The sequence below is a fragment of the Nuphar pumila genome, chromosome 2, assembly GCF_984573655.1.
Source record: "Nuphar pumila chromosome 2, dmNupPumi1.hap1.1, whole genome shotgun sequence".
NCBI classification, from domain to species: Eukaryota; Viridiplantae; Streptophyta; class Magnoliopsida; order Nymphaeales; family Nymphaeaceae; genus Nuphar; species Nuphar pumila.
The window spans coordinates 35557270-35629358 of NC_143250.1; the positions used below are offsets into that span (position 1 = coordinate 35557270).

Here is a 72089-nt window from a genome sequence, read left to right on the forward strand (position 1 = left end):
CTAAACTGGCAATCTGAATGCGACATGAGTCAGTGGCAAACAATTTCCAATCGATCAGGTCCTCAAGTAATCGCCACTCACTGCTTACCAAACTCGCAAGACGTCCTGCCTTTCTGCTCAAAACATCAACCACTACATCAACCTTTCTTAGGTGGTATGATATGGAGAAGTCATAGTCTTTTAAAAACTCTAACCACCACCTCTGCCTCATGTTCAGGTCGCTCTTATGATCAGAGAATACCTCAAATTGCTCTCTGTACAAGTAATGCTACTAAACTTTAAGTGAAAAGACCACTACTGCAAGCTTCAAATCGTGTGTGGGGTAATTTCTCTCATGCACTTTCAGTTGGCGCGAAGCCTATGCTATAACCTTACCATGCTGCATCAACATGCATCCCAATCTAGTACTTGATGCATTGCTATAAACCACAAAGCCTCCCTATCATGAAGGCAATGTGAGTACAGGGGTTGTAGTAAGCCTCTTCTTCAGTTTCTAGAAGCTTTCTTCGCACTGCCGAGTCCAAACAAACTTGATTTCTTTGCGAAGCAGTTTCATCATCAGTGTAGCAATATTTGAGAAATCCTGAATAAATCTTCGATAGTATCCTGTAAGTCCAAGAAAACTATAAATCTTTGATATGCTCTTAGGTTGTTTTCAGTCTAAGACCGATTTCACCTAGATCCAAACATAAGATTCAAACAGATCAAAATAAAGATCAAGAATTTTTTTCTCAAAATATAATCATCGAGGTACATTACCTTAGCAGGGTCCACTGACTCTGTCTTTGGAAATCATATGTCCCCAAAACATGACCTGATTTAACCAAAATTCACATTTAGAAAACTTATCATACAACTAATGTTGTCTAAGTGTCTCGAGGACAATCCTCAAGTGCTCTTGGTGGTCTTCCTCGCTCTCTGAGTAGATCAAAATGTCATCTATGAACACGATCACAAACAGATTCAGGTAGAGCCAAAAGATCTGATTCATCAGATCCATGAAAGTTGCTAGAGCATTGGTCAGCCTAAAGGGCATCACCAAAAACTCATAATGGTCATAACTCATCCTGAACGCTGTCTTCTGCACATCTGACTTCTTGATCCTCAATTGGTGGTAACCCAATTGATGATCTATCTTGGAGAAGACCTTGGCATCACGAAGTGGATCGAATAAGTCATCGATTCATGAAAGATGGCACTTGTTCTTGATCATCACCTAATTCAACATATGATAGTCAATGCACAAGCGCATTGACCCGTCCTTCTTGTTGACGAACAATACAAGCGCACCCCACGGTGAAACACTTGGTCATATAAAGCTTTTGTCCATCAATTCTTGCAGCTTCTTCTTAAGCTCCTCCAACTCGGTTGAGGCCATGCGATAAGAAGCTATGGATATTAGGGCTGTATTAGGCACCAATTCTATGGCAAAATCAACTTCTCTTGCAGATGGTATGCCTGACAAGTTGCCTGAGAATACGTTCGCGAACTCACGAACCATGTCCAAGTCCTCTATTGAGGCCTGGGGTTAATCAGGAAGACACTGGCCCAGAAGGCGTCACAACCCTTATCCATGCATCGTTGTGCCTTCTTTGCCGAAATCATATGTCCTTTGCTTTCCTTTTTACTCGCCTTGTACTCAAGTATAGTCTCACCTGGGCGAGTAAATCAGATACGTCACTCATGACTATAAGACATCCATCCCTTCTGGGGATACGTAAATGGGTTTTTTCTGCAATCCCTTCCGTTAATGGGATACCTATCTGGGGTTTTTCTGCAATCACTCATGAAGGGTTTTTTCTAAAGTTGATAAATCGGATCCGTAAATGGGGCCCTTCCGTTAATAAAGTTGTCTTGCAATCCCTTGGTCCAGCAAAGGCCATATGAGGAACAAATGAGGCCCTATGAGGAATGCATCCCATGCATTTCATTGTTTTTCATCAAAGATGAGGAAGAAGGATATAAACTGCTTCATGAACTTCGATAGAGTGGTAGATTGTACAATGCACTATGATAATGCCAGGAAGATTGTCCTTAGAGTTAGCAGAGTACCACCTCTGTGATCAGCAGTTACCAGGGTAGGACTCCTTTGGCGTGGTAAATGAGCTCATTGCATGTAAAAGCAAACAGGAAAAGGTGCCTAAGACTGAATTGCACTCCCAACTGCCTCCAAGGCCAATAATCCAAACACCGAACAACCATATCATATGCCTTAATTAAGAGGTTACCACCATTATTTCTTTATCACACGTGTCCTGTTTTATCTTATAGGAAGTATTATTTTTTCTATTTCTACAAGTTTTTTCAAAATGAAAGCCCAGGATCGAATCCGTCTGACACGTGGGGTGGCTGTTGTTCTGGTAGGGGTCCGCCTAAACCCAGCTTGCCTTTCAAAAAAAAAAAAAAAAGGTTTTTCAAAATCTTTTCACTTACGGGAAGTAGGGCTGGTGAACCAGCCGAATAAACCCAATAGGATTTGTTTGGGCTCAGACCAATTACTAGTGGATTGAGCTTGTGACTCGGCTTGTGTTTGTGTTTAGCCATACCTATATATTTTATGTATATATTTTCTATGCATCATTCTCTTTATATATATATTTTATGTATTCATTTTTTTTATATATATTACATAAAAAATATATTATCTATACAAGCGCTACCGAGCCAAGCTGAGTTGAACACCATGTGTTCGGGCTCGACTCATTTAAGCTAAATGAGCAGCTAATGGTTCAGCTCACCATCTATACAACCTGATCACGAACGAGTTTGTCACAAGCTGAACCGAGCCGAGCCCAAACTTCATGAGAAGTATCAACAAGAACTTCAGGGCAAACAAACCGAATTGAGATCATCCCTTATGAGAAGTATCAACAAGAACTTCTAAGTAACCAAACCAAACCAAACCAAACCAAACCAAACCGAGCCCAGCCTTGATTAGGGATGGCAGTAGACTAGGGGGAAGCAGGGATCCATCTGAACCCGAGGATGGAGGTGAAAATAAAAACTCATGTGGGATGGAGGCGGAGATGAACTTATACTTTTTCTCATCCCATCCCATCCCATCTTATCTTATCCCATCTCCAATCTCTATTAGTAAAATGACTAAAATATTTTTAGCTATTTAATAAAATTACATATAACACACACACTCTCTCTCTCTCTCTCTATATATATATATATATATATACTATTAATAATAAATTTTTAACCTTAAAGCCTAAAACTATCCTTTTGGCATCCTCACAAAGCTTCCCTGATAACGTTGTTTTCTATGTTGTCTAATATTGAATCTTATATGTGGCAGTTCGTACACCACATATAAACAGTTCTTTTGTATGGTTTTATAGTGGTTTGGTCTCTTTTTCCTTTGTCATGTTTTTTGTTTACGTACACTGCAAACTTGCTTGTTCCAAAAGATCACAAGACTGTCTTTTGATTCCAATAATTCAAAAAAAGAAGAAAAAAAAATAAATGGTTGCATTTTTATAAAATATTTTTTGGTGGTGCGGTTGACCTTTATTTGGCCAATCGTTTGGTTGTGGGGTGGGCCCCACGTGCCTCCGTGTGAGCAACACTGCTTTTCTCTCTCTCTCAAGGGATGCATGTGCTTCACTTTAAAAAAAAAAATGAAGACATAGTCCTCGTGCTTGGTAATTTGTTCACTACATTTTCATACTTTTGAGTTCGAGCATCTACTCTTATTGGACCTTTAACTGATGCTGGAAACTAGATTGGCAGGAACTTCAAAGATCCTGTTATTGAGGATCTATAGTTGCAGTTGGATCAAGCCATCTTGGTTGACAGCATAAAGCAGAAATCTTTTTAGGATATTTGGACTTTCTAGTACAAAAGAAGAAGCCTAAAGATCTCAAAAGATCAGTAGATCTTACATTATCCAAGAAGGTGCTTGTGATTTACTTTGTTTTTTTTTTAAATATAAAATTTGCTGATTTCTGGTTCAGTAAACAAGGATTAACTTAAACAGCGCATTGCCATAATAATAAAGTGCAGATCTCATAGCATCACATGAACCCAATTCCATAGAGATTCACACATTAACGTGACCATTTTACTTATTACTTATTGCTAGTGAAAAGACTGCAATGTACCTTTGGATTGTTGTATTTTTTAAATTTTAGACTAGCCCAGTGTGTGTTCTTTTTACTTTACATAGACTAACAAAAAAGGTCTACTGCATTGGTTGAGATGTTAGATGATATATTAAACCCTAGAAAGCAATGTTGTTAAAATAGGTTCACTAGGTGAATCTGTTTAAAAAATGAAAAAATCAAATCACATTCATCTTGAATCGGCCCTTTTTACCATCAGATAACACGTGTCATTAAAAAATAAAAAATATTAATCCCCTTCAAAATATTTAAAAAATGAATTGAATCATCCTTGAATCGGCCTCTTTTGAATAATCTTTGAGCCGATTCGGGCTGATTTTGACAACATTGCTTGAAAGTATCACAAGAATGAAGGTCTCAACCATAGCAGTAGTTACTTGGTTGCAATTTAAGTAACATTTTTTTTTTTTAAATTTATAACCCGAAGAAACCTCACCCGGCATGCATGGCTTAAAACTCCGAGGCTAGGACCCCTGCCCTCAGGGTCTACGCTACGCATTGACTTTAAGTGACACTTGAAATGACTATTATTCATTAGAGTAGTGTAGAGTCTAATTTGCCTTCTTTTAATCTCATTTTATAAAATATGACTAGAGTTTGGATGCATTCAAAGGATTGTAGGTGTAAATCTCGTGAGATCTCCAAGGCAAGACCCATACTTGAGCAGCCTAATTAACCCAAGATCTACCAATATGTTTGGTTCTCTAATTTTTTATTGATAACTTAATTAGCTGAGACTTGGTCGGCTTGGAAGAGATTTGTGTGTTCTAGCCTCACCCAAGTCTAAATCACGCTGACATATCAACTACTGCAAGGATTTTAATAGGACAACCACAATACAGGATCAGGTTAGAGCCTCACATCATGTAAAATCTGACTAAGTTCATGAACTCCACTGTTTCCATAGATCAACTTGGGATATGACAGTCATTTAAGTAAATGAAAAATTGTGTTATTTTAGTTGGTCTATGTTATTTCAGATACTTTAGGACGGACTTAAAAGTGGCCAAGTAGCCACTGACTTGGACAACCCAAATTAAATAAAATAAGAAACTGGACATTAGATGGCCTTCTAGACTTGATCATTGAGCCACACATGCATGGGCACACGTGAAGGCAAGCACGCATGTACTTTGGAATATGTAACAGGGAGAAGATGCGTCGTACTGTGAGTTACAATTTGTTTGTTGTCTAGTGCATTTACACCCCTATGAAGATCATGATGGTGATGAACTGATGATGTATGCATGCCCCATCATGAATTGAATTGTCCATTCCATTAGCCCTTGGTGATGTGATACTTGGGCAGTGGGACCCACGTGGGATCGGCCATGCTATCCCTGCTTTCATGTAAGATGGATAAGCATTCATGGTCAATCTTGAATCTCAACACTGTTAATATAGAGTTCATGATGTGCAAACATGGTGTCCAAGAAATGAAGTGATTATTATGGAGTACTAGATTCAATAAACATTATGGGGTTATCTTATGGGGGTTTACAAATTCTTATTATACTTTAAGAAAACTTAATTGTGCCTCATAGTAATATTGGGGTTCATGAACTTAGTCATGTTTGATGAAAAGTCCAAACACAATTTTGGCATTCATTTCCACTTAACTGAACAATTCCATTATAACAGCATGGTTTTGGCACTAAAATAGAGTCTGGGGGAGACAAAGCATGAGTACTTTTAGAATGAAATGGAGACAAAGGCCTACTCTTGCGCTCCCCCCCTCTCTCTCTATCCACTTGTTTTTTTTAATGAATCTTTTAATTTTGTCTCTCTCCTTCCACGTGCATACTTTTCTCACCTCCCCCCTCTTTTCCCCGCAATTCTTGCTTCTCCACCTAACTACTGGTCCAGTCCCACCAACACAGCAACTTTTCTAACATTGAGCTAGAAAATGACCAAACTGCAACCAACAAGAGTCTGAAAGTGGATTCATATGCCACCCCATAAAGGGTATGTTTGGGTCTGCAGGAAGGACCAAGTTCATTAACTCAAAAGTGTTGCCACTGATTACAACATCTCTCCTACTAGTTCATATAAAAGTTGGGTCAGACACTGCCACACAGCTTTCCTGTTTTTTTATACAATGACAAAACTGATGGAGTTTATACACTTGTTAATGTTCATATACCATAAGACCATCAATTGCAGTGGAATGTAAAAGACCATGCGAGAATTCACACTATCTCCCTCTCTCTCTTGAAAAAAAAAAATTAACACACTATACTATCATTATTTTTATTATTGGAAGAGATCACTACTTTGGTTTGGATGTCCTATTTTTGGGTTGGACAGAGGACCAGGTGCAATCACATTGCACACTTTGAGTGACCACCCTTCATCTTTGGGTACAGGCCTGTTAGTTGTGTGGCTCAATAGAAGATAGAGGGCAGCATTGCATTGCACACTTTAAAGTTAATTGATGTGATTGCACCTGCTCCGCGGTATTTGAGTACCGTCACATGGCACAATTTTTGTGCCTTAGACACCTGATCGCCCTCCATCAGGTCATGGGCCCCACACCTGACATGCCCTATCCCAAGATGAATTGTGCCCCCATCTAGCCAGGTGTGCCAAGCCCTCGTGAGCATCGAGAACAGTTATTGTCCTTACCAAAGGCATTTAAGTCGGCCATTTTCACTCTCTTGCTTTTATATATTCATGACCAACGTGTCCCAGTCGCCGGATTCCGGCCATATCTCTGAAAGCGTGACCAAAATCCGGCACCTACTTGAAAGTCTATTCTGTCCCGGTAAAATTGCTCCACTTATCTGCTCCCTCAGTGTCAGACCAGGGAAAAGGAGCGCAAGAAAACCCAGCTTTCACATACCAAATAACCCTAGGGTGGTATATATTAATGTTTTATGAACTAGATATATATATTTTATCCAAGTCTTTTTCTAAGCTGAGAAAAGAACGCAGTTGGTCGGTGCGTTTATCTCCTAGCTAAGCATGTGCATGAGTGGTTTCTTGGGGTCAATGAGAGCGGATCTTAGCTGTGGAGATTGAAATCTGGGATGGGTTTTGACCTTTTTTGAGTTTGTACTCTTATGTGCGTGGAGGTCTTAGGTTCAGAGTGAAAGCTGTGAGTGTGATGTCCATCATGATGCTTTCTTCTCTTATGTAAGCTAGTGTGTGATCTCATTGCATTATATATACTTTTAGTTTATGTGCATGCATGTACATCTTTTTGATCTGAGAAACGGGCACTCAAGAATCAGGAATGAGAAAGTGTGCTTTCAGTTGGATACATGTGAAGTTCTGAGGAAAAGTTTGATTGTAGAGGAATGAGTATTCAAGAATCTGGAATGAGAAAAGATGCTTTCGGTTGGGTACATGTAAAGTTCTGAAGAAGGGTTTGCTTGCAGAGGAATGGGTATTCAAGAATCAGCAATAAGAAAGTATGCTTTCAGTTATTTGCATGTGAAGTTCTGAAGAAAGGTTTGACTGATTCGATGCCTAGCGTGTATTGAGATTTTGGTCGATGTGTTTAATGTGTTATGTCTCTTCAAGGAGAGTCCATGAGGGGGTACTGTTCCACTATGATCATTCATATGTAACTTTAGATTTTCTATGGATTGTTATGCATGTGCCCGTGGTTTCTAGGCTCCTCCTGTAAGAGAAAGCGTCTTTCTGGTCTGATATTCACTTTTAATCTAGCCACTGCCTCGTGCAATGTCTATAGATGCTTGCATTCAGGATTATTGATCTCAAAACGACTAAGATCTAGCCAACAAGGGATTAAGATTGAGAAAAAAGAAAAAGGGGTGGTTGGAAATGGATATTCAACTATTCTTATGGGGTGAAATCTGATTTTGTGGCACATCTGAAGAGGGTGTATATGTTTGAGGTCCTGAGTTTTGGCAGAAATGTGTGGTATATTCTCGCATTTGGCTGCAAAGTTTGCATTCTTCCCACCTAATCCACCTTCATATCAGGTGAGGAATGAGAATGAGAGGATGGTCCTTGCAAATATTCCTAGAGACGATGCAATGGATGTTCTGTTGTTGGACACTAAATATGGTAACAAGATTGCGGCATTGTATCTTAGGAACCCTTATGCCAGGCTGACGGTTTTGTATTCTCATGGGAATGCGGCTGATCTTGGGCAGTTGTATGACTTGTTTGTGCAGCTCAAGGTGAACCTCAGGGTTAACTTGATTGGGTTAGTGTTCATTTTCCAGCTATTTCGGTCCTTTTCTGCTCCCATACTGCAATGTGCGATTATTACTTGATTTTGTTTTCATCCGATACTCTGGTCATATTATAATTATACTTGGTTCTGTTTTCATCTGATATTTTGGTCACATTATGCCTATACTCACTCTTTTTCATCCCCCACTTTCATTAAATGGGTTTTCAGTAACTTGGTCAGTTTTCTTTTTGGTATTTATGGGGTTGTCGATTTAAATATGATTGAAGGACCTTCTACCGTCTTTTTTTTTCACTTTTTTATGTAAGCTTTCCCCATTCCTGTTGCCGCTTTGTATATATGACATCCATCTGTTCTTTCCTTGGTAGTTCACTGTAATTCTTCCTGTTACAAAGGTTTCCATCATAGCCTTTTTTGCGGTTTTAGTTCTTATAAATCACCATTTTGATATTTGTGCTGTCCATATTCTTGTTTCTGTCTTGTGGGTTGTTTTGTTCTTGGTATGGGTGACTGTCCTCTGCTTGATTTGAGCATGTTTTGGTTTTTGCATGCCTACTTTGGTTTCTGGTGCATTTTCTTATCCACTTGCATGATGCCACGTTGATCTCTGCATTTCTTTTATCCACCGTTTCTGCCATGACTTTTTTGTGGGCTGGATTTTTGTTGTTCTTTGCTTAGTCGATCTATGTGTTTGATCTGCAGATATGATTATTCTGGATATGGAGCTTCGAGTGGTAAGGTGAGTTGTTGGTCTTGGCTTGCGTTTCTTCAATTATTGATCACTAATCATAACATCATCAGGCATGATTTATAAGATGGAAGTCAAAGTTAATTTAGTTGTACCAATAAATTATAGGGTAATTGTCTTTTACTAGTTTGCAATCAATTCTTTGTCTTTTAAAAGTTGCATCTAGGAGGTCTCGTCTCAAACATGGAATGTTGGTAGCGATTAAACTTTTTGTGTCCCAAATAGAGCAAATGCTACCTTCTATTCAACTCCATGTTTGCTGACTTTTTAGTTGAAGTATTTGATATAGTGACACAGAACATGCTGATCTCTTCTTTCTTATGAACAGCCTAGTGAAAGAAATACTTACGCAGACATAGAAGCAGTATATCAATGTCTAGTGACAGAATATGGAGTTAGTCAGGAGAACCTCATTTTATATGGGCAATCTGTTGGAAGTGGACCAACATTGCACTTGGCATCTAGGTTGCCGAGGTTGCGAGGTGTTGTTCTTCACAGTGCAATACTTTCAGGTCTCCGTGTACTCTGTCATCTAAAAGTCACTCTTTGTTTTGACATTTACAAAGTAAGTTTGTCATCTTGGCTGGCGTGGCTTCTTAATAGGATTCTCCACCTTTATCATGAATTTACTGATCAATGATATGCTCTTTTATACAGAATATTAACAAAATTAAAAAGGTGAAATGCCCTGTACTCATGATACATGTGAGTATTCTGTTCTTCTGACTTGACTTAATTTCATGTGAAACACATGAACCTCAAAAAGCCAAATATATCTTGTGTTGTTTTTCTTCTTGTCACATCAGCTAATTATTGTGTATTCACATGTAACCTTTTGAGAATTGATGTTTGGTGAAGAGAGAGTGACATGTCAAAAACCTGTGCTACAATGCTGTTCAATATTTGACTGATAAAGAACTTATGATCTATATCTTTTTCCTTTTAGTTGTTGTAGACTAAGTTACATAAAAAATCCAAACAAATGTTAATTTTCAGAAGATCAGGACATTCTGAAAATCAGCAAAGTAGCCCTTGACCATAGATCTTTCTACTTTTCTTTCAAAAGCCATTCTACTTGAGAATTAGTAAAACTTTCTCCTTTGGTGATATTCATATCTTTTTCAAACTTTTGTAAGACAATGGGATGTTACAGGTGTCAACGGCGAGTACTTTTGCTAAATGATTGTCCTGTACAACATCATTCAAAAAATTACATGCCAATACCCACTTTCCTTCTCAAGATCGTTTCCACATAATCTATCTTCATCATCAGATAACCATCTTGGAGACAAGATACCAACCAGTTCTAGTGGAAACACTAAGTGTTGGTCCTTTTTTTTCTTCTTTTTTTTTTTTGCTTGAAAATTTGGGCTCATCTTCCTTGTCCGTGGCCTTAGTTGTCAAAAGCGCCAGTCGGAGCCTAGGCAGAAAACCCTTAAAGGGACTAGTCGAGGCCTAGGTAGGACTAGTCGGGACAAAAAAAATAAAACATCAAGAAAAGCAAAAAATTAACAATAAATAGTTAGATTTAGTAATAAATATGTGATTGTAACTATGGATGAAGTGTGTAATTCAGTGTAACATGTCACAAAATTCATGAAATTGCATAATATTGAACATACACCAAAACTTAGGACACACCATCCAATTACTCTCTCTCTCTCTCTCTCTATATATGTTAAAAAGGAAATATCTTTTGGTGTGGGTAGTATTATATAATTAGTGAAAAATAGAAGGATTCTTTCTGTAACCTATTATTAGCTAATTCCTTTAAGAAGGGATTAGGGTCTAATGCATAGTTAACGAGTTTCCCTCTTCTCTCTCTTCTCCATCTTCTCTCTTCTCCCTCTTTTCTTCTCTAGGGTTTCTGACTGTTGTGTGTGTGGGTCATCTGGTCGCTAGATCTTGATCTAGCGACCAGGATTATCAAGCCTGATTTAACATGGTATCAGAGCTACGTTCCCTCCTGGGATACTGTTGCTGATCGTGGGATGCTGTTGTGGCTGATTGTGGGAAGCTGCAACAAGTGTCGTGAAATGTGTAAGCAAGTAGATCAGGTGGGAAGCTGATCTGATTCAGTTTGGCGCAGATCTGAAACCAGATCTGATAGAAGTCGCGGGGATCTACCTAGCGTTGAAGATCCAGATCTGAAATCAGATTTTACATGATAAAAATCTGATCGCTGTCGATGATCAGATATGGTGGAAATCTGATCAGTGTAAATCGATTGGATGCTGCTGGCCTCAAAACAGGTTCATGTTTAAGTTTCTGCTGCTAACTGGATCGTGGCATACGGCTGAAGATGATCGTGGAATGATTGTTACATGTGGATCGTGGAGAAGACCAGATCAAGTGGAGATTGGGTCTGTTGAAGAGTCAACTCGTAAATCGCTACAGAGTCAGATCCGGCGTGTTCTTTTCTGCTTTTGTAGTGTCACAGATCTGATCTGGACTGATCAGATCTAGGTCAGGTCTGGTAAATGTTTGAGAATCGGTCAAGATGACAGATCTGCGATCTAAAGATGGTGATCTAAAAAGGGAGCTGATTGGAGAGTATAAAGCCTTTGTGAACCCTTTTTCGTATGGGTCCTCTGTCAAGCTAGATGACTCTAACTATGCGAGGTGGTCCCGGACGTTTATGATGTCCGTTTCTGGTCATAAAAAAAACATATTCTTTTAGAACCAGAACCACATGATAAAACTGAAAAAAACAGCACATGGGATGAAGATAACGACATCGTTATGTCGTGGATGATGAACAACATATTGCCACATATTGCTGATAGTCTTATTTACTACAACACTGCAAAAGAGATGTGGAACAACCTTCAAGATATGTACTCTCACTAGACCAATGTGAGCCGCATCTTACAAGTCGAGCAAGAAATTTATCAACTGCAACAAGGAGATCAACCGCTGGCCTAGTATTATGCATCTGTCAAATCTGCATTTGAAAGGCTTAATGGACACAGGCCCCTATGTTGCACCACACAGAAGTCCCATCAGGAGCAAACCATGGTTGCAAGATTCCTGACTGGACTATCATCTGAATTTGCAGTTGCAAAGGTTCAGATGTTGACAGGATCAGATGTCCCAACTCTTGCCGAAGCCTATAATCGCCTGAGAAGATTAGCTATTACTCTTCCGCAAACTCATTTTGATTTTCAAACATCGGCTCTTGTAGTCTCTTCAGGTCGGGGAAGAGGAAATTTCCTAAATACGCGTGGCAGAGGTACAGGAGGAAGAAGTAGATTTCAGTGTATCAATTGTGACAAATTGGGGCATCTTGAGGACAGGTGTTGGGATAAAAATGGTAGACCCCCTACTTTTTCTCAGATATCAAATGTGTCCAAGGCCCAAATTGCGAAGCTTGACATAGAGATTCCCACCGGCTCCTCTAATGAATTGGTTACTCTTAGTCGTGCAGAGTATGAAGAATGGATGTCTCACCGCCCTTCTAGTTCGAACGCAGTTACTCCTATTGTTGATGTTGCTTGCTCCAGAGGTGAAGGATTAAATCACCAAGGTAGTAGATGGATTATTGATTCAGGTGCCTTTAGACACCTATGTGGGTCTTCAAATTTTTTTTCCAAGCTAGACCCCATGTGTGATCAGCACAAAGTTGTCCTTGCCGATGGGAGTTCATCTCTCATTGTGGGACAAGAAAATGTTTCCATCTCTCCGTCACTTCAGCTGACAGACGTGCTTCATGCTCTTTCCTTTCCTCAAAATTTATTGTCGGTTAGTTGTATTACAAAAGAGCACAATTGTAGAGTGATTTTTGACTCTTTTGTGTTGTATGTTTCAGGATTTAATGACGGGGAAGAGGATTGGTGGAGGCTATGAAGAAGAAGGTGTCTACTATCTTCGTCAACCACTGGGAGTCGTGCATACCGTGTCTGAGTCATCCTCCAGTTCCTATCAATGGCACCTTCATCTTGGTCATGTACTGTTGCCAAAACTTCGTAGAATTCTTCCTCAAATTTCTCCTTCTGCCTCATTCCAGTGTGAAGCCTGTCAGTTGGGTAAACACCACAGGAGTTCGTTTCCTTCAACTCAGAGTCCATCGAATCAGAGATTATTTGAGCTTCTTCACGTTGATGTATGGGGACCTAGTAGAGTTCCCATGAGGTCCCAGTGTCGTTATTATTTAGTCATTGTTGATGATTTTTCCAGATTGTCATGAGTATTCTTAATAAAAGACAGATCGGAAGTTCTTCAATCCTTATGTCTCTCATTATTGAAATAAAAACTCGATTTAATTCTCTTGTCAAAATCATTCACACTGACAATGCTCTTGAGTTTAAAACCAATGAGTTACTACTGTTTTATAAGAATCGTGGCATTCAACCTCAAACTACTTGTGCCCATACCTCCCAACAAAATGGGGTAGCTGAAAGGAAGCATAGACATCTTATAGAAGTTGCTCGCAGCCTTATGCTCCAATCATGTATGCCTCCTTCGTATTGAGGAGATGCCATCCTTATAGCTTGCTACCTTTTCAATCGCATGCCTTCATCCTCATTGGGAGAACAAATTCCTGTGAAAATCCTATATCCCATTACTCATCTTTTCTCGATCTCTCCAAAACATTTTCTCCTTTGGCATGCCTTGGTACTATTCCGCTGGTCATATCAGTGGCTGTCCATAATGGATGGAGCTTATGCCAGTTGGATGTGAAGAATGCATTTTTGTATGGTGACTTGTCTGAAACCGTGTATATGTAGTTTGAGGTTCGGGGGAGTGTTACAAGGTATGCAAGTTAAAGAAAGCAATATATGGTCTAAAGCAAAGTCCGCGTGCGTTGTTTCAGAAGTTGTTTGAGAGTGTGTCTGCATTTGGCTTTAACAGGTCAGCATCAGACTACTCATTGTTTGTTAAGAAGACTCCCACGGGTGTTGTGGTTATGGTTGTGTACGCGCATGAAACTCACAGGAAGCAATAAAAAGGATATCTCAGATACCAAAGCTCATCTGCAGAAGCATTTTGTTACCAAAGATCTTGGTCCTTTTAGATACTTCCTGGGTATAGAGGTGGCTCGAAACCGTGAAGGGTTAGTTCTATCACAGAGAAAGTATGTACTTGATTTGTTACAGGAAACAAGAATGTTAGGAGCCAAACATGCTAACATTCCAATGGATCCTAAACTTCACATGTTTGAAAAAGCAGAACCTGTCGACAATAGAAATTTCAGATCTCTAGTTGGTAAACTCTTGTACGTTACAGTGACAAGACCAGACATCTCCCTGACCGTGAGCAAGATTAGCCAGTTCATGGATAAACCAACCCAAGTACATTGGTAGACAACAATGATGATTCTCAGGTACTTGAAGTCTTCTCCAGGTAAAGGACTACTATACAGACCAAGCTCATCTCTTGATATAGTTGCCTATTCGGATGCTAACTATGTAGGAGACATTAGTGATAGAAAGTCCACTACGGGATTATGTGTGTTTATAGGTGAAAATTTAATAAGTTGGAGAAGTAAAAAGCAGACAGCAGTAGCCCGATCGAGTGCTGAGTCAGAATATAGAGCCATGGCTCAAACTGCAGCCGAAATGATATGGGTTAAATCAGTTATCAGAGATCTACATGTGCAAACCTCAATGCCGATGGTGATGAGGTGTGATAACAGAGCCACCACCTATATTGCAAATAATCCAGTGTTTCACGAGAGGACGAAACACATTGAAGTTGATTGTCACTACATAAGAGATCTAGTACAGACAAGACAAATTTCTACGTGTCATGTTGCTTCAGAGGATCAAGCTGCTGATGTGTTTACTAAACCTCTTCCTAGTGTGGGCTTTCTCAGATGTTGTGACAAGCTGAGCATGATAGATATATATGCTCCAGCTTGAGGGGGAGTGTTAAAAAGGAAATATCTTTTGGTGTGGGTAGTATTATGTAATTAGTGAAAAATGGAAGGATTCTTTCTATAACCTATTATTAGCTAATTCCTTTAAGAAGGGATTAGGGTCTAATGCATAGTTAACGAGTTTCCCTCTTCTCTATCTTCTCCCTCTTTTCTTCTTTAGGGTTTCTGATTGTTGTGTGTGTATGCGTCATCTGGTCGCTAGATCTTGATCTACCGTCAGGCCTGATTTAACAATATATATATATATATATAGGATTTTGAAAACTTACCAACTAAAAACCCTACCAAACCTACTCACCACACGTTTTATTGGATTTATGGTATTTTTTTTCAAATTTCTGACCGTACAGATGTGATTTATATGTTTTTTTATAGGAATCAGTTCTTGGAGCATTTGATTCCGATGCATAGATAGGTTTTTATAAGTTTCAAAAATCAACAACATGCAATTTTCATAAATTTTTGAGTCTCCAAAATCCAAATACCATTTTTTATATACAAAATTCTTGATCCAAGTGTTGATTTCTAATAAATCAATCATGATGAACACATCTGTATGGTCAGAATTTTGAAAAAAACACCAAATTTTTTCAGTGGGTAGGGTTGGCATGGTTTTTGGTAAGTGGGTTTTCATTCCTCTCTCTCTCTCTCTATATATATATATATAGGGAGAGAGAGAGAGAATGGGGATTATCCTGCCCCATTACTATACATGCATACATACATTATATTAGACATACACCAAAACTTGGGGCACACTGTCCGATTACTCTCTCTCTCTCTCTATATATATATATATATATATATATATATATATAGAGAGAGAGAGAGAGAGAGAGAGAGAGAGAGAGAGAGAGAGAGAGGATTATCCTGGCCCTGTTTCATTAACTGTTAGATGCATTTATGATTGTTGTTGAATGGAGAACATGTAATTGATTAAGCATCTTTATTCTCATATGTGTATTTTAAAAAGGTAAAAAAAATCATCGGTTGATATCATAATAAAATTTCATGATAAGATGTTCACATTTTTTACATCAAATCAATTTGAAACAAAGCTTGTTTCTTAATAAATAAGTATTGATAAATATATCTAATGGTTCAAATTGAGCATAAAACACCTAAAACTTTGATATTTGGAGGGTTTTAACGGTGATGTCAAAAAAAGAAGATAAAATGAACCCCGTTCTCATATATATATATATATATGGGTTAATTTAACATTAAACTAGTTGTGTTTAACATTAGATGGATTCAACCTTATTAAAATAACTAAAACACCATTAAAAGAAAGATATTTTTGAAAATGCATGCTTACTTCTATGGGCATTATAGGTCTTTTGAACTTGGAGAGAATTGAAAAGTCAAAGACTTTTTCAAAATAAATAAATTTATGAATCTATCAAAGTTACCTTTTTGACATAAAAAAGTAATAATGTATTTTTAAAAAATGTCTTCTTTTAAGTGTATTTAAGTCATTTTAATAAAGTTGAATCCATTTAATGTTAAAGACAAGTAGTTTAATGTTAGATTAACCCTATAGATAGATAGATAACTGAAAAAAACAGATTTTATATTTGTGTTGTTGTGTGTGTCAAAAACACATGCATATACGTAAACAACAAAAATAAAAAAAGAAGAAAAAAAAAAATAAAAAAGGAGAGAAAAAAAAAGGAGAGTGGAGTGGGGAGATGAGGAAGAAGAAAAAAGATAAAAATAAGAAGGAAAAAAAAAGAAAAAGGAAGAAGAAGACGAAGGGGAATAAAAAGAGAAGCTGAAGGGGTGAAAGAAGGAAGAAGAAGAAAAAGAGAAGAAAAAAAATAAAAATAAATAAAAAGGTAAAAAAGAAAAGCAAAAGAAGAAGAAAAGGAAAGAAAAAAAAACTTTTGGGGCAGAAGAAAAAGAGAAAAAGAAAGGAGGCAAAAAAATAAAAAAATGACAATCATATCCCTGTGGCCTAGTCGGGGGCAATCTTGGTCGAAAAACAGGGCCTTACTGCTTACACCCATAAGCCTAGTGCCTAGCCTGCCTAGGCGGAGCTTAGGTGAAACTTTTGACAATTAAGTTCGTGGCTCATCTTTATTTGTTGAAAATAAGAAGACAAAAAAAGAAACTAATGAAGAGAAAAAAAGATGGTCCCATGATGCCAATTTCTTGGTTTACTAAGTGGTACATAAGTCAGTGTAGGTATGGATAAATTAAGGCTGATACAGGATCTAATATAACATGCCTGAGCATTGGATTAGATCAAAGAAATGCCAACCAAAACTAGCACCAGTTTCACTTCCAATTTAGAGTTAAATGAGTGGGTCCCGAAGCAGACTCACAAAGGTTGGTTTAGCACATTTTGGAGAAGATAAATTGTGAAGTCACTTGGCACCATCTCTACTTTCAGCTGTCATAGGGGCCCATAAAGAAGCAAAGATCAGTTGCACAATTACTTGAAATGAGGATGGCTTCAGTTGCATGAAGATCTATTCAGGATGTAGCCTAAGGCAGAGATTGATTTCTTTTGTTATTGAGACATGCACTTGGAAGGTGTCTTCCTTTGGTTAATTGCCAAAGAACTTATTTGCTGCAGTTGGAGAAATATGATACGAAAGGAATCAGAAGGGACAAATATACTAGTTTCATAGTCTGGACGTTGAGCCATGTTTTGCCATCGTTTTATATACAACAGTTTTTGTCAGATCTAGTGTTCGGTTGAATAATTTTATGAGTGGTCTATTCTTTGAGTACAACAAAGTACAAATAAAACCTTCTGTGTATGTTCTAGACTCAAATTTTTTGAACTAATAAAATGTGTATTGTGCTAAGGTTAGAAAGTTAGCAGAATAAGATTATAATGTATTGCACTAAGTAGCCAGTATGGTTATAAGTTTGAAACATACAGTTTGGAGTTTTATAAACAGAAAAACAGCGTTTTGTGTTATAGAAATAGTAAAAATTGTATTTTCAAATCATTTACATAAGAGGCATGAAATGTACTTTCTACATTCAAATAAGACAATTGACTATACCCAAGGAAATCCCTCTGCTTTCTATTCTATACTATGACCAGTTTCTTCCACCACGTGTATACTTGTGGCATACTGAAGTGCTATAATATTATGATGCTGTACTAGTCCCAATGAACTGTTGCGGTTAAAAATGTTCTGGGGCTAAGCCAGATCTATTCACTGAGGAAGTCAACAATGTTCCTTGATCCCCGGAGGGCCTTCATGGCATAATCCATTGTTGTTTAGAATTTGTTAAACAAAAAACCTTCTCCTCTCCCTTGAGTTTTTGGATAGTCGAATAGGGGGAAGCTTCTGAGGTTAATTGGATCTGATCATTCTTTGTTAAATGCCGTGACTTGATCACCCAGTGATCACATTCTGATCCATTTATATTGGTCTCTACAGTGGTAGAAATGTTCTCAATGCCTGATCCAGCCACAGTTAGCATGTTCTCTGCTGTTTTGTTCCCCCTGGCTCCCGTTGCATTTCTAATTGGATATTATGCGTTCACACATGCATTGTGGATATGCTATGCATTGTAACAAGGAGAACATTGTATGCCAATGTTGATTAGGGGTGGGCATCAGTCCGACCCGCTAATGGACCGGACCGACCGGACCACAGCCCATTTACTAACGGGCTGGGTTTTGGCCCGGTTCTTAACGGGCTGGGGTTTGAAGAGAAGCCCATTGGCCCAACGGGCTGGGTCCGGCCTAGCCTGGCCCAATCTTAAAATGCATAAATACTTGACTGAAATTATGGGTTAATGAGAGAATAGCAGGTTTCTATGCAACTAATTCCTAATTAGTGCAACTAACTCAGGCCTATTAGGCCAGCCCAAGCCCGGTAACTCGCGGCCCGGCCCGAGCCCGGTCCACGTATATAACGGGCCGGGTTTTGGCCCGGTACCTAATGGGCCTAAAATCATGGCCCAAACCCAGCCCATGGTGGGCCAGGTCAGCTTGGCACATCGGGCTGCCGGGCCGGTTGCCCACCCCTAATGTTGATTGCTTCAAAATTTGAGATAGGGAAGACCAAATCTTCAGGACCTTCTGGGTCTGTCCTGGACCAGTAGTTGAAATGCTGAGCTAAGCTAAGCTTGTCAAATACTTCTATGGCCTTTCCTGATGGCTGGTTAGACAGATTATTCTACACAGATTTCATTAAGATAAATGCTTCTCTTTTTGGTTCTAAAGAAGGCATTGATGCAGATGTCACATCTAAAGTTGTTTAAGTGGTGGCAAATGTTGGTAAGATTGGACAAAGACCATGTTTATATGTTCAAGACAACATGCCTGTGAAAATGCTTGGATATCATATCATCAGCATTTGTTTAATGAGAAAACTGACGAGTTATTAGTCATGGAATTGGTATGTTGGAGTTAACTAACTGGTAAATCTGTGATAGAATCATCCTGTAAGAATTGAATGACTTTGCATTCTGTCTGTAGATGCTGCCAAAAAGGGGAAAGCTATTAAAGAATACTGTGACATGATTATTCTGATATTTTGAAATTCTGGTTAGTAACTCATTAGTGCTTGCCCCAAGGGGTTTGGTGCAGTGGAAGGGGCCTTGGCCACTATGTTAAAAATGTAAATGTATATATATATATATATATATATATATATATATATATATAATGTAACTAGAAATAGTCTCTTTAGGTTTTTCTTTTTTGGTTTCATTTGAACTAGTCAACACATGTTGACTAGCCAACATAGGGAACCGTTGGGGTCCCAACGACTCCCTATGGCCTCCTTCACTTGTGTATAAATATGGGGCAAAGCCCCACTACAAATGTATGAACCTTGCATATGTTGAGATAAATAAAATCATTATTTTTTATCTCTTGTTTCTATTTCTCATTTTGTGGTTCTTTGAGTGTTCATTTTGGTATTTCAGTGGAACTCTCTTAAGTGTCCACTATTGGTGATTGAGTGAACATCTTTGAAGGAACTCATTTCCTTACATGGTATCAGGGCTTGGTGATCAAGCTGAAATTGTTTTCGGTACATTGGAAAGCATGTCACACCAAATTTGAAAGTGTTGAAGCTCTTTTGCAATTTTTATTCAAAGTGTTCGTTATTGGTAGCATTTGCTTGGTCTCATTTCCTTACATGGTATCAGAGCTTGGTGATCAAGCTGAAATTGTTTTCGGTACATTGGAAAGCATGTCACACCAAATTTGAAAGTGTTGAAGCTCTTTTGCAATTTTTATTTGAAGTGCTCGTTATTGCTAGCATTTGCTTGGTGGTAGAGTGCTCGTGACTTCCACCTTTACTCTCCTTCTTTTCTCTTTTCTTTCTATATTATTTTCTTTTGTCTTACCTTTGGAAAAATGGGTGACTGAAAATGTCACCATAAAACCCATTAAGCTCAATGATTCAAACTATGTAACATGGATTTCAATTATGAAGCACCTTACATGAGAAAAAGGGTTGTGGAGATTAGTAGATTGGACCGATCCGAAACTCAAACTAATCCTTACCAAAGTAGAAAGTGAGAAAGTGGTACCTCTTACGGAGGTTGAGAAAAATAAGGCAATGACCACTTATGAGAAAAAGTGAAAGGAATGGAGAATTGGACATGCCAAGATTATGTCTTGGTTCATTAATAGCATCGCAAGTTTTGCTAAATTCGAACATGCAAACAATGCATGAGATTATCTTAAGAAAATATATTTTCTTAAAGATATTGCAGATGTGTACAACTTGCAAGATAATATACAAAATATGGTTCAAGAACACAAAAGCATTAGAGAATACTATAATGGTTTGTCCGAACTATGGGAAGAGTTCTATGGCTTAAAAAGTGAATCTCTAAGAGTGATGATGACTCGATTTTAGCTGTATCTAGACCGAAAAACTATATTCATACCTACAAACCACCACACTATGGAAGGCCAAATGATGAAAAGCAAGATAATGAGTACGAAAGAAAGAAAATTATTTGCTACTATTGTCGTGAACCGGGACATGTAAAAACATATTGTCCTAAATTAAAGAAACCTTATGAGAAAAAGGTTGCTCTGTTGGACCTCCACAAGAGTCAAGTAAACCATTTATTGGAAATATGTCCTTAACACAGTTAGTGAAGGCTCTTCAACCTCTACTCAAAGGAACATCCTCATCCACTAGAGTCGTGGTCTCTTCCTTCGGCCTCTTCGAACCAGATAAATCGCTTTGGCTTCTTGACTTAAGTGTCTCTCTTCATATGATACCAAATGGTGATATGTTATCCGAATGTTATAACTCAAGTGGGTCAAATGTTTACACTGCTAATAGAATATCTCTTGAAATAAAAGGAATAAGAAATTTTGAAAACATTTCTCAAAACTCAAAAAGATTTTGTATTTCAAAAATTAGATATATTCCTAAACTAACTTAAATCTGTTATCTGTTTCTCAATTATATTACCATAGATATAATATTTTCTTCTACTTTCGTGGTTGTCGAGTGCAGGATCACCAGTCAGGAAAGTTGATTGAGGAAGGCCATAGAGGAGGCTTGTACTATATATGGATTTTTTGAAAATACCCAATGATACATTTTGTTGCAATGTTCAAAAATTGGATTTGGATCTATCCAAGATTCAGTTTTTTCCAAAGATGGAAAATTTTTGTAATTTTGAAAATTTTATATGTGAAAATTATATTCTTGGTAAAATAAAGAGATTACCATTTCAAGAAAGAACCTTTGTTTCTCCCCGACCACTTGAGTTAATACATTTGAATGTGTGGGGACTTACACCTATTATATCAAAGGGTGGTTTTATGTATTATGTAATTTTTGCAGATAATTTTACGAGATACGTTTGAATTTATTTCCTTAAACACAAGTTTGAAGTTTTTTCACATTTTCAAATATTTCACAATTTAGTCAAAAATCAATTCAAGAATGATATTTTCATCTTTCACAATGATTCAGGGGGAGAGTTTTTATCAAAAGAATTTAAAGATTACCTAGACCTACATAGTATCACGCATAAAAAATCTTATCCTTATGCCCCTCAACAAAATGATTTAGCTGAAAGGAAGCATAGGCATATTATAGAAACAACAAGGACTTTACTTATTACAAACCAAATACCTAAAGATTTTTGGGCTAAATCCACATTAATTGCAGTTTATCTTATTAACATAATGTCGTCTTTTTTCTTGAAAAGCATATCTCCTATTAAAAAACTTTTCAAACAAGTCCCAGATTATTTTAGATTGAGAGCTTTTAGATGTAAGTGTTTTGTTTTTGCAGACAAAAATGACAAACTCTCTCCTTGTGTTATTCTTTGTGTTTTTTTAGGATATGCAAATAATAAAAAAGGCTAGAAATGTTTTGACTTTAAAACTAAAAGGCTATATGTTTCAAGGAATGTATCATTTTTAGAAAAAGTTTTTTTGGAATTGAGAAAACTAAGGAAATGAATGAGTATTCTTTTTTGTTGGATTTAATTCCAAAGATTGATGATTGTGATATTGATGAAGATCAAGAAGTTAAAAGTGATGTGATAAGTGAAGAACAATCTAATAAAGATCAAGATTGTATCCAATATTTCAGGCGTGGTAATTTAGAATATCCATATGCTCTTGAAAAATATACCAATAATAAAAAACAAGTAGAGATACAAACCATAAGGTCATCTAGAGTATCAAAAATCTCTGAAAATTTTGTGTCTTATGAGTCGTTTTCACGTAAGCATCAAGCCTACATTGCATTAATGCATTCCTATATAGAACCTTCCAACTATGGAACATCCTAAGTGGGTAAAAGCTATGAGAGTGAAATTAAATGCTTTAGAAAAGAAGAATACTTGGACTGTTCAAGACATTCTCCCAAGAAAGAAACCTATAGGTTGTCGATAAGTGTATAAGATTAAAACCAAGAGTGATGAAACTCTTGAAAGGTACAAAGTCAGATTAGTTGTCAAAGGATATTCCCAAGAGTATGAAATAGATTATGAAGAAATCTTTGCTCCAGTTGCTAGAATGACCACAGTTTGGACCTTAGTAGCTCTTGCCTCTGTGAAAAGATGGCCTATATATCAAATGGATGTTAAAAATATTTTTCTTAATAGAAACTTGGCTGAAGAAGTTTATATGAAAACACTGTCAGACATAGTTATCCCTAAAGAAAAAGCTTTTTGCTTAGACAAGGCCTTTATGGTCTTAAACAAGTACAAAAGGCTTGGTATGACGGGTTTAGTCAAGTTATGCTGATGTTAGATTTCAATCTTGTCTGACTGATACAACTTTGTTTATTAAGATTTTTGATATAGATATTATTATTCTTCTCCTCTAAGTGAACAATATGATTATTACTGATAGTGATAAACAGAGAGTTAACACATTAAAAAGCTTCTCAAAACACATTTTCAAATGACTGATTTAAATTTAAAAAAAAAAATCTTGGTATAGAAGTTGCTTATTTTTGTAGAGGTCAGGTTTGGTATCTCAGATAATAAGAAGGTTGACACTCTCGAAATTGTCAATGTCAAAATGAAGATTCATGATGGGGAACCACTTGAAAATCCAATACCATACAAACAACTTGTCAGGGCATTGTCATATCTCTCAATTACGAGACCTGACATTACGTATGCAGTTCACACAACTAGCCAATTTCATGCTCCTACCACTGTTCATATGGGAGCAGTTTTGCGTATTATTAGATATATTAAAACTTTTATTTTTCAAGGACTTTTCTTGTTTGCTTTTTCATCCTTATATTTAATTGCTTATATTGATGCTGACTGGGGAGGTGATCCAAATAACCAATATTCAACTATTAATTTTTGTGTATTTTTAGGTGAATCATTGATTTCTTGAAAGTGCAAGAAGCAACATAAAGTTTCTCTTTCATCAACTGAAATAGAATACACTTTCTCTTTGACAAACTTTCAGTTATCCAACCGTAAGTTTGAGGGAGAGTTTTAAAAATGTATATATATATAATGTAATTAGGAATAGTCTCTTTAGGTTTTTCTTTTTTTGTTGCATTTGAACTAGTCAACACATGTTGACTAGTCTACATAGGAAACCATTGGGGTCCTATCGACTCTATGGCCTCCTTCACTTGTGTATAAATATGGGGCAAAGCCCCACTACAAATGTATAAACCTTGCATATGTTGAGATAAATAAAATCATTATTTTTTATCTCTTGTTTCTATTTTCTTTAGCGGGTGTTTGTGAGAGAACTCATTTTGTGGTTCTTTGAGTGTTCATTTTGGTATTTTGGTGGAATTCTCTTGTGTGTCCACTATTGGTGATTGAGTGAACATCTTTAAAAGAACTCATTTCCTTACACACTGGATGGGTGGTCAGGGTTCCATTCCCATAAGCTCCAAACCCCTTGTATTAATGAGGGAAAGGGATAAAAGTCAAGGGGTAAGCTCTTGCGTATCCCTTGTTCATCCCTTGCTCAGCTGAAGCTGGGTGACTCCCTGGGGGCAAGGGGTGCACCACAGGTTTACATCGTCGGAAAAATGACCGTAAGTATGGAAGGCTTATCTAGGGCGACTAGGTCTCTGATCCCTAAATTCCTTGGTTATTGCAACACTTATGGACATTGTTATGGTGTTTCCCTTTGTGGAAACATGTATAAGCGACATAGTTGCAGGAGTGAAAATATACTCTGGACTGGAGCTTCCACAATGGATTTTAGTATGTCTGCTTAATTTTTTGGTTCAGAACAATATATCCTTAGTTTAAAATTCAAACAAATGAAGAGTGATTGCTTTTGTGACACTGAAAATATACATGCAGTGTGCCATGTGATTTGCATATCGGAAAAAAAGGCAGCTGTGATAAGTACGATCAATATTCTTCATGCACATTGGGAGAACAATGAGTTTGACATTTTAAATGTGAGAAGTCCTTGTATCATCAATTGTCACATGGATATGGCTTCAAATATGGGGATACAGCCATTTGTATGAAGTTTTAGATATAACTAATGTATAAGGGGATATGGAATGGAAGCCAAAACGAAGTATCCATGTGAAATAGTGCACTAAAAGAGGAACATTTTGGTCATATTCTGTAAGAGCAGAGGTGTTATAGTTGCCTGTTAAAAATTATCATGCAGGATCAGGTGTACATCCCAAAGGGATAGCCAAGTCATTTGGAGATAAAATTAGAACTAGATTGCAAGATCATGTGGGAGTTAGCTGGGCAGTACTCGGTCATTCTATCTGAGGGGAAATTGAGAAAAACTAAGAATCTCATGCACCATTTGAATGCTTGAAAGGGCCTTTGCTGCTGCTTGTGTATTTATGGTAGAATCTTAACCAAAGTCTTTATGGAGTTCTACTGAATCTCCAAGGTTCATTCTACTCTTGACTCGGAACCTGTCTGCACAACCTGGTCAAAAGCGGCTGGTGTTCGAGAGGTTCTTTGATTTTGCTCTTTTAGCCTGGAAAACTTGTGTACACAGGGAAGCAGCATCCAAGTTTTAGCTGGCTGAACTCTGATGAGACTGCAAAAGATTAAGTTCTGTAGTTTGAGCATTGATCGTTTCCTTGTCCAGGCATGTATGATGTAACTATGATAGATCTTGTAATTTTATTAGAATTATAGCGAATTAGATGATAATGTGAAAGCAACTGCTTCATAAAATGTGTTTATTTGCCTACTGATTTGTATGTTATATATGTGCATGAGCTTTGACTAAGTTTGATCAGAAGCTTTTCTAGTATGGTGGTTATGTTAGAGCAGAAATAGATGTGCTTAGTTTTGCGAACAAGCTGATGGCCCCTCCTAAAGTTTCTGCTTGCTTCTTTTTTATTGCTTTCACGAGTCCAACTTCGTATAGTAGCCTCATACAAGAGATACACTACAGACAGATCAACAATTGACGTCATTAACCTGTGCAGGGTACTGAAGATGATGTAGTGAATTGGTTGCATGGAAAGGGGTTATGGGAGTTGGCCAGACAACCGTATGAACCACTTTGGATCAAAGGGGGTGGACACTGCAACCTAGAGTTGTATCCTGATTACATCCGCCACTTGCGCAAATTTGTTGTTGAAATGGAAAATATAACCACCAAAATCCGGCTCAAGCAGATACGCAGAAGCTTTTCCAAACCACGGCATCGCAGGTGCTGTAAATGCAGGTTGTGGTGCTGTAAATTTAGGTTGCGATGGCTTAAGTTCAGATTTCGACGGCCCAGGTTCCAATGTCCCAAGTGGTCCAACTGTTTAAGACTTGGATGCTAACATTAGTTTCATCTTTTAAAGCATGTAATCTTATGAGAGAGAGAGAGAGCACTAAAGGGGGGGGGGTCTCCCATGATGTGCAATCAGGTGAAAAAGCTAATAAGCCTCTATTGCACTGAAGGATTTTAGTTTCTGGAATTTGGCGTGGTGGATGCAACTGGAAATGGAAATGGGAACTGCCCATTTGGCTTAGATTACATATGATCTTTAGTCTTTTACTCTAGTTTGTATTCTATTCTTTCATCATTTCTTTGGCTTAGCCAAATGATCTATTTGATGGTCGGTTGGGGTGTTTCTTCATCAAACATTGATTTTCTAACTTTGTTGGTCCATGTGGTTGTTGATCATGTGGCATATCTGCATCCAAGCCAACTTTGTTCCAGGTTTTTTTTTCTATAATATATTGGAAGAGCCAATTTTGGCAATATCTTGCTTAGTCATCTAACACCGTCCATCTTTACCCGATATTTTCTTGGTCGGTGTTGTAGTAAGGTGCGCCCAAGAGATTTCATAGTCAAGTCTACAACGAACCTGAGAAGTGAGAACTATGTGTGTAAAGATGGACCATGCTGGTACAATCAAGCATGGTATTGTGTTATGCTGGCTCTTGTTTGCAGTAACACGTTTTTGGAAAGCTGGCTGGGTTCACTCCTGAGTCCTGACTCATGTTTCGTAGTCCCAAATGAAATGGGCTTTTCCATAAAGGTCTCAAGGACAGTTCTTTTTTACGGATTGTTGATAAATCTTTACCCAAACAGCGTACTTGTTCCGCTTCTTCATCTTCTTAAAAGAGGGGTGTGCGTGATTTTTTTACATCTTTCTGTTTGTGGGTGCCTGACACTTTTTGTGCCTACCAGTGGATAGGAGTTTTTAGGTTGTTTTTAAAAAATCTGACCTGCAGATGTGTTCTTCACGATAGATTTAATCACACTTGGATCATGTTTTTTAGAAAAAAGATGATTGTTTAAGCATTGAATATATTTTTTTAAATTATAGACTGTTGATTTTTGTATCTTATAAAAACCTAACTTGGTGTTAGAATTGGATGATCCAAAAGTTGATTCTCAAAAAATCAAGCATGTAGATTAGAAAAAAATGAAAACAATCTTTTCAAAACTTGGTAGGCATGCAGTAGGCACAAAAAGCATTAGGCACCTACCCATTACTCTATATATTCACACACTAAAACCTGCATCTTCAAATGGGTTTTCGTCAAACTTGGGTCGTCAAACTTGGGTCGGACACGGCTGTGCATAAAAAAAAATGAATTTTTTACCTTTTAGCGGGCGGACCACTGTTAAAGCTCTAAGCAGAAAAAAAATCACCACTTATCACGCTAGCGATCAGCAGTGCATAATTGTTTAAAATTATTCAGATATTTTACCTGTTTGATGATATAGGTCACTATATATATATATATATATATATATATATATATATATATATATATATATATATATATATATATATATATATATATATATATATATATATATATATATATATATATATATATATATATAGTCACTAGAGTATGAGAACTGAAAGATGAGAACTAAAAATATGGGCATTTTCAACACTTTTTTTTGCAAATCCAACCATGTGGATGTGCTGGGCATGGTGAATTTGCTAAGAATTAACCATCAGGTCATGTATTTTTTCATGAAAATATGATTTTTGAATGTTTGAATATTTATGAAGATTATGAGCCATTGATTTTAAAGCCTTAAAAAAATCTCGTTTATGCATTCAGATGATTCAAGAGTGGGTTCTTATAAAATCAAGCATGTAGATCTAGATTCAAGAGAAAGACCAAAAACTCCATGAAAAATCGTGGTTCACACATTAGTTCTCATATTCTAGTGGCTCACACACACAGGCTCGTTCTGCCCCGGTAGGCCCATTCAAAAATCATCAGACATCTGACACCATAGATGTCATCTATAGGTTTTGTTTAGTAGGAACCGACTTTTGGATTACCGGAATCTGACATGTATACAAGTTTTTCCGGTGATTCAAAATCAATGGCTATGAAGGCATCACATTTTCACTACTCATAAAAATACATTTTTTCTCGAGAAAACATGATCCAAGAGTCTATTCCCACTAAATCGAGCATGCTAAACACATCCAATGATTCAGATCTATTATAAAAACACTTCAACCTATGGGGCCTAATGGGGTAGAACGAGAACAAAGGGCCTATATGTTCAGTTCTCGTGTGTGTATATATATATATATATATATATATAAGAACCGAAATATGACAACTGAAAATATGAGCATTTCCAACACTTTTTTGGCAAATCCAACCATGTGGATAGGAATCAACCATTAGATTATGTATTTTCGATGAAAAATATGATTTTTGAATGCTTGAATATTTTAAAGTATATGAGCCATTGATTTTAAAGCTTTAAAAAAATCTCATTTATGCATCAAAATCGGATGATTCAAGAGTGTTTATGAAATCAAGCATGTACATCACATCCATACGGTTAGATTCAAGAGAAAAGAATAAAAAATTCATAAAAATTATAGTTCACACATTAGTTCTCATATTCTAGTGACCATATATATATATATATATATATATATTCCTCGGGCACCCTTTTTTGTTAGGCACGTCTAACTTTGAAGATGTGATCTATAGGTTTTGTTTAGTGGGGATTGACTTTTGGATTTTCAAAAACTGACCTTAATACAGGTTTTCCCATGATCCAAAATCAATGGCTATGAAGGTACCAATTTTTTCCGGCTCATAAAAACATGTATTTTCATCGAAAAAGCATGATCCAAGCATCTATTTTCACTAAATCGATTATGCTAAACACATCAAACATAAAACACTTAAAACCCATAGGGAAATATGAGAAATGGGGCCTAATATGTTTAGTTCTCTCTCTCTCTCTCTCTCTCTCTCTATATATATATATATATATATATATATATATATATATAAAGGGTAACTTGAATATGTAAACCAATAAAATAAGTAAATTAATATGCACAGAGATCTTAACCGTTCTTTTTATTTTTTTCTAAAAATTCACTGTACAGACGTGATCTAGATGTTTGGTTTTATAAAAGGAGACTCTTAGATCATCTGATTACGGTGTATAATAAGGATCTTTTAAGGCTAGAAAATTAAGGGCTCAATTTTTTTGTAAATATTCAAGCATACAAAACCACACTTCTTGATCTGATTACAATGATCTAATAGTTGATTCCAATAAAATGGACTACGTGGAATGCATCTGCAGATTTAGATTTGCAAAAAGCCCTATGAAAATCTTGGTTCATAATAGTTTACATATTTTTTTGGTTTACATATTCGAGTTTCCCTGTATTATATATAGATTAAATATTGGTGAATAATGAAGGCATGAAACTGATGAATATAACTCACTATTTAATTTTAAAAATTAATTTTTTGTGTATCATATGTTACGAATGTGATCTATATGGTTTGTCTAGTAGGAAACTTGTTTTGAATCATGTGATTATGACAAGTAATTAGGTTTTAAAGGGGTCCAAAAATCAATGGCCCACAATGTGCCAAAATTTTATAACTCAATACTTAACTGCTCTATAGAAATCACTTTTTAATTAAATTTTTTTTATTTTTTGTATATCAAATGTTATGAATGTGATCTACATGGTTTGCTTAGTAAGAAACTTGTTTTGAATCATGTAATTATGACAAGTAATTAGGTCTTTAAAGGAGTCCAAAAATCAATGGCCCACTATGTGCCAAAATTTTATAACTCAAAAGATCACATTTTTGCATAAAAAAAACATGATACAAAGCTTGATCCTTAGAAAACAGACCATGTTGAACACATTTGTGGTTAGATTGTGTCAAACCGTACAGAAATCAATAAAATATGTAAACCAATATGCATCAAGATTTTTATAATTCTTTTTATTTTTTTTCTAAAAATTCACAATACAGATGTAATCTAAATGTTTGGTTGTATAAAAAGAGACTCTTAGATCATCTGCTTACGATGTATAATAAAGATCTTTTAAGGCTAGAAAATCAATGGCTCAATTCTTTTGTAAATATTCACGCATACAAAATCACATTTCTTGATCTGATTACGATGATCTAATAGTTGATTCAAAGCAAATGGACTACGCTGAATGCATCTGCAGGGTTAGATTTGCGAAAAACCCTATGAAAATATTGTTTTATAATAGTTTGCATATTTTGCTGGTTTACATATCCCAGTTTCCCTATATTATATATAAGGTTAAATATTGGCGAATAATGAAGGTACGAAATTGATGAGTAGAAATCACTATTTAATTAAAAAAAGTAGTTTTTGTATATCAAATGTTACAAATGTGATCTACATGGTTTGTTTAGTAAGAAACTTGTTTTGAACCATGTGATTATGATAATTAGGTTTTTAAAGGAGTCCAAAAATCAACGGCCCACAATGTGCCAAAATTTTATTTCAATACAAAACTCATAAGTAGAAATCACTTTTTAATTAACAAATTTTTTTATTTTTTGTATATCAAATGTTATAAGTGTGATCTACATGGTTTGTTTAGTAGGAAACTTGTTTTGAATCATGTGATTATGACAAATAATTAAGTTTTTAAAGGGATCCAAAAATCAACAGCCCATTATGTGCAAAAATTTTATAACTCAAAATATCACATTTTTGCATAAAAAAAAAAAACACGATACAAAGCTTGATCCTTAGCACACAAACCATGCTGAACATATTTATGTGGTTAGATTGAGTCGATACAACTTACATTATGATTTCTAGCTCATTAGTTTCTAACCTTCATTAGTAGCTAATATTTACCCATATATAGTAAATAAGTCATGCTAAACACATTTGTATGGTTAGATTTACATTTGGTGGCTAGATCCATACAAACTAGACTGTACTATCATATGATATCACGGTAGAGAACCACCATATGATATATAGTAAATAAGTCATGCTAAACACACACACACACACACACACATATATATATATATATATATATATATATATATATATATATATATATATAGAGAGAGAGAGAGAGAGAGAGAGAGAGAGAGAGAGAGAGAGAGAGAGATGGGTAGGTGTCTGCTACTTTTTTGTGCCTACCGCGTGCCTACCGAGCTTTGGAAAGATTGTTTTTATTTTTTTCTAAAATCTGACCATGCATATGTTATCTAACACCAAGTTAGGTTTTTATAAGATTAAAAAATCAATGGTCTAAAATTTTAAAAAGCATTCAATCCTTAAAAACATATATATTTTTTCTCAAAAAAACATGATCCAAGTGTGATTTTGTAGCAAATCGATCATGCATAACACATATATAGGATCAGATTTTTGAAAAAAAACTGAAAACCCCTATGAAGCTCGGTAGGCATGCGGTAGGCACAAAAAATGTCAGCCACCTACCCATTTATATATATATATATATACAAATGAGTTTTTTTTGTTGATTTTGATCAAACAAGCCTCATAGATATGGCTCCTACAAAAATCATTTTATAACTCAATACGAAACTTATGAGTAGAAATCACTTTTTAATTAAAATATTTCTATTTTTTTGTATATCAAATGTTACTAATGTGATCTACATAGTTTGTTTAGTAGGAAACTTGTTTTGAATCATGTTATTATGACAAGTAATTAGGTTTTTAAAGGGGTCCAAAAATCAACGGCCAGTGCCAAAATTTTATAACTCAAAAGATCACATTTTTGCATAAAAATAAAACATGATACAAAGCTTGATCCTTAGCAAACAAACCATGTTCAACACATTTATGTGGTTAGATTGAGTTGATACAACTGGCACCTATGATTTTTAGCTTGTTAGTTTTATACCTTCATTAGTAGCGAATATTTATCCATATATTGTAAATAAGTCATGCTAAACACGTTTGTATGGTTAGATTTAAGTTTGGTGGCTAGATCCATACAAACTAGTCATATATCACGGTAGAAAACCACCATATATATATAGGTGCCTGAGACTTTTTTTATCTACCGCATACCTACCGAAGCTTTGAAAAGATTGTTTTTATTTTTTCTAAAATCTGACACATGTTATTTACATGCTTCATTTTTGTGATAATCGACTTTTGGATTGCCCGATTCTAACAGGAAGTTTAAAATTTTAAAAAATATTCAATGCTTAAAAAAATATTTTTTCTCAAAAAAAACATATGCAATTGTGATTTTTCTAGAAAATCGATCATGCAGAACACATCTGTAGGGTCAGAGTTTTGAAAAACAACCTGAAAATCCCTATCAAGCTTGGTAGACACGAAGTAGGCACAATATATATATATATATATCTCATCAAAATCAACAAAAAAAAAGCTCATTTGAACATCATGATAACTAACCAAATTTTATATATATATAATTTGGTTAGTTATCATGATGTTCAAATGAGCTTTTTTTTTTGTTGATTTTGATGAAACAAACCTCATAGATATGGATGCTACAAAAGTCATTTCACGGAAAAATACTAAAAGTCCACAACACGGTCACCCATTCCACCAAACACCATTAAACCAAATGCTAAAGATAAAAAAAAGGATATGGCGGTCGTGTTTAACGGTTGGACCTCCCATTGAAATAGTCCGACTGGGTTTGGTTTTTCCATGCATGTGGATATATATAGACAGAGTATTATTGTTTGTTGACTTGTAACCATTCTTTTCATAAAAGATTGAAAAGAAAGTTTTGGTGGTTCAAGGGACAATGGTGCAGCAACACCACAGGTTTGTGACGACCTCCCATTGAAATAGTCCGGCTCAAAAGGAGCTGTCCGTACCGGTTTTGTGGATGTCGACAAGCGGTGGACTTACCGTTTTAACGTCAAAGACGCTCCTGACCAAGGGCAGAGCCAGAAATACCAACGGGGTCTCCGCTTGTCTGGCAGGAGCAGTTGGTGCACGTCACCTTGTGTTGGGACGTTGCAAGTTCGAACCCCAAATGGTGTGGTTGTATAACTGGTAGGGGTCTGCCTAACCCCAGTTTTTTCTGACGAAAAAAAGAAAAAGAGGGCGGAGTCAGAAATATAAACTAAGGTGGGCACAAAAACACTATAAAAAAGAAAATTTATTTACTAATAAATTATATTAATAATATATTTTAAAAATCAAATAATTATGATAAAGCTTACTTTTGCCAATTATGCATATCAACGAAATTAATGATGAGCCTTGTTGATCGAGTCTTGTAGAACCATTTGACAAATGAAGTTCCAAGTTAGCACCAAGTATACAATATCAATCTTATGTTTACATTGTAAAAATATTTCAATGACCAAACTACTTCCACAAAAATATAGTTTAAGAAAGTCCAAAACAAATCATGCAAAGCAAAAAACCTAAAATCATAACAGAATTAAACTTGCAGTCATGATTATTACAAATTGAAAAACACAAAGAAAACCCTAAAATCTTAATAGAAATAAAAAACAAAACTAACATTATTGCTAATTGAAAAAAAAAAGAGAAAACGATAACCCTAATTAGACATTCATGTCATTTGAGACAATGCAAATCAAAAACCTAAACCCCAATGAAATTTATAGACCTCTAATTTATTAAAAAAAACTAATATTCTAATCTAAACAAAACACTCATTATTGATGGTTTATGGTTAATGCTAATTGAAAAAGGAAAATCACATAAAAACCTCAAAATCATAATTAAACACTTATGTCATAAAAAAATAAATCAAAACCCTAATTTTTACAAACATCATAAATTATGCATTTATGCTAATTGATAAAAAAACCTCTAATATTTTAACCAAAATCAAATCACAATATTCATGGATTCTTGCCTAATGCTAATTTAAAAATAAACATAAAAACCTTAAAATAATAACTAAACATTTGTCATTCTAAAAAAATCAAATCAAAACCTTATATCCCAGCAAACATCATACATAGATATGCTAATAGAGTAAAAAACCTAAGTAAATATTTATGTCATTTTGTTTGAATGAAAATATGTATGCCATTTAAAAAGCTAAAAAAAAAACTTAAATCTTAAAAAATCAAAGATTTAAGGGTTTGATGACCAAAATCAAGCACTCATTAATGGAATCATGATTATTGATAATTGAAAATAAAAATAGCAAAAACCTTAAAACCTTAATTAAATATTCATATCATTGAAAAAAATCCAAATTATTACCCTAAATCCTAAATTAAATTATAGATTTATGCTAATTAAAAAAACAAATAAGACCAATATTCTAACCAAAATAATGCATTCATTATTCATGTCTAATGCTAAATGAAAAAAAATGAAACCCTAAAACCCTAATCAAACTTTCATGCTATTACAAAAAATTAAATCAAATGCTTAAATCCTAACAAGCATTAAACATTATACTAATTGGAAAAAAAAGAGAACTCCTAAGGTCAAAACCTTATCAAGAATCCATCCATGATTCATAATATACTTTAAAAAATGGAAACAACTAAGAAGAAGAAGACTCAACTAGTGATAAGGTTGGATGTTGGACAATTAGAGGCAACTCGATATATATATATATATATATATATATATATATATATATATATATATATATATATATATATATATATATATATATATATATATATATATATATAGAGAGAGAGAGAGAGAGAGAGAGAGAGAGAGAAGTCGAGGTTAGGAGGAAACACTGAAAGCATTGGTGGGTCAAGGCAGGTGGGAAACAACTTGACCTTTCAAATGCTTAGGGTTGACATTGCCAACCAAACCCAACGACATGGTCACAGTGGACACTGCCCATCTTGACAGTCACCACCTAATGGGGAAATTTATTGGTCGGGTGGGCACATTGTAATTTTAACTTGTAAAAATTAAGAAAAATTTAAAATTTTGTACTCAATCCTTTTTTCAAAGTTAAAATGATAGTTCAACAAAATATTTATTTGAAAGTTCAAGTTAGCGAACCCTGAGAAGGTTATAGGTGAAATATCCAGCAAATGGATTGGGTTCTCAAATGTTTTGGATTTGGGCTTGCATTTCCCCAATATCATTCAAAACTATAAAGATTTAAACTACGGATTTAGATAAAAATAGTTTTATATAAAAAGTCTAAATACAAAATGCCAAAATGTGCTTAGGAGCGAACAATAGAGAATAAATCCTTAACATTGTTGCGTCAACTTGCCATCGTCTGTAGTATCTATCTATTTGTCACCTGAATTTCAAAAAAAAGGTCAAACTCAAAAAAGCCTAGGAAGTGCAATGATGTTATGCAGTTGTACAAAACTAATACAAGTATTAATCATAGTTCAAAATATTGTATCACATGCAACTGAACGATCCACAAATTTGTATAAGTGGGGTATCATTTTCATTTTAAATGAGCAGTGTATGTATCATGTCTTTGTTTCAATATTTACCTACTTGTAGGAACTCACAAGATAAAATAATAGAAATAACTGAGATCATTCGAGAGTTTATTATTTTATGTAAATTGATAACCCAAATGACTAATTGAGTCTGACCCAAAGGAGACGGTATAACAACCGAAAGAAAATTTTTTAGAGGCTGAAATAAATGAATATGCATCCTAACTTCTGCAGAAGTTGTGAGATCTATCACCTAGGATAATAATTGGTAGCTCTGCCCTCTAACTCTGATCACTAGGGACACTGAGTTATTGTCACTTGTGGAGTGTAGTTAATAACTTGTCTATCAGAGCTTGTCCCTCCTATCATTTTCAAATAGGCAATATGGGTAAATGGGCTATTGGATCCTTTATTATTATGGGTTTTACCATATTTGGTATATGCTTTGCTTAGGTAGGCATCATCTATCTATTATAGATAGGTTTCAAAGTTCGTTATTATTGTAACTCATTCAACATGCTTTGGTCTTAAAACTAATAGAGCATGTTGCCTATGAAGGCGATTGATAATGCATTCATTCTTAATACATAAAATCATGCATTTAAGCATTTTTTATTGGTTTACATTTCATGCTTATCATGTTTCAGGGTTAAAGAAGCCATTGTTCAAATTTTGTGCAATCCAGAGTTAAAATGAGAAAGTTACGGTCGTTTTACGGTTGTGGAGCGAATTCTAAGGCAATTCGGACCTTGATACAGTCCAAACATGCTAGTTGGATTATGAATCCAATTCAAACACGATCAACAAACATGTAAATCTTATTTCAATTCTTATATTTTCAAGAAACCTCTTTTCAAAAGGGCGCCACCCTCTTTTTGCAAGTTTTAAATTAGTAGGTCTTATTTTGAAAATAAGAAGATAGTAGGCAGTTAATTTATAAATTAATTTTACCTAGTTTTTACTATAAATAGAACACATTGGCTGGAGTGAAAGGGGTCTTCAACCCCTTTCACGCCATTTTCTCTTCTTCCTCTTTACCCCTTTCTAAAAATTCTTCTTAGCTCTCTCTCTTGCTTCTTTTTTCTTTCTTTTTCTTCTTCTTTCTTTCTTTTCCAGCAAGGGAGATCTATTTGGGAGCCAATTCGGAAGAGATTTGAACATATGCAACTCATTGAAGACCATTCTTCTTCACCTCCATTCATTGAATTCATTGAATTTTGCAAGAAATTTGGTGGATTCTCTCTACCCCTCTCTTTATTTCAAGCAAGGAATGCATGTTTTCTTTTTTCTTTTGTTCTTGTTTTTAGTTTGATGATTGCATTTTAATTTCTATAATTTCTGTTTTTAATTCTACAATTAGATCATCTAGGTTTTTTCATCCTTTGATCTAATTCACTCGATCAAAGTGTGAAAATCAAAATTTTGGAAATCATTTTTTGTTAATTTTTGTAGCTTTTTGTTTTGATCATAAATAGAGTTTTCAGAATCCAAATCATGATCTGTAAATTGGATATAATTCATGCTTGAGTTTTCTTGCTCTTTGCAAAAAAATCAGCATGATCAGATTCTGTTTCATGGTCTGTTCTGAGCTTTTTCTATCAGTATATTCTAACTCTATTTTCTGTAATTTTTATTTCCTACATTTTTTCTACTTTTGTTTTTGATATATCTGGAGCTTCTAGATTTCAAATCCAAATCCATAAAATGGATTGGATTCATGAATGAATCTAATTTCCATTTTGAAATTTTTGTTTATTTTTAATCTGTTTCACTATATTGAATCTATTAAATATCGAAAGCTGTCAGAAAATTTGGCATCAATTTACAGAGTTTCGAAGTTGTTCATTTGTTAATAAGTTGAGTTTTATGTTGAATTTTACCATTATGTAAATTGGATTCTCTTCATTTACATGTTGAGAACATATCTAAAAATTTTGAGAAAGATCTGAATTCAATTTATATATGATTTGGTCAAATTATATAAACATAGAGAATTTTGTAATAAGCAGTGGCAAAATTATAATTTCATGTATTAACTCAAATTAGTGAAGAATTTTATATTTTTGTGTTTTTGTTGATTGTTTTTGCAGAGAAGTACCATTTTTTGATTCCATAGTATTGAAATAAAGTGGATTTGAATATAAAGTGAAGAGGCAAAAGGCAAAAAACTTTAATTTTATTTTTTTAGCATTTTCCTTTTTCTAGTTAATTAGGGCCTTTTTGGCCACACTAAAGAGTTGTAATTAATTTAAATTCAGTTCTTAGGTTTGTAATAATTTTTAATTATATTTTATTTTTATATTTTTAGTTAATTCATTTTTTTCTTTTTAAGGCAATAAACAATTAGCATTTATGGAATACGAAGTTTTATCAACCCGTTCCTCGAGTTCGATCCTGGTTCTCATTACTTTTGAGAGTTGGATTTTTAAAAATTGGTGACCAACTTTTATAAATACTTTTCATCAAAATATCTTTTAAAAATACATTGCTAAAGTGTATACCAAATTTTTGGCGCCGTTGTCAGGGAACGATGATTGAAAAACAATTATTCATTTTGTTGCCTTCTTGTTTGTTTACGCTTACTTATGATTGTTAGTTTACTTTTTGCAAAAAATGTTGGATTGTTAGTTTAATTCCTTTCATTTTTTAGGATTGTTAGTTTGCTTTTTGTTAATTAGGATTGGATCCACGTTGTTTGCAATCTATAGTGCCAAGTTTACTTTTTTTGCATAGCTCACCGAGTAGGATAACCCTTTCTAGGTGACGTGTGCATGATTGGTACCTTGCACTTAGTTTAATTTTTGAAAATTTAATTGCGTGATTGAAAGTGTATGTTTATTTGATTGTGTTTACTTGCTTTTTGCTTTTTAGTTTTACAAATAACTGCTTGCTTCATGGTTTGCATGGTTTGATCATGTGTGCATGCTAGGTTAGGTAGAAAACCCATTTAGAACGGTTGCTTACACCGGTCTCGATCCAGATGTATGCAAGGGCATAGGTCCAAAGATCCCAAACTTGTGTTGCCAATAGAGGACCTCGAGTCCTTAATCAGACAAGCCCATCGATCTAGCCAGATGACTAAAGATCAATATCGCAACCATCCCCTTAAGAAGCATTTCATTCCAAACATTTACACTTTCACCTCCTACATTATGAGACCTGATGTAGGAGCAAACAATTTTGAAATAAAGGATAGTATTATTCAAATGCTTCCATCCTTTTATAGCCTAAATAATGAGGACCCATATCGTCACCTCAATGAATTTCTGGAGATCTGCTCTACTGTGCGGATCCATAATTTTGGAGATGATGCTATAAAGTTAACTCTTTCTCCATTCTCCCTTAAGGATAAAATAAAACACTGGCTTAAATCCTTAAACACGGCTAGAATTACCAGTTGTGAACAAATTCCAAAAGAATTTCTAAAAAATATTTTCCCATAGGTAAAACAAATCCGTTTTGAAAAGCAATAACTGGTTTCATTCAAATAGAGGGAGAAAAATTTCATAAAACCTGAGATAGGTTGAAAGACCTACTCAGGAAATGTCTCCACCACCAAGTTCCAAAATGATAACTTGTATAATATTTTTATGACAATCTTACTGAAAAGAATCGTCAAATGGTAGATGTTGTGTGCAAGAGTACGTTTATGCTAAAAAATGAAGATGAAGCATGGTCACTTTTTGAAACATTAAGTGACAATTCCATGCATCATTCTTCATCTTCTAGATTTGATAGGACCACCTCTTATCTTAGTGGTCCTAAAAAGGGAAGAATATTTGAAGTTGGGTCTAATCAATACTTGTATATCAAAGTGGACCAGTTGACTAGAAAATTGGATCAATTGTTAGCCAACCCAACTTCAAATAAAGTGAGTCAAGTGTGTGAGTTATGTTCTAGCCCTGCACACTATGTTTCTGATTGTCCTACAACACCACTCTATCCTGAATTTGTTCAGAAAAAGATGAATGATGTCCAAGGTTTTGCTAGTCCTACACATGACCCATACGTACCCACTTATAACAAAGGTTGGTGAAACCATCCCAACTTATCATGAAAAAATCCACAAGTCCCATCCACTGGTCAAACCAGGGAACTTTAAGCAAAGTTACCAAAGATCCATTTTCTAACAGCCTCCTCAACTGAGCCTACCTTCTCCTCAGAATCCCACAACAAGTCAATCTTTTTAGGAGAATCTTCTCGATGCTTCTTTTAACATAAAGGTCAACCTTTGTTCCCATACACAGTCAATAGCCAAATTAGAAACTCAAATGAGATAGTTGGATGATGCCTTGAGCAGGCGTAACGAGAAAAGCTTACCAAGTCAACCTGTGCCTATCCCGATGGCAAAAAACATATGTACCATGTCCTGAACATGGCAAAGTCTCATCAGGAGCAAGCCAACATTGTCATGACCTTTTAGAATGGGAAGAAATTTTACCCACCCAGAAAGACGACTAAGGACCCCAAAGACTCACCCATAGAGCAATCGATTTTTGCCTTCTCTAGGCCTCCTTTTTGTATTGCTAAAGACTCATTTACTGAGGCCTCAAACAAACCTAGAATTTTCAACAAACAGAAAGCTCAAATGTAGAGAATGCTTGAGACTTTTGAGCATACTCATATAAACTTTCTCCTACTTGATGCCATTCAACACAGATATCATATAGATTCATAATTAGATAATGGCATGACGAAATTCATGGTTTGTAACTCTACCACTCATCCACACACACACTACACATTGAATTACAATTAGGTGTGGATGATGATATTATTGAAAATCAGAAAAAGAGCTACCAAAGGGTGAGTTTGGGACCAGTTGGGGGTAATATGGTTAAAAGGGCAAAATAAGAAATAATTTATTTGAGACCTCCAGATTGAGCATGACCATCGATCCATTGATCTCATGGACGATGGAAGGAAACTAGATATCTGTCTGGCTGAAGACGTAAAACGTAGCTCTTGTTGAGAGGCAGCCCATACTAGTGTTATAAATTAGTAGTTTATTGTTTTAATGCTTTAGTACTTTATTTCTTTTGCTTTTGTATCATGAGTGTTAATAATAGATTATGCATACACACCATGATGAGTACATGATAGTCTGGAGCTTCATAGCATAAAGCATCATATCAAAAGAGTTCCAACATTTTAAGCATTATCTGGTTGTGTCTTTTCCTTCTTTTGTTTCCTTATATTCTTTATGTGCATTCATGCATTCATATAGTTTCATTCAAGCATGAGGAGTGACATTGAAGACAATGACATTCAAGCATGGGGCAAGGTATGATATACCTAAATTTTTTTGTCAATGTATATATTTTTTTAAAAACTTATAAAAATTGGGCATTTTAAAAGAAAAAATTTAACAATATAAGATGGTTTTTGCATATCTTTGTCATTTTAAGATGAATTTTAAGCCCCATGTGGAAATTTTTTCAAAATTGATTTAGATGAAAATGTTACTTATGTGGCATTCGAAGAAAATATTTGTTTATAACTGTAAAAATCTATTATGATTTACATTAATATAAATGCTTTGAATTTTTTAAAAACAAGCAAATATTAACAAAGAAATAAAATAAAGAACATACAAATAGTATTTTGACACTTCTAGTTGTAGTGCATTTAAAAGCAAGGTTCATACACAAGTTGAAGTGCTTGCACTAATGTGATTGAATTCTTAATCATTGAGCTCAGACACGAGTTGTTAGAAAGTCCTAATTAGTTTGACTCATGTCTAGACCCAAAAATTGATATAAGTGCAATTGAACATCTACCTATTAAAGAGTTTACAAAGCATCTAAGGTCATAAAGGAAGTGTAATGTAAGTGCCTTTATTTTTTTTTTCCTCTTAAAAATTAGTTAAAAAATATATATGATCCTTGTTTATATTTCATAATTGTGTGCTATCTTAACTTCATGATCTTGATGTTGTCGTTTATTTGATTTAATGTCATTCTTGTATAATAGTAAATATTCTTCTATGATTCAATTCTGCACAGTGTAGCCTGAGTTAATATTTTTTGTATGAAATTAACAGATGTCAACATATCATTCACAATGAGGAGGTGGGCATTCTTCCTTTTCGTGGACCAGTTCATCACCCACTAACCAAGGTGAACACTTAGATGAGATCAACTTCAGATCACACGTGGGTGACACTTTAAGGAAGGAAGAGGAGACCTCACACACCATAGGCCACTGCAGCTCCATAGTTATCCACGGAGGCCTTAGGTAAATATTAATATAGTATTTTTTTAATATAATTAAAAATTTAGTATTGTCATTCATATTAATATTTGTTTGTTACAATAAATTAGCAACCATAGAATCTTCTCAGCACAAACATGGGAAGAACAAATGTATAGCCCACCAGAAGTAAATCAAGCAATGAAAGGATTCAATAACTATCAAGCTTGAGATGCAAGAAGTCATGGGCGAGGGTGCCTCTGTATTCTCTAAGAGGCTTTCATACATCATCAAGGAGTAGGCCAACATCACTCACAAGTCATGGATAAAGGTCCCAGAGGATGAGAATATGGTGTTGTGTGAGGAAATTTATTTAAGTATATTGCCTAACTATAATTTGATAAATACATTAATTTATAAAAAAAGTATTACTAACTATATTGTGATAATTTGGTGCAGGCCGAGTTTGATTTAGACAAGGATATAACTGAACATTGTGCTACTATGGATAAACAACTTCAGGTATCATACTCAAGGGTGCAAAAAGGTTTTTAGAAGCATTACAAGAGGTTTGAAAACCATGATGAAGCAACAAAACAATATCCCAATGGAGTCTACTTTGAAGTATGGAAACAAATTTGCAACTTTTTCACTAGAGACTATTGGACAATAAATATTGAATGTATGCTCATAAGTAAATAAATATTCAAATTTTTAGATTTTTATGAACTAATTGATTTTCTTTTGGTTAAACACAAACATCAAAGAAAAATTCTACAAATAGAGCAAAACAGACGGTCCAACATATTAGTGGATCATCTTCGTACATCTAGAGGTTTTATACAAGGGTAAGTTTCTTATTCTCTAAGTTTATTTTTTTATATAGTAGTATAATGCTAAATATGTTTGATTTAATGGATTCTAAATTTGTTATTTGCAGACTGGAATGGAAGGGCACAAACTGATAGCGAGTGCATTCTATAAAATGACGTGCACAACATTAATTTGCAGTGAAGCAAAATATATCTTTATAAGTAACTCACGATTTGTAGCAGTGAACCAGAAGCCACATTTATTCATTCTATTTTGTACATTATCATTAGTTATTGATAACCAAATATTAACATCATGTAGAACAAGTTATACTATATGGAGATTGAAAGTGATGAAACATGTTTTTCAAAAGAAGGCTCGTTAATGTTGTAGCGAGACGTCTTTGCCAAAGTCTTGGCGGAGCAGTCTGGACATGTGAAAGGGATGTGTGCATTTGCTATTTCATCCAAAAGAAAAACCCATGTTTCAGAGCTATCTTCCCATTTGGAGGCGGCATAGTCGAAGCTCCAACAACTAAGAGAAGAACAAAAGATGGATCAAGTCTAACGAGAGCAAGAGAAAGATGAACGAGAGTGAGAGAGAAGAATGAGAGATACCCTTTCAGCAACTGGAGCGAGAGAGTGAAGACCGTGAGCAAAAGAAAAAAGAAACTAGGAAGCTCAGAGAGCAGATGTAGACCTCTATAGATTCTCTCAGATAGAACCCCCATCCTAGATCTCTCTTATTTTCTCTTAGATAAGACCGTCAAATGTTTATTTGTTGGATGAACATGTCATAATTTTTTATATCATGTTATGTTCTAAAGACATGTGTTTGTTTATATCTTCTTTTTTTCTTTGGCCTGTATTAATTTTTACCATAATGAGATACTGTAGTTAGTGAGAAACTGATTATATATATAAACTAATTATATATATAAATTGATTTTAAATATATATAAACTGATATATATCTATATATATTTATTGAATTTAAGTTGATATCCTCTTGAATGCGAAAAGATGTTTTGTTAATGTTATCTTTATGTTTTTTTAGATTCTCATGAAAGTGCAAGAAAATATGAAAGCATTATCGAGCCTTCAATTGCAATGTGATTAAAACATCTGTAAGCTATCGTACTGAATTCACATACTGTTGTCATCATTATTAACATTATTATAATTGTATTTTTATATATTTTTTTTGAATTGTTAGATTGTATTCATTTTTGAAGTATGTTTGTTGCAGGTTTGGAGAGCATGTAGGAGAGGGGGTTGGAGAGGATGCATGTTTATTTTTTTAAGTATATTTATTTTTTGAAGTGTGTTTATTTTTTGAAGTATATGTTTATATTTGAATATATGTTTAAAGTTGAATGTTTGAGAAGATTAGAGAGGATGAATGTTTGAGGAGGTTGAAGAAGTACGTGTTTACATTTGAATGTATGTTTTAGGATGTATAAACACTAGTGTATATTTATATTTGAATTGATGTTTAAAGTGTATGTTTATATTTGAATGGATGTATGTTTGAGGGGTTGGAGAGGATACATGTTTGAGGAGGTTAGAGAAATGTATGTTTATATTTGAATGTATGTTTTAGGATGTATAAACACTAGTGTATGTTTATATTTGAATTGATGTCTGAATTGTATGTTTATATTTGAATGTATGTTTTAGGATGTATAAACACTAGTGTATGTTTATATTTGAATTGATGTCTGAAGTGTATATTTATATTTGAATGGATGTATGTTTGAGGATATTTGAAGTGTTTGTATTTGCTATTTTCTTTAATGTAATATAAAAAAAAGTAAACTAATATAAAAAAATTATTTTTGCAGGTTTAAGGCCTATAATGACGACATTTTTGTGCCACCGTTATTGGCCTCAACCCTATGTTGTCGTTAGAACTTATAACAATGACTTACTTCTTGTTGTTATCGACTATATTGATGAGTTAATTCTGCCCGTTGCAGGCTATAAAAGAAACACAAAAATGTCATTGTTATATGTATGTTGCCGTTATAGGTAGGGATGGCAGTGGGGCGGGGCGGGGCGGGGGACAAGGTTTCCACCCCCGCCCCGCCTCAAAATTTTATCCTCCACCCCCGCCTCGCCTCCGCGGCGGGGATGGATTTTATCCTCCACCCCCGCCTTCATCCCCGTTTCATGTCCTCCACCCCCGCCCCGTCCCCGTCCCCGTCCCCGCCCCGTCCCCGTCCCCGCCCCGCCCCCGCCCCGTCCCCGTCCCGACCCCGCCCCCGTCCCCGACCCCGCGGGATGAGCGTGCTCGTCACCGGCGCCGCTGGCTTTGTCGGCACCCACGTCTCGCTCGCCCTCCGGAAGCGCGGTGACGGTGTCGTCGGCCTCGACAACTTCAACGACTACTACGACCCCTCGCTCAAGAAGGCCCGCCGTCGAATCCTCGGCGACCACGGCGTCTTCGTCATCGCCGGCGACATCAACGACGCCCGGCTCCTGGCCAAGCTCTTCGACCTCGTCGCCTTCACCCACATGATGCACCTCGCCGCCCAGGCCAGAGTCCGGTACGCTATCGAGAACCCGGCGTCCTACGTGCACAGTAACGTCGCCCGGCTCCAGGGTTAGGAAATTAGGGAAGGGAGTTAGGGTTAGTAAACAGTTCATCTGAGTTGGGGGCGGGGATGGGGCGGGGATGGGCCGGGGGCGGGGCGGGGATGGGCCGGGGCGGGGGCGGGGCGGGGATGGGGCGGGGCGGGGCGGGGCGGGGGAACGTGCCAGTCCATCCCCGCCTCCACCCCCGGACGGGGATGGATTTTAACCTTCATCCCCGCCTCCATCCCCGTTTCATACCCTTCATCCCCGGTCCAAACGGGGCGAGGCGGGGCGGGGCCCCGCTTTCCCCCGGTCCACTGCCATCCCTAGTTATAGGGTGGGTTACCACTATTGGTGTTCCCAATTTCGATGAGATTTTTGGCTAGTGTTGGATCATACATTAACGGTAACCTGTAAATATCACCATTATTACTCAACTGAGGATACAAATTGGCGGTCATTTTATAGACCTATAACAACACTAAATAGGGCAATAGCAGCGAGAAAAGTCACCGCTATTGACCGTCACCCTTGTAGTGTGTTTAGGGCATGTTTGGATAGACCCACATTGGATAAGGAGGGATGTTGCAATATAGACACCACCACCAACATAACATCAAAAGGTCATGCTCAAAACTGTGTGGTCCTCACCGCCAAAGCTTCCTTGGCAAGCTTTGTGATCTCTCCACTCTTGGCAAGCTTCCTTGAATGTCCTGTTAATCTCTTGGCCGATCTCTCATCAAGCATTTATTGTTCTTTGTGATGTACATTTTTTCTTTTAAAATTAATTTCGTGCTTCCTGTAAAAAAAATACACCAATGTAACATTACAGGCATGTTTGTAATGCATGTGATTTTGTATTTTTCACAGGTTTCCTATGATTGCAAATCACATTTTAAAACTTTTACTGGGGTATTGCAGACATTCAAAATTAGAACCCGTGAATGTGATTTATCTGTGAATGTTGAAGTCTCGAAAGTCTTACACAAGTATAACCTTGTAAATAACTTTCACAAGCATTAGTTGCTTAGCTGTGAATGTGATAAAATAGTGACATGATATGACAAGATGCATTCTCACGCGATAGATTTTCAAACAAGTAAAATTCACAACAAAAAAACAAACATGAAAAAGTTAATACATAAGAATGTGAATTACATAAATCACTTTCTGTAACGCCCCAAAAATCTGGGACTTGAAACCTTTTATGAAAAAGATTGAAAGCTTTAAAATTGATTATTTATCAAAGTTTGAAACAGAGGTTCAACGGAAAATCATGTTTGAAATAGAAAGTCCCTGGATATTGGGCGCATTACAGCGCAAACTTTCCTTTACAAATAGATTTGCAACTCAAATATATTTATTGAAATAAAAATAAGAAACAGAGTTTTGGTAACACAGTTTTAATAATTCAGAGTTTAATCAAAAGAGAGGCTTTCAAAGAAACTTTATGTCAATTTTACCAAAATGCCCTCAAGAGCAAAACGTCAAGAAAATGGTCTCATCTTGATCTCATCATGCCATCGCAGACTGAAACACCACCTGTCCATAAAATGGGTCAGTTTCGCAAAAAACTAGTAGGGGTGCAAAAGACAAGGAAGAACAAAGACTGTAATAAGCAAGATAATTACTAAATTAAATAAGAGAAATAAAACTAACAGAGTTAACCATACATGCTATCGAGTATGTGATCATGCATATAATTCAGGGTTAATTAACATTTAAATATGCATGATTTTATGAAATAATGTTTCAAAAACCCAATTTTATGTTAGTTTTCGAGTAAATGTGCTAAAATGATTTAAAAATAGAAAATGCATGAAAAATAGTTTTATTTTACATTTTTATGCATATTTTAGTTTTTGTTATAGTCATAGTAGTTTAGTTTTAATTTTCAATAAAAATAAAAATAAAAAATAAAAAAATGGAGAAAAATAGTTTTATATTCATTTTAAATGTTTGTTTTTTTTAGAAAAGAAGAAAAAAAATTTAGTAGAATAGTTTTATTTTCTTTATAAATAAAAAAAAAAGTTTTGTGTGTAACTTTTTGAAAAAAAAAATTCTAATAAACCGGTTTACACGGTTTTTGAATTTTAAAAACTAAAAAAAAATTAATAAGCAAACCGGCTGGAACGGGTTTGCATTGTTTTAAAACTGAAAAAATTTCTGTTTGAAACCGGTTCCAGCCAGTTTGGGGCTTTTAAAACCCAATAACTGAAAAAAAAATCGGGCGTCTCCTCACATGGCTGAACCTTGCTCCTTTCCCCTCTTTCCCTCTCTTCTCTCTCTTCTCACCATCTTCCACCATCGCCGGTGGTTTCTTACCTCCTTCTTCCCCTTCTCCCTCTTGCTCTGTTCAATCTAGCCGGCGGTGGTGGTGGCTCTTCAGTCCGGCGACGGCGTGGTGTGGAGGCCGCCATTCTTTTCTAATCCCTCTGGTAAGTTCGGATCTTCATCTTCTTCATCTTCTTCTTCTTCTGCTTCTTATTCCGATTCTGAATCTTCTTCTTCTTCTTCTTCCTCCGATTCTTCTTCTTCTTCTTCTTCTTCAGTTCTTATTCTTCTTCATCTTCTTCTTCTTCTTCTTCTTTCATCTTCAGATCTTCTTCTTCTTCCAATTCCTCTTCTTCTTCTTCTTCTTCTTCAGCTTCTTCTTTATGTTCTTGTTATTTCTGTAAAATTGAAAATTAAATAAAAAACTGAAAAACGAAAATGAAAAAAAAAACTATATTCTCCATCTTTTCTATTCATCGGTCAATCTTTTATTCTCCAGTGATTCTTTAGATAGATTCGTTCATAGTTCTGTGTTGCTGTTTAGATTTTCTTGTTTTGCCGATTTGCCTAATTTTTGTTTAGTGTTTGATTTTCAGTTTATTTCATTCCTTGAGTTTCCTGTTAAGCATCACATTTATTTTCTGTTTTTTTCCTGTAATGAAATTCGTTTTTGCTCTTTCTTCATTCAGTTTTTTTTCTCTGTTTTTTTTTTATTACATGTTATTTTCTAAAATCTGTAATTCCTGTTTTTGTTTTAGTTTAGTAAATTCGTTGCAAGTATAAATTTCAATTCAGTAAATATTTTTTTTCTCCTAAATCTGGTTTTAGTTCAGTATTTTCTGTTTTGATTATGCATTAAATTCTTGTTTGATTTCTTAACGTTGAATTCTTGTTTTGCTGAATAGGTTTTAATCTCTTGTTTTTTTTAATTTCTAATTTTCCTGTTTTTCTTTTCTTCCATTCAAATTGCTGTTTGTTGAATTTTAGAATTCCTGTTTTTTTTTTAGTTTATATTTCATGTTCTATCATAATTCCATTTCCTATTTTTTTTAGTTAAGCATTCGTTTCATTAATTTTCTGTTTTGCTGTTTTGAATTTCTAGTTTTGCATTTTCTGATTTCATTAATGTTTCTTTTGTTTGTTTTATAGTATTGCATTTCTTGTTTTCATTTGATTGCATTTCATGTTTTTATTTGATTCGATTTCCTGTTTTTCTTAATACCAAATTCCTGTGTGTTCATTCTGTTTAAGTGTTTTAGTTCTTATCTTTCTCATTCATTGATTGCATGTATTCTTCATTTTTTTTGTTCATTCATTGATTTTCTGTTTAGTTTTCATTTGCTTTTGAAATTAGTATACTCTAATATTAGATAGTAGTTAGTTTTAATTAGAAGTTAATTTTAGTTAAGAATGTCATTAGATTTCTCTCATAGTATATTTTGTTTTAGCAAATAATTAGTATAATTTGCTTAATTCGGTTTTCATGTTCTAGCTCTTGTACTGCTCGTGTCATTTGAATTGTGCAGGATAGCACAGGACTGGAGCGGAAGCGATTATATGACACGAAGTACAATAAAGCTTCTTTTTACTTTTTAGTTTAGAATTAGGAATTTAATTGGGTTTGTAAATATTGCACTTTGCCCTCTGTGAAGGGTATTCATTTGTTGTAATAGTTAGTTGTTTTTTTTTTTTTACTTTTCTTGAACATTTTACATTTCAAATAATTCGGCAATAAAGATTAGTTTAGATTTGTGTACTTGAATACGATATATTCCCGTTCCCTGAGTTCGACCCAATCTCATCCACTAGTGAGAACCGGTTTTTATTATTTGATGTCTGGTTTTCACATGTTTTTCATTTAAAAATCTTTTCAAAATTACAACGATTTAAAAGAAGACATCAAATTTTTGGCGCCGTTCCTGGGGAACGGCGTAATATTAGTATTCACTTTATTGCCTAGTGTTTGTATTGAATTTAGGTTTAGAACCACGTATGTGCATATCTTAGAGACAAGCTTACTTTTCTGCACAGCCCACCTACTAGGAACCCCTTAGAGGTGACTGTGTATGATTGGTACCGTACACATAGATTTCATATTTCTTATGCATAATCTCTGTTATGTGTAACTGCGTGGTGTTTGTTTAGTTTTTGTTGTTTTTAGTTCACTCGCTTTGTGGTTTGCATGGTTTGGTCGCTTAGTGCGTTAGTTAGGTAGAAAACCCAAAGTTAGGACGTGTGCTACACCGGTCTACTCAAAGGTGTACGCAATGGCTGACGATCATCAATTGATCCATCCTTTGAGGGACTACTTCATGCCAAATACGTATACTCCCGCCTCCTACATCACGAGACCTGATGTAGGAGCGAGCCATTTTGAGATTAAGGCCAGTGTGATTCAAATGTTACCTTCGTTTTATGGCCTTAGTAATGAGGACCCATATCGTCATCTCGACGAATTCCTTGAGATTTGCTCGACTGTGCGAATCAATAACTTTGGAGATGATGCTATGCGGTTGACTTTGTTTCCGTTCTCTCTCAAAGATAAATCCAAGCACTGGCTAAAATCTCTTGAGACGGTTCGTATTACTACTTGGGAAGGAATGCAAAAAGAAATTTTAAAAAAATATTTCCCAATTGGTAAGACAAACCAATTTCGTAAAGCTATAACCAGTTTTTCTCAAATTGAGGGAGAACAATTTCACGAGTCTTGGGAGAGATTGAAAGATCTTCTCCGCAAGTGTCCCCATCACCAGGTGTCTCGTTGGCAGTTGGTGCAGTATTTTTATGACGGGCTTACTGAGAAGCATCGTCAAATGGTTGATTCGTCTTGTGGGGGCACTTTTATGCTCAAGAGTGAGGACGAGGCATAGTCTCTATTTGAGACCTTGAGTGAAAACACGATGCATCATACCTTGTTTTCATGGCTCGATAGGACTACATCCTTGTCTAGTGGTCCTAGGAAAGTTGGGATTTCCGAAGTTGGGTCCGAGTTAGATTTGCGTACCAAGGTTGACCAGTTGACTAGGAAGTTAGATCAATTCCTAGCCAATTTCTCGAGAAATCCAGTAGAAAGAGTGTGCGAGCTATGTGCTAGCCCTGCACACTGTGTTGCAGATTGTCCGGCAGTGCCATTATATCTTGAATTCGTTCAGGAGCAGATGAATGTTGCCCAAGGTTTCGCTAAACCCATGCCTGATTCATTTACATCCTCATATAACCCAGGTTGGCGAAACCAGTCTATTTCCCCATCCCATCAGCCCTCCCAGACACAGTATAGACCCAGTAACCCTTCACAAGGTTACTCGCATCCTATATTTCCACAGGTTCATCCCCAGTATTGTCTACCTTCTCCTAAAGAGCCCATTCCAAGTTCATCATTTCAAGAGATGTTAGAAGCCTTTTCTGATATCAAGGCCACTCTTTGTTCCCATACGCAGTCAATAGCCAAACTAGAGACTCAAATGGGACAGTTAGCTCCGACATTGAGTAGGCAAAGCCAGGGGAACATTCATAGTCAGTCTGTTGTCTCAAAGGGAGAGGATTCCATGTCATTTGACTTGCAACCCACTGATTCACATCATGAGCAAGTCAAATCTGTTACATCCCTTCAGTATGGGAAGGCGTCTCACTCCACTCAGGACTCAACTCATGAACCTCATATCATTTCTACTGACGAGTCGATTTCCATGATACCTCAACAGAAAGGGCCTAACCTACAGCATGCATTATCATCATATAGAGCCCCATTTTCTCAGCCTTTAGGATCACCAATTTTTAGTAAGCAAGAGGTGCAGATGCAGAAGGTGCTTGACCAAGTCAAGCCTGATCATATTCACAACTTGTCTGAAGTTGCATTCATTGATAGTTGGTCGATCCTGGACTCTCATTTCTTGACCAGTCTCTCAGATGAGACTAATATCTGTTCTTCACGTCGAGAGAGTTATGATCTTACAGTTAGAGGTAGACGGGATGGAAACACAGTGCGTAGTGTCATAGATGACACTCTTTTCTATATAGAGCTCGGTTGAGTTTGACTTCATGTCCATTGATCTCATGGACGATGAAGGTTTTTCCAGGGATCCGTCTGGCTGGGGACGTGAAACTTAGCGCTTTATGGGAGGCAACCCATATCTTGTATATTATTAGATTTGCATAGAATTTATAGATTTTATTTTGTTTTTACTTTTTCATGAGTTTTTCTAGTTCTTTTTGTTTCATTCATGAGTTTTGTGTTTTGTCATGTATACATTGCATTTATTACATTCATAGAACGTGTATTTTTAATTCATGTCAGGTCATTCTACTCTTTTCCCTTATTTATTTCCTCTCATGTGCATTCACGTAGTTTCATATAAGCATGGGGGAGTGCCACTGGGACAGTGTCATTCAAGCATGGGGGAGGGTCACCTGGATATTTCTGTTATGTTCTTGCACATGTTTACACATCTCTCATGAAAAGTAGATTTTTAAAGAAAGAGTTTGAACTTATATTAATGTTATTTCAAATCTGATGTTTTTAGAGGATTTTTAAGCCCCACAAAAACTTTTTCTGACATAGATCTAAAAATTATGGTTGTTTATTTGGATTTCAAAGAAATGATGATAGATACATGTTAGAATTTATTTTGAATCATAAATATGAATATGCGCAGTTCTATTTTTGAAAAACTAAGCAAATGAACAAAAGCGTAAAAAAATGAGCTCAAAAGAAAAAAAAAAAAATATATATATATATATATATATATATATATATATATATATATATATATAGCATGCGTTAGGTTGTTTGGATAATTGCACAATCCTTAGTAGATGGAACTTAGATGTAAGTTGAAACTTTTAATTCCATTTTCGAAAAGGAGAGTGAAAAACTTCGTGATCCTAAGTAACTGAGAACAAATACAAGTTGAAATGTTTGACTCTCATGTTATAAGGGTGATTGAAGGAAGTCACTTTTATGTCTTAGTTGATATCTTTTGGTATGTATTGAATAAGTATAGAAGATATTGACATTGCACAAGGCATAAAAGCAGACCACACGCAAGCTATAAGAGAAGAATAAGTGCGCAAAAAGAAAAGCGTGAAAAAAAAATCGAGAAAAGAGCTGAAAAAGAAAGAAAAGTTCAGTGCTTAGAAGTGTGATTGAGAAAACCTGTGCAGAAAACATATGAGTGAGGATAAGTAAATAATAATATATTTTTATTGGACTTTCTAAGAATAAAACATAAATAATTGTGATATTTAGAAAAGTGAAAGAAATTCTTTTTCTGTGGTGGTATATAAAAGACTCTAATTATGTTTTGATTTTGAAATAACAGGAAATATTTGTGAAAATAAAGTCTTTGATTACCTACTGCTTGTGAGGATGTGTAATATTATGCATACATGACAGAGATGTTTGTGGGTAGCATCACTGTAAACCCTCACGAGACCTTACTCATCCACTGGGATAACCTAGGGGTTGAAAGGGCTTGTTGCATAAGCTAAATGCAACCGTGATTCCTACGAAAGTGAGTTAGGTGATAGTTTTCATTTCATTCATTTTTCTAGTTTGCTCGAGGACTAGCAAAACATAAGCATGGGGGTATTTGATCATGCATATAATTCAGGGTTAATTAACATTTAAATATGCATGATTTTATGAAATAATGTTTCAAAAACTAAATTTTATGTTAGTTTTCGAGTAAATGTGCTAAAATGATTTAAAAATAGAAAATGCATGAAAAATAGTTTTATTTTACATTTTTATGCATATTTTAGTTTTTGTTATAGTCATAGTAGTTTAGTTTTAATTTTCAATAAAAATAAAAATAAAAAATAAAAAAATGGAGAAAAATAGTTTTATATTCATTTTAAGTGTTTGTTTTTTTTAGAAAAGAAGAAAAAAAATTTAGTAGAATAGTTTTATTTTCTTTATAAATAAAAAAAAAAGTTTTGTGTGTAACTTTTTGAAAAAAAAAAATTTCTAATAAACCGGTTTACACGGTTTTTGAATTTTAAAAACTAAAAAAAAAAATTAATAAGCAAACCGGCTGGAACCGGTTTGCATTGTTTTAAAACTGAAAAAATTTATGTTTGAAACCGGTTCCAGCCAGTTTGGGGCTTTTAAAACCCAATAACTGAAAAAAAAATCGGGCGTTTCCTCACACGGCTGAACCTTGCTCCTTTCCCCTCTTTCCCTCTCTTCTCTCTCTTCTCACCATCTTCCACCATCGCCGGTGGTTTCTTACCTCCTTCTTCCCCTTCTCCCTCTTGCTCTGTTCAATCCAGCCGGCGGTGGTGGTGGCTCTTCAGTCCGGCGACGGCGTGGTGTGGAGGCCGCCATTCTTTTCTAATCCCTCTGGTAAGTTCGGATCTTCATCTTCTTCATCTTCTTCTTCTTCTGCTTCTTATTCCGATTCTGGATCTTCTTCTTCTTCTTCTTCTTCTTCTTCTTCCTCCGATTCTTCTTCTTTTACTTCTTCAGTTCTTATTCTTCTTCATCTTCTTCTTCTTCTTCTTCTTTCATCTTCAGATCTTCTTCTTCTTCATTTTCTGATTTTCTTCATCTTCTTCTTCTTCCGATTCCTCTTCTTCTTCTTCTTCTTCAGCTTCTTCTTTATGTTCTTGTTATTTCTGTAAAATTGAAAATTAAATAAAAAACTGAAAAACGAAAATGAAAAAAAAAGCTATATTCTCAATCTTTTCTCTTCATTGGTCAATCTTTTATTCTCCAGTGATTCTTTAGATAGATTCGTTCATAGTTCTGTGTTGCTGTTTAGATTTTCCTGTTTTGCCGATTTGCCTAATTTTTGTTTAGTGTTTGATTTTCAGTTTATTTCATTCCTTGAGTTTCCTGTTAAGCATCACATTTATTTTCTGTTTTTTTTTCCTGTAATGAAATTCGTTTTTGCTCTTTCTTCATTCAGTTTTTTTTCTCTGTTTTTTTTTATTACATGTTATTTTCTGAAATCTGTAATTCCTGTTTTTGTTTTAGTTTAGTAAATTCGTTGCAAGTATAAATTTCAGTTCAGTAAATATTTTTTTTCTCCTAAATCTGGTTTTAGTTCAGTATTTTCTGTTTTGATTATGCATTAAATTCTTGTTTGATTTCTTAACGTTGAATTCTTGTTTTGCTGAATAGGTTTTAATCTCTTGTTTTTTTTTAATTTCTAATTTTCCTGTTTTTCTTTTCTTCCATTCAAATTGCTGTTTGTTGAATTTTAGAATTCCTGTTTTTTTTTAGTTTATATTTCATGTTCTATCATAATTCCATTTCTTGTTTTTTTTTAGTTAAGCATTCGTTTAATTAATTTTCTGTTTTGCTGTTTTGAATTTTTAGTTTTGCATTTTCTGATTTCATTAATGTTTCTTTTGTTTGTTTTATAGTATTGCATTTCCTGTTTTCATTTGATTGCATTTCATGTTTTTATTTGATTCGATTTCCTGTTTTTCTTAATACCAAATTCCTGTGTGTTCATTCTGTTTAAGTGTTTTAGTTCTTATCTTTCTCATTCATTGATTGCATGTATTCTTCATTTTTTTTGTTCATTCATTGATTTTCTGTTTAGTTTTCATTTGCTTTTGAAATTAGTATACTCTAATATTAGATAGTAGTTAGTTTTAATTAGAAGTTAATTTTAGTTAAGAATGTCATTAGATTTCTCTCATAGTATATTTTGTTTTAGCAAATAATTAGTATAATTTGCTTAATTCGGTTTTCATGTTCTAGCTCTTGTACTGCTCGTGTCATTTGAATTGTGCAGGATAGCACAGGACTGGAGCGGAAGCGATTATATGACACGAAGTACAATAAAGCTTCTTTTTACTTTTTGGTTTAGAATTAGGAATTTAATTGGGTTTGTAAATATTGCACTTTGCCCTCTGTGAAGGGTATTCATTTGTTGTAATAGTTAGTTGTTTTTTTTTTTTTTACTTTTCTTGAACATTTTACATTTCAAATAATTCGGCAATAAAGATTAGTTTAGATTTGTGTACTTGAATACGATATATTCCCGTTCCCTGAGTTCGACCCGGTCTCATCCACTAGTGAGAACCGGTTTTTATTATTTGATGTCTGGTTTTCACATGTTTTTCATTTAAAAATCTTTTCAAAATTACAACGATTTAAAAGAAGACATCAGTATGACAAGCAAAACTCCAATAAAGTAAATAGCTAAATACAAGAGCAGTGAGGACCGAAGTGCTAAACAAGCAAATTACGCAACTATAGCAGTCCAACTAATTCTACAGGTAGAGAGTAACTAACTCCACCAAGCAATATAGTAAGTCGAGTAACTGAATAAGATAGGCATTCATAATAGAGCTCACAATGCATGTCATTACCACTGAATTCTTCAGTCTACCGACAAGTAACTATATTAATCATAAGGTGCAAGCCATTGCACAACAAACAATTTATAAGCTACACGTGATAAGCAAATCACACGACAATAGTTATATATTAACCACAAGATGTAAGCAACTTATAAGACAAGCAGCTATATTGGTTCTAGTTGCAGATAGTTCGTATATTACGAGATACGAGGAACCACCTCAGTCATACGATGCTTAACTCAACAAGTGCTACCTTACAACAAGCACGAATAGTTTAACCAAGTAGTAAATCAAGTCATATGCATCCTATTGCATCTAGCATAATGCTATTATCATAAATATTTAACTAGTCTGAACAACTAGTTATTACTAGCACGAAATTAGTAAAACGCTACAACAGGTGTGCATAGCTCAATGAGTAGTGTACTGAACTATTGAGCAACCAAACAATTCATGTCACAGCACACATATCTCATAACAGTGTGAGTAAGTTATATTTTATTCTGATTATTAGTTGGTCATGCAGGTATGCATAAGGCACGAAATATAGAAACAATCGAGACCAATCCGAAAGTTTATTATGTCATGTATTTTAGATAACCCGAATGGTTGACTGAGTTTGCTCCTAAGGGGATGGCCAGTGACCAAGAGACTAAATCTCCAAAGGCAAAGGTAGCCCGTGGATGCATCCAAACTTCTACAGAAGTGGCCTGAAAGCTATATTTGTAACATTTTTTCTAACTCTAATGACTGGGCAAACCGAATCATTTGCCCAAAATAGCCATTAATAGCCCATCCATTAGAGTTTTCTACCATCTCGTCCTCTCTCTTGGAGGGAGTCAGTAGTTCGAATGGGCACAATGGGGGTTTCTTAACCGTTGTCCCATTCTACATACTCGAGTCTATTATACCCACTCGAGCACCTTGCTTGTGAAGGTGAAACCATCACCATTAGGTGATTAAACGTGTCAGTGCACGTTCAAGGCAATCACATACCTCTCATCCTACTCACCACAGTACGCAACATACCTATTCAAAAGTACAACCATGATGAGAGGGGTTAACTTATAGTGAAGGTAAAAACATCACCATTTTGTGGTCTCAAATACGTGCCATTGCACGTTCGAGGTAAATACAGACTTCTTATTCTGCTCATCGTAGTATGCAATATACCTGCTCAAAAGTATAACCACGATAAGAGGGGTCTGGATTTCTCATAAGAAATCTCCAACACTTCTGCTTTGCAAAAGTCCACAATGTAATCATTTGAGTTCCATCTTGTCATGCTCTGGTCCTTTAGACTGTCACGAGCCTCTTGCCTGTTAGACAAACATCAATATTACATGATTATCATAAAGTGTCAAAACATGTTTAGAGGTTACAACAAACCTCTTGTCCTGCTCCTCGAAGTCCAAACATATTGTACATGACTAAGAGTACGACTATGAGGAGAGGAACATGAATTTCTCAAAAGAAATCTATCAGCAATAATCTCGTGAAGGAAGGAAAAGCGTCAACTATCTTAGTTTGGCTAGAAAACCCAATAACTAGGTCTCACATCAGAGGTGATGTGGCAACGTTCTAGCGATAGCGTAGGTTCCTCAGTAGAACTTTTGCCTATCCCATGCACATGCCCTTAAAAAGAGACATCCAAGTTGCATCGAATACACGAACTGAAGTTGTAAAACACTTTTTCGAAACACATCGATTTGGGAGATCCAATGCTATCTCGCAAAAGGCTTTCAAAATCTGCTTTACAAAACTATATGTTTCAAAAAATAGGCTGGTGCCTAAAACTCATCATTTTTTGAGAACCAAAGTGCATAAGCGTGCATCATGTCTTTTAACACAAATGAACGAAAAAGAAATACGCTCAAAGTTGCGCTTAAATGCAAGTTCACAAAAGTGAGCTTGTGCACAATACAGTGTAACGAAAAAGTGTGATCGATCTCCAAAGTGCAAACTGTGTGTCGAGTGCAAAACCTAGTAAGTAGTGCACAAAGTACAAAACTGTACCTCAGCTAAATACCCAAGCAAGTACGTGAATACTCAAGGCAATACATGAGGTACGAAACTGCACCTCGACCAAACAACGCATAAAGCATGAGGCAACAAAAAGGAAAGTACAAAAATTAAAAGACAGAAAGTAAATGCGAAACAGAAGTCTGAGCACATAAAGCAAGGTGGCAAAATAAAGATAAGAAAGTAAAAAGCCATGGCACATAAAGTGCGAGGCAACAAAAAGATAAAGTGCAGAAAAATAAAGAGAACAAGGATCACGAAACCGTATCCTTGAATTAAAAGGCATCAAATGAAAAGACAGGAATTAAAAGCCTGGGCACATTAAGTGCGGTGGCAACATGAAAGTAAAGTGTAAAAAAGTAAAAAGAACAAGGATCACAAAATTGCATCCTTGAGTTAAAAGACATACGCATATATTTTATACGTATACATATATCATCGTCATTTTCTATTTTTAATTATATTTTCTTATTTTAGCATTTATCCGTTCATTGTCCTTTGCACGACATTCCCCTACCTTAAGGGGTTGCGGGTGTGGCTACGCTAGCGAGCGTAAGTGAGAATGGGCTCAAGCCATAGAGAGGGCGAGCGTGCTTCATTATGCAACCTGCAAGTCGTAAAAGCGTTAGCATGACATGATCCAAAAAAAGAGAGGTCTGATAATACCAACAATGGTACCGAACCCGACAGGCAGGGAGCTTAGCTCCCTGCAGAAGAGCAGCAGAGGCAGCAAAGGCAATGAGTCCTAGGTCTCCTGCCTACTGGAACAGAAAGGCCTCCTGTCAGGGCCTTGTTGGCTGCAGACGACAAATACGATAGAGGTAGGGAGCCTTGCTCGCTGCATGCCTGATCAATAGAGAGGGGTTAGGGGCTCGTCCCCAAGCCAATCCTGCGAAAGGCATAGAGGCAGGGGCAAATGGAAGGGCAGGGAGATCTGCTCTGTGACTGTCAAGATCCAGGCGACAGGGGCCAACCCCTGTCGGCCTGTCGAAACAGGGCAGAGGCGGCAGGACTATGCCTCTGTCGGCCTGTCATAAGAACCAAAGGTGGCAAAGGCTCTGACCTACCTAAAGACAAGCGACAGGGGCTCTACCCCTGCAGGAAGGGAAATTGGCAGAGGCAAAGCCCCTGCCTGACCAAGGTGAGGTGGGGCGGGGCTTCACCCTGTCGGACAAACGGAGGCAGGGAGGGGCTCGACCCCTCCCCTGCAACAGAGGATGCAAGGAAGGGCTCAGCCCCTCCCCTACGTATGGAGAGAACAAGGAGACAAGGAGGGGGCTCAGCCCCTCCTCGACGAAAGAAGGAACGAGTAAGGGGTCAAACCCCTCCCTCATAACGTAAGAGAACAGGGAGGGGGCTCGACCCCTCCCTTACGACAAAGAGAAGGAGATATAGAAGAAGAAGAAGAAGACAACGAGGAAGAGAGGTGCTCGACACCTCCCTCCTGGTAGACCTAGAGCCACCCACGATGGTAGCTCTGGTCCACCACCCAAAAAAAAAGGGGGGGGGGGAGGGAGGGAGGAGGTCAGCGACCTCTTGTCGGCGTCTCCAACGAGAAAACAACGAGAGAAGAGAGAGGGAGTTACCTGCGAAGATAGCCGACGATGGGCTTTCGGTGAAGGCTATCCCGACAAAAGCAACGAGGATGACTCTGGATGGCCGAAGGTACAAAGATGAAGGAACATAAGATCGACGACATTGTCATCGACGGCTGCTATCGCCAATCACGGTGGTCACCGATGGTAGCACAGGAAAGAAGGAGGTGGGGGGAAGAAGAAGGGAAGAAGGTCGGCGAGGTCGCTGGTGGCGATTGTTGTTGGGGCCTGCCGTAAAACACAACAGGGAGACCAAGGGTCGAGACAAAAGGGGGAAGGTCAGGGATGCTCCGACGCGCCATCAGTTGGAGGTCGGATGGGAGAAGACACCAGGGCTGCCGACGGGAGTAACAGTGGGAGAGCTAGGAGGGTCTCGTCGTCAAGACTCACATGGGAAAGGCTGTAGTGGAGCAGAGCGAACACAAAGAGAGAGGAGCGAGCGACAGAGAGGATGTTCTCGGGGTTGCCAACGTTAGGTGCCAGAATACGAGCAGAATGGAGGAGAGCAGCGGCGGTGCTGTCACTGGCGGTTGTCGACATCGGGTGGCCAGAAAAGGGGGGGTGTCGACAGACCTCTGGTGAGGGTGCTGATGTTGGGGGTTGTCGGCGACGCGGGGCGAAAAGGAGGAGAGAGAGAGAGAGCGGCGAGGGGTTTTGCCCCTTGCCCTCTCAGCTTGCATCCTTTAAGGATGCAGGCCGAAGGTTTGAGAATCCGGGTCTGGTCTGGGCCCTGCCTGGATCCGATCCGGGTCCGATATTATGGAACGGCTTCGGACACACGTGTCCGACATGGATTTTTTTTCATTGGCTTTACACTTTCTCAGAAGCAATTTTCACAACTGAATAACCTGTGATCAAAACATATTTCCCATAAAACAAGATCCCTTGAAACTACACGCCATAAGGCTACCAAGAGGTTGGAACCTGGCTCACGAATCATGTCTTGGATATGCCCCAGATTTTATACTGCTATCGATTGTAGTTCCATTGAGATACTTGGACACAATTGGATTTGGGCAATCCATGAAGCTAGCTGGTCCAAATCTACCTAGCGATCCAACTCTTGCCCAATTTGCTGACAGCTAAAACCAGCTACTTAGTCTCATTCCTAGCCAAAACTTAAAACTTAGTAACGGCTCCCATTGAGCTATTGCTTCATTCATCTAATATTTTTTTTGCAGTGGTTGTAGAAAAGTCAGAAAAATGTCTTTGAAGGTAATCGGCCGTGTTATCAATCAAATTCTTGACAATTTGGTAGCTCATCAACCATAGTTTTATAATTGATCACCTCCTCAAAAAAAGGGTATCCCCAACTTCCAAGTAACATCATATTCCTTGTTTATGCTCCTCAATAATTAAAAAAAAAAACAGTCCAATTTCGGCGTCATCATCATTATACATATATTTTATATATTATCAAGCTTAAAAAACACTATATATATATATATATATATATATATATATATATATATATATATATATATATATATATATATATATATATAAGCCAGCTCATGATCAGCTCGCCAATCTTGGCTCTTTTACCAGCCCTACCGCCGGCCATGCAGTCGACCCCGGCAGTGGTGGTTATGGGAGTAGGTTAGTTAATTAGCGAACTCTAGATATGGGTCAAATTCAACCCAGTGATGCGTTCGATAGTAGGTGGACCATCTGGGAAAAACTTATAAGTTTTTAAATTAAATTTTGGCAGACAATATATTTAAAGCTTATCTATTGAATTGCTAGCCTTACAGAATTGGTTTAGGTCATTTTCTAATGAAATGGTCCAAATGGAGAAAACCACAAAAAATAGATGTGATTCTTCCAGCTCCACACAAAGTAAAGTCTTTGCATAAATTTTTTATTGGTAGGGGGTGGAAACAATTTTCTAAACTCGATGATCATTGAGGCACATGGTTGTACTAGAGAATTTGTTAATTTAATATTGCATTTGTTGTGCTTCTTGTTCCTATTCTTGTTCTTGCACTAGTTTTAAGTTATGTGTGTTTGTGTTCCCATGACAAATTTGAAAAGGGTGTAACCAACAACGCCTACATCACAATGTGAACATGTGCCGTTTTGTCCTTCCAAAATTCAGGGCAACATGCAATTTTCAGTGAAAGATAAAACCAATGATACGATACTAGCTTGAATAGGCTACTTTTAATAAATATATAAAAATTTTAAAATTAATTTTAAATATTATTTTAATGGTTTTAACATGTGCCAACGTTCTGATTGACATGGAATAATTTTTAATTATTTTTTTAGTCAATTCAGAATTATTCACTTGAGAATCGGTATCCGTCGATTCACCTGAATCATTGGCCAAACGATAATACGATTTTGACAACATTTGATAGCGCTACCTCATCTTTGTTTGTATTACACCTATCTCATTATGGGTAGCTATGGCTTTGATTAAGCATTTTAAAAAATCTTCTGATTCATCCTTTGGTACTTAGTTACCATATTCAAATGCCATTTTTAGTGCTTATTTAATTAATTCAATATTCAAATATCATTTTTTTTTTGAAAGGCAAGCTGGGGGGTTAGGCAGGGAAGCATATCAGGTCATGCTGAACATGAGCGTTTTTCCTCATGCCGACATCGTGACCGTCTGTTTGCATTTTGGATGAATGCCACGTGGTTTTGTTGACTTTTGAGGTTTTTGAAATGCAAATCTGATGGCCACGATGTAAGCATGAGAAAAAACGGTCATGTTCAGTATGACCTGATCTGCTTCCATTAGGCAGTGTCGCGGGCTTATTTAAAAGCATCTTGCGGCACCTGGTGATCCCGACCAGGCTGGAACAGGCAGACCCCCACCAGTGGTTTTGAACCTGCAACGTCCCACCACAAGGAGACGTGCACTGACAGCTCCTACCAACCACGCGGAGTTGGTAGCAAAATGTTATTTTTTGGTGCTTTAGTTACCATAATATGTTTTTAAAAAAATTGAAATCTTACTTTAGGAATGTGAAACCGCGTGCTTCTTTCTTGCTGACAAAATGTTATGAGTAGCTCGTTTTCTTTGAATAAAGAGTTTACTTTCATAATATGAAATCTAGCCTTGTATGTTTGTAAATAAACTTTTCATGTTAAAAGAGTTGTAATTTCTTCTAAAATTTATGTTTTTATTCACAAACTGCATTTTAATTAAAAAAAAAAATTAAAAGATAAAATTGTTTACATAAAAGCATTGGTTTTATCAACTTTTTCGTTGGCTGTGAGATGGTGCTCATTTCCATTGTCAAGTTTTAGTCGCTCCCTCCTGCTATGCTTCCTAATTAACCGGTTCATCCATTAAGGCAATTCCTAAACAGCTTTTTTCTTCACTTTTTTTGTTTTTAAATCTCCCATCAGGCACCACACATTGGTAGGGATGGCAGTGGACAGGGGCGGAGGACAAGGTCTCCACCCCCGCCTTGTCTCAAAATCCTGCCCTCCAATCCCCTGCACGTGTCTTGATTTTAACTTCCATCCCCGTTTCATGTCCTCTATCTCCGATGCAAACAGGGTTAGGTGAGGCGGGGCGGGGCTCCGTTTCTCCTCGGTCCACTGCCATCTCTAAAGAAAGATCAGAGACGGGGTGGGGCGGGGGGGAGCAAGGCGGGGATTGGAGACGGGGACAGAGCAGGGCAGGAAAAAAGTGTAAGTCCATCCCTACCTCTATCCCTACATGGGTTTTGATTTTAACCTCCATCCCCGTTTCATGTCCTCCATCCCTGGTCCAAACGGGGTGAGGCTGGGCGGGGCCCGTTTTCCCCCGGTCCTCTGCCATAGCTAGACATTGGTTGGCCACAGGTTGATAAAACCTTTAAGGTCCCCTCTGTTCACTGGGGAGTAGTACACCCAGCTTCAACCTTGTAGTACGGGAGGTCACCTGTGGGTTTCATATATTGTATCGTGGGCTCTTTTTCTTTTGGCTCATTGTAAGCTTATGTTTGGTACAACCTTGGAGGCCCTCCTTGCTCATCAGAGACTACCGTCCAGCTTCAGCCTTGAGGCAAGACACTTCTCAGTAGTCAGTAGGTTTCAAACCTTGATCGATGTCAAACCACGGTCGCCCCGACCTATAATGTGCATAAGGACATTATTTATAGGTAAGGATCCAAATGGGTCAGATCCAGGATGGTGGTTTTGCAAATTTTTTTTTTTTTTACAGTTTCAGATCTGAATTCTAGTTTATATAGCTGTTTTGGATCCAAAACCATGTTTGGGTGATAAAAAAGGAACGCCACATGGGCTCATGATTAACACCATAGGGAACTATGGGTGGCTTTAGATTTGTAGGGCTTATGTTTTTTTGCCCAATTGTGAAGAGACAAGGGAGGTGAATAACCAAACGTTTGGGCACCAAGGTGGCAGTTGACGGCCCCATCCTGCCTCCCCCAAGACATGAAACGAAGATGAAGGCGGAGACGAAGGTTAAAATCAAAACCCGTGTGGGATGGACTTACTCTTTACCCCGCCCCGCTCCATCCCCATCCCCGTCCCCATCTTCGCCTTGCCCCATCCTCAATCCTTCTAAGGATGGCAATGGACCGAGGGGAAATGGGCCCCGCCCCGCCTCACCCAGTTTTAGACCGGGGATGAAGGACATGAAATGGGGATGGAGGTTAAAATCCAAACCCTTGTGAAGACAGAGGTTCACATTTTGAGATGGAGCGGGGTGGAGACCTTGCCCCCCGCCCCGTTCCACTACCATCCCTAAATGGGATTCTTCAACTTGCCCCTTTTATCTACTATTTCTAATAGAAAAAATGTACAAAAATTAGCGTGTCTCGTGTCCTTTTATCCGTGTCTTTGTGAAATTAAGAGAGAGATTCCTCCTGTATTCACGCCGAGAAGACATGAGCAAAACAATCCTCTCAGCCTCGTTAAACAAAATGGTTTCAAAATTGGACGCACTGTCATTACCGTGTGCTGGACGCCAACCATCACGTGGAAAGTTGTACACGTCAAGCTGGTGGGCCCCGCCACGCCCAACAGCCAACGTATCAACGCGTTGCTTTTTTGGCAGCTCAGCTCTGGCGTGTGTGTGTGCCACAGCGGTGCTTGATAGCTGGCCATTGCTGTCCAGCACGCTACGAAACCCCTGTGAAGTAAGAGGGTGAATTTTTTTAAAATAAAGTTAAAACGGTTAAAAAGCATGAGTTTGAACACAGCCACAAATATCGGCGATAAAAACACGATTTGGTCTTAAAAGGAAATAATTACCAATGTTCTAAAAAAGCGCCTGTTTTGGAAGGGAAAACATTTACTACCTTTGTCGGTTCCAAACCCTTTTAGTTGAAACTCCAAATCATCAATGGGTTGAGTTTGACCTGGACCCGACCCCACACCAAACCCTATAGGGTCAGGGTTTGGTGATAAATAATAAGATCCGATTAGAATCCAGGTCCAACTCGAAGGGTCCAATTAATATGTGGTTTGTGAAATTTCATACCGAACACATGAGTCCAACCCAAGTTTCGATTAAGATTCACAATTTTTCAATGTAAAAATGATAAAAAAATATTATTTTACCATGTATGGTCCGCGTCTAGTTTATGTAATTCTTATACGATCCTCTCGTATGGTTTCTCTTATGGTTGGTCTGATTAGACCCAGGTCTGGACCCAATACCATCATCTGACATCGGGTTTGAGTCTGATTCTATTTGGGTCTGAACCAAACCTGACCCGTTGACACCCCTACTAACAAGCATAGTTGGTGTGACAAATTAATGAATTTAAAAAATATAACTGACTCCAAGATAACTTATTGAAACTGTTTAGGTATGGGATATAATAGCAAATAATATAATTTTTTTCAAGAGAAGAAAATAAGCATATTTAAGTAATACAGAGCTCATGATATAAAAAAGAGGAGAAGACCAGTGGCATTTAAAGGAATGAAATAAATATTAAAAAACCCAAATTGGGACCTCTTTAATGGATTATCAGCTTTCTCACAAGTGTCACTTCTATTTTCAATTTACCGCGATAATATTATAAAATTGATAGCATTTCACAAACTTCACCTTTGTTTTTTTCAATATATAAAAAATTAATAGCATTGCGTAGGGGGCTAATATTTAGATATAAACACTATGACTTAATGTAGATGTGTGACATATCATTGTACTTCTTATCTCACAATCCAAACCGTTTCCACACAATTTAACCTTGTAGATGTATTGGGAATAGTTGATTTAGTGGGAATGAACGTGTTTTATAAATTAAAAATATGTTTTTTTATCTAAAAAAATTATTGTTTTATGCTCATATCGAGTAAGAAGTCCTGTCTTTGACCCATCCTGATCCTCAACGGATGATATCTTGTCTTCAAACCAATTTTCGAGAACACCTTAACTGTCTTAAGCTGGTCGAACAAATCCTTACTTCTTGGCAACATATATTTATTCTTAATCGTCACTTAATTGCATCCTATAATCGATGCATAATCATATATATTCATATATAGGTTAGATTTCAGCAATTCAAATTTCATTTCTCACTGAAAAGAGGATAATAAAATTTTTATTATTTTTTGACCGATTCAGAATGATTCACTTGAGTATCGGTATTGGCCAATACAGCTGAATCGGTGGCCAATATGGATACTGACAACATTGTGTTTGATCCCATGGTACCCAAACCCTTTGACCTGGTTTTGTACACATAAAATGACTCATAAACAATTGATGTTCCGGATATCACAAAATGTCTTGTGGTCCTAAATTCAAATGCATGCAGTATTTGACATTCAACGCTTTGGCCCATGCTTTAGGGCTAGGAAAAATAATTCAAAGTTCAAACTATGTGGGTCCTGGATAAGATCCAGCATCCCATGGTATACAAACAGTAAAAAAGAAGTCCCTTTAGACCCAATAAGGGTGGATGTCATAATGTTTCTTTTTTTTAGGGCTTATTAAGAGCAATGTTGTCAGTGTCGGTGCTTATGGCATGAAAATCGATAAGCTTCACCTCTGAATCAGTTATTTTTTAATAAATATAAAAAGTATATAAATTTATTTTTTAATATTATTTTAATAGCTTTAACACATGTTATGTTATGATTGGCACATAATATTTTTTAATTATTTTTTGCCCGATTCAAGAATGATTCACTTGAGTATCGGTTCATTCACCAGAATCGTTGGCCAAACGATACAGGACCGATACCGATACTGACAACATTGATTAGTTGACAAATATTAAGGCAATTACTCTTTTATTATTTGGTTTGAGCTTTTTTTATGACGAGGAACCTCACATGAAGGGGTCAGTATCTTCTCCCAAGGCTACCAACAGGGCCTCCGCTTGTTTGGTAGGAGCAGCTAGTGCACGTTACCTTGTGTTGGGACGTTGCAGGTTCAAAACCCAATTGTGTACTGCATAATTGGTAGGGGCCTGCTTAAGCCCAGCTTGTCTTTGAAGAAAAAAAAAAAATTTCTCCTTAGGCTGGCTGCAGGGTGAGTGTATAGTAGGAAATCTTGTGAGCTAATGCTTAGTTATTGCAAATTTATCTAAAATAATAACCAGCAAAGGTATTTTTTTCCGGAACAAAGGTAGATGTGAAGGTGGGTTTTCGTTTAGGGGTATTTGAGGGAGACACTTATTAAGGTAAATTTTTTTATTTTTTTTATTTTGTATATATAGGTTTGAAAATGATAGAAAATCTTTGGAGGTAATGAATAATCATTGTAAATTTATGGGAAATAAAAAACCAATAAAAATAAAATTTCCCATAAATTTCATTTTTTCACAAGTAATTAAAAAGGACAGCTAGTGCATTGTCCCTCAAAACAAGGGAAAATGGTTCGCTTGGTTTTATGATGGTAATGTTATTAACTCAAGCGAAGTTGTAGGGTTAATATTTTGTGGTTAAAATTGATAAAAACCATGTGATGATGGTATTCTGATTTTCCAAAAAAAAAACTGATTTAGTAAATTTACTTTTACCAAGGTAAAAAAAATCAAATTAAACCTTATTACATAACATTTATAATAGGGGCAGTCAGGACATCGGCTTCCTTCCCGAATTTAGCAGTCCTTAACCAAGTTGGTTTAGATCCTGCTTAGCTGGATCCGGTTCTCATGGATCCGAAACCATGCTTTTCTTAAAAAGAAGCCTTACTCCGAAGCATGCACAATCGGACTGACCCACAGGGATCTGATATTACTTAGGGATCCCCAGATCCAACTCGTAGCTGAAAAGGAATCCTGGATATGCTGGGTCATGCATGCAGTGTAGGTGTGCTTCTTATCTGGTCCATACCCGACCCGGCCCAAATCGTAGCAATTTAATTTACGAGCCACCGAAGATTAAAGTTCGATATACGAGTGGGACCCACCATGATGTTTGACATGATTCCACGTGTCCAGCTACCGTGGATGAAGACGTTTCAGCTCGCTTTCCCGTCGCTGTTGGGTCTACGAGGGGACAAGGAAGATGGAATGTCCAAAATGCCCTCATAGAGGGTGCAGAACGAATCAAAACGACGAAATTGCGCTTAAAACCGTATCAAGAATTCACGTATCGTTCCATTCTGACTCGGTTCTTGATGTTGACCAAATTGTGAGGAATCCAAAGTATTACTTATTCTAAATATTTATGATATTATTTATTGTGATGATATCCAATTTTTTATATTTGGTAAGATTTTATACCTTACGTGTTATTATTATTATATTTTAATTGATTAATTGTGTATAGAGTTTTTTTTTAATTCCCTTAAAAAACAAAAAATTCCGATTTATGAGGTTTTAGCTTTCTCAAAAAAATCACGATAATACCATCTCTAACCGTGACTTTTGTGGTACGTTTGGAAGGTAGAAAATGAGAGTAACTGGAGAGAAACCAGAGTGGTTAAAAGGAAACAGACTTTGAGTTTGTAATCATTATGTTGTTTGGACAAAAAGAATTGGTGGAGTTGCCAGAGTAGGAGAGGAATATTGGGTGCTAATTCTTTTCAAATCTTTGCTTTGGATTCTTCTAGGCAGAGGATACAATTGCCAATTCCTTCTTCTGGAAAGATTCCGATTCTTTTTGAAAAAATTGAATTCGTTTCCATCGATCTCTTTCAAATACCACGTCCCAGAACGAAGTCCCGGACCGTTCTTCACTATCGACTCGTTCCGAGCCGAGGACTCGATTCAGCTCCGCTCAAAACGTTCATTCTTGGCATTTGACTGAGGCAGTAGGGAGAGTTTTGTAAATTCCTGCAACTGGTGACACTGCCTACCCACTGTCCGCGTTTCGGGAAAGAGTCGTCTGAGCTTTTAAAGAAAGCTTCTCTCTCTCTCTGTTTCTTTCTTAATAAGGAGAGAGAGGGAGGGAAGGAAGAAAAAGGCAACGGAATGATGCGTATAGGGTAAGGGCCAGGTCCACGGCAGAGTGACGACCCCCCCCCTTTGATCCCGTCCAAAGCCCCTCCTCTTCTTCTTGTTCTTGTGCTAATGCGCCTTCTCGCTCTCGCTCTCTGAAATGCGGGAGTGGGTTCTGAAGTAGACGATTGGATTTTTTTTAGAGCAAGGTACGTAGAATCACTATCTCCGAGCTCTTTCTTTAGTCGTTTTTCGGTTTTCGGAGAGAGGACGGAGGAAACTGTCGGATTTTTGGATGAAACTGTGTAGTTCTGTCGTGTGGTTGAGTAAATCTGAGGTTTTTTTGAAGTAATGCATGGATTCTGCTGGATGATCTCTCTCTCTCTCTCTCTCTCTCTTTCTGCGAAAATCGTGCGATTTTCTATTTCTTTCAGTGTTTTTGGAAGAAGAGATCGGTGTGTGCTTTCTTTCGGAGCTATTGAATCTGTTTTTTTTCTTTTTTTTTTAAGTTCGTGCTTGATTTTTTGCTGGACGATTTGTTCTACTTTAGTTTTCGTTTTCGATTTATCCTCTTTTGTGTTGGTTCTGGTAGATTTCCGGAGATCATTGCTTTTTCGTATCACTTGTGTGTTTTCAAATGAAGGAGAAAGAGGTCTGGTTATTGAACTGTTAAATCTGAATGCCTTTTGGAGTTGTGCTTTTTTTTAGTGGACTATCGGTTTTCTTTGCATTCATTTTGTTTATTTTGGTGGATTTATGAAGATGAAGGGTTCACTGCTTCGTTTACGTCTTACCGGACGTGAATAGTGAAGAATCGGGTGTCTTTTTATTTGTTTTTATGTAAATATGGCTCGATTTTGCTTAGTAGATGCTAAAGCCTGTTCCTTTTTTTTTCTCCGAACCATTTGCTTTTGAATTTCTTCATGAATATTTTTTTTATAATATGTTTTCAGAAAAAAAGAAAAAGGTGTTGCCTTTTGTTGGCCCGGAAAGATGCGATTTCGCTTTCGGAAGTTTTTAGGGTGCAATTAATTTTTTTTTTGTTCTTTTACGAATTTGTTGTTTCATACTGTTTAGATCAAGTGGTAGCTGCATGGAGAATAGGGTTTGTTCTGTTCTGTTTTCATCGATTTCAAAAGAAAGAAGAAAACGATGCGTCTTTCTTTTTCTCTTTCTGAATGTTTGACAAAAGAAATCGAGTATCTGTTCTGATGCATCTCTTCTGTTAAAGTTTGTGCATATTTTAGTGGTGGTGTAATCGGGGTCTTTTGGATGTTCAGGTTCTGCCGTAAGCTTTCTTCGTGTATCCGTAGTTGACAGAATGTTAGTGCTTGTGTTTTGGAAATTTCGGTGCTTGCTTCATTCGTCCCAGGCCTTTGAAAATATGGGGTTTACTTAATCTTGGTTCGGGAAAAGAGTTGAATCTTTTGCTTTTATTTTGTTATCTTTGCGATAAAAGTTCAGATAACCCGTCAAGTCATAAGCAAGTTTAACAGTAGCAAACTGTATCTAAGCAGATCCAAAATTCTTCTCTAATCCAACTCAAAAGATCCCATTCAATTTTGATAAAAGAACAAATTAAAATGGAAAACAAAATAAAAAAAGTTTTACAAGGTTTAATTCTTTGACTGGCTTTTTGAGTGAGTGATATTTAAGGTTTTAATGATTGGATTGGAAGCCCTATGATAGCCTTCGGAAGAATCTCCGGTTACCTTCCAAGCGCTGAAATAGCACCAAGAAATATTCTTAATGAGGTCCACAAAGAAAGAATAAGACAACAACAATGTCCAAAGGCTTTCAGTACAACTTCAGATTGATACAAGCACTGAACAATAAAAACCCAAGTTCAAACCCCCTAATGTACAGGAAGGCTGAATATATGTCAGCAAGTTCTTTTGGCATGCCAGAGGCTGCTAGAAAATTGGAAAGCTAGAAGTTTTAAGTTGGACATTCAGAAGCTGCCTGAAATCATTTTAACATCATGAAAGTGCATTACATCAAAACGTTTAGGAAGCATGAACCCTGAGTGTGTACAGATTCAATATGCCAAAAGCCTTGATAAGAATGGTGCCTTTGAATTCTCTTCCTTGATGGTTTGTTTAGTTTGCTCATTAGGTGATAACCCATAACTTTTTAAACCTTAACTGTAAGTGTTCCATAGAAAGTTTACCTCATCTTGGGGGAAATTAGTTTCAGGATATATCCCTTGTAGGAGACTATGCTTTGTATTTTTCGTCTTTAAGCCATAACTACAAATTGATTTAGCAACGGAGCAGATGCTATCTGTGTTTCACGTCATTTATGCTTGGGAAGATATGCCAGTAGAAGTCATTCAAACCAGCTTGACATGATTTCCCTCTGTTAAAATGGATTTATTCTAATCTGTTATCATGTATTTATTCTATGAATCTGATTTACAGGTCTACTTTGAATTTACACCAATCTTTTGATTGCTACAGCCTTTTCACATAACACCGCAAATTCAGAACTTGCCATTGGTCATCATTCGAAGGAGTTTATAATGGCTTCTAATTCTTTTAAAGGCGCTCGGGTTCATCGAATATCTGATGATTTAGATTCCCAAATGAGACCTCCACTACCTCCTACTGTAACTTTTGGCCGCCGAACTGCCAGTGGCCGATATGTCAGCTACTCCCGTGAAGATATTGATGTTTCTGGTGACCTCAGCAATGGAGATTATGCAAGCTACACTGTCCACATGCCACCGACCCCTGACAATCAACCTATGGATTCCACCATATCTGCGAAGGTTGAAGAACAGTATGTTTCCAATTCCATCTTTACCGGCGGTTTCAATAGTGTAACCCGAGCTCACCTCATGGACAAGGTCATCGAGTCAGAAGCGAGCCACCCACAGATGGCAGGCACAAAGGGCTCGTCCTGTGCAGTTCCTGGTTGTGACGGAAAGGTCATGAGTGATGAGCGTGGGGTTGATATACTACCATGTGAATGTGATTTCAAAATATGTAGAGACTGTTATCTTGATGCAGTCAAGGGTGGTGGCAATTGCCCTGGTTGTAAGGAGCCATATAGGGCTGAAATGGATGAGATGAACATGGAATCTAATCGACCGCTTGCACTTCCAGCTTCAGGGATGTCAAAAATGGAGAGGAGGTTGTCCTTGATGAAGTCTACAAAATCAATACTGATGAGGAGCCAAACTGGGGACTTTGATCACAATAGGTGGCTATTTGAGACAAAAGGGACATATGGTTATGGTAATGCATTCTGGCCCAAGGATGGAGGAGCTGAGAATGAAAATGATGATGGGAAAGAGGAGTCGCCTCTGGGGTTGAGCAAACCCTGGAGGCCACTTACTAGGAAGCTGAAGATCCCTGCTGCAGTTCTCAGCCCTTACAGGTACATGACGTCTGTGTTACTTTCTATTTGTTTGACATCTGTCATTATACATATATAGTGAATTTGATCTTCCATAGTTATTCCTCTCTTTTTCCTTTTAAATTT

General features: G+C 36.5%; 2 protein-coding genes across 3 annotated transcripts in view; both read left to right on the forward strand.

Annotated features, from left to right (window-relative positions):
- The first annotated feature begins 8011 nt into the window (after positions 1-8011).
- LOC149845245 (uncharacterized) lies at positions 8012-43768 on the forward strand. Its single transcript, XM_089987305.1, has 9 exons — positions 8012-8307; positions 8998-9034; positions 9372-9608; positions 9701-9748; positions 25790-26016; positions 41542-41617; positions 42150-42212; positions 43560-43614; positions 43752-43768. Exons 1-9 carry the CDS (start codon positions 8012-8014, stop codon positions 43766-43768), a joined length of 1056 nt encoding a protein of 351 aa, XP_089843431.1.
- Positions 43769-68564: 24796 nt separating this feature from the next.
- The window catches only part of LOC149845246 (cellulose synthase-like protein D3), a 7327-nt gene continuing 3802 nt past the window's right edge, over positions 68565-72089 (forward strand). Inside the window, exons 1-2 of one of the 2 annotated variants that reach the window (XM_089995642.1) lie at positions 68565-68812; positions 71063-71984. In XM_089995642.1, the coding sequence (XP_089851768.1) occupies positions 71125-71984 (860 nt within the window). In that variant the 5' untranslated portion in view covers positions 68565-68812; positions 71063-71124. Of the gene's footprint in view, positions 68813-71023; positions 71985-72089 lie in introns of both variants that reach the window. The other variant, XM_089995643.1, reaches the window with a different exon arrangement.

Coding starts and splice junctions, on each gene's coding strand:
- LOC149845245 (XM_089987305.1), top strand. CDS start 8,012: ATGTGTGGTATATTCTCGCATTTGGCTGCAAAGTTTGCATTCTTCCCA. Junction 9,749..25,789: donor GCCCTGTACTCATGATACAT/GTGAGTATTCTG, acceptor TAACCTGTGCAG/GGTACTGAAGATGATGTAGT. Junction 26,017..41,541: donor TCCAAACCACGGCATCGCAG/GTGCTGTAAATG, acceptor TGAAATTAACAG/ATGTCAACATATCATTCACA.